This window comes from Lemur catta, chromosome 2 (assembly GCF_020740605.2).
Source record: "Lemur catta isolate mLemCat1 chromosome 2, mLemCat1.pri, whole genome shotgun sequence".
NCBI lineage: Eukaryota > Metazoa > Chordata > Mammalia > Primates > Lemuridae > Lemur > Lemur catta.
The window spans coordinates 127,024,242-127,096,330 of record NC_059129.1 but is presented as its reverse complement, the minus strand read 5'-3'; positions in this window follow the sequence as shown (position 1 = coordinate 127,096,330).

The window sequence follows — 72,089 nt, the reverse complement described above, 5'->3', positions numbered from 1 at the left end:
TAGTATCTAAATTACTTATAAAAATAACTTTAGTAATTAAAAATCCATCCTAGGTCCAGATGGTCCACTGATGAATTTCATCAAACATTTTAGGAAGGAATGGTACCAAACTTCATAGACTCTCCTAGAAAGCAGAAGAGTGAAGGCTTCCAAACCCATTCAATGAAGCTTGTATTGTGCTGACACCACTGACATAGAGATGCATCACAGGTTAAAAAATGTAGACCTATAACTCTCATAAACATAAACTCAAAAATCTGCAGCAAAATATCAACACAGGGAAGACAGAAATATATAAATATATTAATATATCATGGCCAAGTGGGGCTGATTCCTGGAATTCAAGGCTGTTTCAACACTCAAAAATCAATCTATGTAATTCACGATATTGACAAACTAAAGAAAAACAACATGGACATCACAATCGAAGCAGAAAAAACATTTAAGAAATTCAATATTCATTTGTACAAAAACTCCCGTCCCACTAAGAATAGAAGGGGTATTCTTTAAACTAATAAAGGCTGTGATTGAAAAACATTAGCTGACAAGATACTTAATGATGAGAGACTGAATAATTTACCCCCAGGATCAGGAACAAGGCAAGGATGTCTTTTCTCATCATACATATTTATATTTGTTCTGAAGTCTTAGCTAGTGTAATAGGTTAGGAAAAATAAATTAAAGCCAGTCAAATCATAAAAGAAGAAATACAATTGTCTCTTATTAAAAAGAACTTTATTGTCTATAAAAGAGTCCCAAATAATCCACAAACTGTTAATAGAAAAAGTTTGGCAATTTCATAGGACACAAAATCATTACACAAAATTTACTGTATTTCTATATACTAGCAATGTAAAACCCATTTGAAGATTTATATGCAAATGTTTATAGCAACATTATTCATCATAGCCCCAAAGTGGAAATTATCTCAATGTCAACGAACTGATTAACAGATAAATGAGATATGGTATATTCATACAATAAAATATATTTAGTGACAGAATAGTTTTGACACATGTTGCAACAGGGAACTACTTCATACGCTAAGAAAAGAAAGACAGATGCAAAAGTCCACATACTGTATGATTCTATTTATATGAAATGTTTACAAAAGTCAAATCTATAATAAGAGTGTAGGTTAACAGTAAGCTGAGTGTGGAAATGGAAACAAGTGGTAATTACAAGTAGGCATGAGGGATCTTTTTGGTGTAATAGAAAGGTTCTACATTTGGATTGAGTCGATGGCTGCTCAACTCATTAAATTTATTAAAAGAAATCCTTAAATTGTATGTTTAAAATGAGTTAATTGTATGGTGTATAGACTATACTCCAAAAATGCAGTTACAAATTACATTTTAAAAAGTTAACAAAATTGTTAAACAATGTAGATTTTGCAGGTGAGTGGTAAATGACAAACCTTTCACTTGAAATGTACATTGAATATATTTACTGATTTTAATAAAATCTCCCTGTATTTTCTTGTGAATGATGCATTTGATACCTGACTTCTGACATTACTAAACATGGACTAGCCCTCCCTATTTTCTTCTCTTCCCTTTCTATTGTGACACAAGTTATGTACATGAGTCTTTGGAAATAATTCTATCACTGTTCCCATTTATTCAGATGTATACCTTCCCCAACCACAAATATTTACGTGCTAAATCATTTTACCAGGTCATTTTTTCCAGAATATTCAAAACAAGCTAAATATTTTAATGAAATTAGTACTAATTTATTAAAAGTAAGAAATTAGAGACTGGCATTTTAGATGTTTAAAAAGCATTGATGAATCAGAACAGTGAGGGAAGGAGGCTTTATCAAAAAGGTCAGTATGACACTATTATTGTCCACTTGACACTTCTACATTGTATGCTGTCACTAGTCATCAGTGTAACAGTTTTCATAATTTTAATAAGGTAACAACACCACTTTATTATTTCTTTGAACCAAACAAAATAACGTATGTAGATAAAGTGGTAGATGTGTTTGCAGAAATAATTATTTTGGTGCTCAGTTGGTTGCATGCACAATATATTGTTAATTACTGGGGAAGGTGCAATGAAAACTTTTTTGCTATGAAAATTAGTTCCACGTTTATGAATCATTGAGGTGATGGCATAAGGAAAGTTTTGAATTAATCTGGATTACATTTTAATAATATTTTTAAAAATCATTCTTCTATGGTTCATTGAAATCAGGGGCAATCCAGATAATTTGGAAATGGTTAATTATTTCAAGAAGCCAAACAACATATGCTCACGGGTTTTATTTTATTTTAATTTTCTTACTCAGGTAGAATTAACTGTTTGAGTATATAAGTTCTGAAGATATATAATATTATTAAGGACCTATTGACAAGAGAGTATGCAAGTTGAGTTGAAGTAGCGAGATCTTTTCTTATAAGCCTAATAAAATGTTTCATTGTTCATTAGTCATATTTCATATTAGTTTGAACCATAGGAAATCTCGGTCTTTATATGTCAAAATAAGATAATATTATCTATTCTCAATGGTTCCAACCTAATTATATATTTGCTATATAAAATATAAAAGAACCAAATTATATTTATTGTAAAGTGAGAATTTATATTAATGCATTTTTGCTTTTTCATTAATCTAAAGATTAGACTTCAAAGAAGTCTTAGTGAAACCAATTATTTAGCAATATATGCCATATGTATATCAATACCTCCACACAAAGAATCATATAAGACATTTTTATTTTGTGTTCTTTGTAAATGATTATTAATATCAGTGCAGGGAATAATACATTTAATGAAAAAATAGGTAAACAATAATTCTTTTAGACAATTCATTTAAATGTGATTTGCTTAGAACAATTATTAATATCTTGGTATTTGCATGTTTAAAGAAGATGAAGGAGTAAAAAGAGAAGATAAAGGAGAGAATAGGGAAAATGAAATAAAATCTTTTAGCAAACTTTCTAGACAATGTGATAGAATTTTTTTAACTTATCATCTGGGTATGTCAAGAGTAAGTAGTAAAATCATGTCAGGAAATGTGTGGGCTAGTATATTTAAAAAGAAACACAGCTGATAAAATGTGGCATCTCATAATAAGGCTAATGCAGGGTGACAATTTTTTTCAAAGTAATGATTTATAACTTTTGGACAAACTATTTTCTACAAAGACAGATTTAGGTATAGTTTTAAATAAATGCAATACTGTGGTATAGATAGACAGCTTCATTATTAAAAAAATATAGTAAATACATTAATGGCTATCTCCATTGCCTTTAACTTTGTAACTAAAGCACTTTTTTCCCTAATTAGTAAAAGAGTTTAACATAAGCAATTTCTATAATTTAGCAAGATGTGAATTAATTTTTTTATAATGATTATAATTTTGAACAAAACACTTATTTTTATTTTCTTTCACAAATGCTTATCAGAGCTAAGAAATAACTTTCAATGTATAGGAATTTTGAACACAAAATCTACATGATTTATACTAGAAAACATTTAAAATAGTTTTTATTCTCACTGAACAGCTTTTTAGGCACTCTAGGAGATCTTTAAAAGAAAAGGAAAAACTAATTTATAGATGACATACCTTTTATCTCAACTCTTTCTTACTAGGGCCAAGTAACTTTCAAATTTTGATGAACTATATGTTAAGCTTGAGAGAACAATTTCATTATACTGGGAAATAGCATGGATAACTATTTTCATGTTACCCTGGGTAAATATCTTACTATTACTCTTTGATTTCTCTAACATGAAACTTAACACGTTACTAAAAAGTACAAGTTAAATTAATTAAGAATTTTTTATTACTAAGAAATATACGTTTAGTACCTATGGTACTGTGAGCTATAAAATGAAAACTAACATTCATTTAATACATAACACTTTATAAACATTTTTCTATACATATACATTAATCGGTATATACCTCTGAGAAGTCTTTGTCCTTTGAATGGCCCTACTCTCTTAAGATTAAAATTTTAGAGTTATTGATATTATTGAGAGAAGAGGACATTGTGGATGTTTAAATGTCAAAGTGATGCAAAATCCAAAGTAATCTTGTAAAGTGATTTCATGAGAATAAAACCGAACATATAATAATATAATTGTAACAAATTATCACAGAGGACACGCTTGAGGCTCTGACTCAGGGGGATGGGAAGGACATGGACAATGTATATAACCTGAGCTTTTGTACCCCCATGATGAGCTGAAATAAAAATAAATAAATAAATAAATAAAAATATCTTCCCTAATTTCCACACAAGAAGCAATTTAATCAAAGGGCCACCAAATTTTAAGAAAACACATTTCTCTTAAGGGAAAGAAAGTTAGCTGTTTATGGGACAGAGCTAACACTAATTCTTGGAACATAGACGATGAGTTCTTTATTGGCTCCTTTTTGACATCTTTCCTTCTGCAGATCTGTACACAACTGTGATCTATGACACCAGAGAGCAGGAGATGAGCCTTAGTGAATGTGAATAAAGATATTTCTTTTGGTTACAAGTACAGGGTAGAGTAAGATGTCAGTTTCCTCTGTGATGAGAAAGAATGCCAGTTGAATAATTTCATGGATTCCTTTTTGTGTCCAGAAGCTTTCCTATCATGCTTTTCGATATCACTTGAGGGAAACCAAGAGACAAATTAAACTTTGTCAAATTCTTTTTTTGAGCAGCTATGTTACTGTTTGTTTCAAACTCCAGATTGGACCATGATCTACATAGATAACTCTAGACTTTTTAAGGCAAGAAAAATTCCTTCACTTATTTCAAAAGATCCCATTATAACCCCTATAAAAACAGTTCATGCCCTGAAGCATGAAATTTGATTGCCAACTCATCTACTTTCATTGCTCCCTACACACTATCATGCTAATGTATCCTCGAATTTTAGTGAGAGATTTATTTCCACTACAGATTAAAAACCAGCCATTCCCTTCAGAAACACATTTGCCACTATACTTTTATATTAGAGAGAACTTTGTTAATAACATTTAATGTTGTTGCATCTGGGTACAAGTTTGTTTATGCATTTGGAAACCAGGAATACCATAATGATACTTTCTGATATTTGTAAAACTCCACAGAACACAGAGCTATATGCAGAATTATGCAACATCCGAAAGACACATATGAGTGCCACATTTGTGCAAAAAGAAGGATCTGTTGTATTATATCCACATCAATAGGTCCACTCCAGTTCTAGAAATCTGAGGCTGGAGATGCCAATTCAAATGTCCATGATTTTAAAGTGGGACTAGCTTGCCTACCTGCTTCACTAGAAGAAAATAACATTTTTTTCAAGAATAAAAATAGAAGCCATTATTAATGATTCACATACCCAGAATATTCAGCCACCTTGAATTTGTAACAGAAGAGATTTGTATTTATCCACAGGAAGAGATGGAAAATTTATAATGCTAGAGTTTCTAGCTACTGAAATAAAACAAACAAACTAAATAAAGCCATGAATATTAAAAAGAAAGATTTACAGGCACTGTGATCTTGTATGTGGAAAATTTTATGGATTTATAAAAAGATACTAGATTTAAAACAATGATTTTTATCAAGGTTACAATACTCCAAGTCAATACATAAAAATCAATTGCATCTCTAATATTTAGAAATAAACATTTAGGAAATAAAACTAAATAAAAATAATTCCATTACAATAGTATGAAAAAGTATGAAATACTTGGGAATAAATCTGACAAAAAAATGTGAAAATCCTGTACCTTAGAAACTAAAGAAACTAAATACTTGTAAAGTTATACCATGTACATGAATTGAAAAGCTCAATATTATTAAAATATCAATTCCATGCAAATTTATCTGTAGAGTCATTGTTGCATAATTGCAAAATCATAGAGGATTTTTTTGGGGTAGAAACTCACAAGTTTATTTTACATATATTTGAGGACACAAATGACCTACAAGTTAAAGTAAATTTAGTAAAATTAAGCTGAGGAATTGACATTTGATAATTTCAGATTTAGTATGAAGTAACTGTAATAATACATTATGGTATTTTCATAAAGACAGAGGAAAAGACCAATGGACCAGAGCTAGGCTGACACATACATGGCCAATTAATTTTTGTCAAAATAGATGCCAAGGCCATTCAGTGGGAAAAAGATTGCCTTTCAACAAGTAATGCTGAAATGATATTCAGTCACAGTCCACACAGTTACCACTGAACAGATCTAAGGAAAAGAAAACATGAATTGTAAAATGTAAAATTGATGATAAAGACAAAAGTAAGTATGCAAATACGAATGTTGCTAATATAAACAGTGAATAAAGATTGCTGGCAGCAAAGTGAAAGAATGCTGAATCAAAGACGTAAAAGGTGCTATGTTGTGAATCTCTACATCGCTTTAGAATTTAAAAAGGAATATTATAAAAAGCAGGTAGATGTAGATCGAGTGAATTTGGGCTTTAAATATCAACAGAATTATAATGTTGCAGTCAAGTGGAAAGGCATTATATACAAAGTCAACTTATAACATACATTATCTGGAATTATGCAGCTTCTTTCACTGTTATTTTAAAGGTGTATTTCACTAGCTCACAGCCCACTGTTAAATTCTTGAGTACCTAGGGACATATTTTGTTCACCATGCCTGTGGGTTTTTTGTTGTTTTGATTAGGTTTTTAAAAGTCTATGTAGGGTTCTCATTAGCCCTAGCAAAAAATGGCATCTCCTTTTTTTCCGAGGTAGTTTCACACCATACTCAGAGGCTTTACATGTTGATATTGTATGCAATGTCTTAGAACAGGGGAAAGAAGTATACATTAAAAGAAAGTGTAATTCTTAATAAAGTAGTTTTTCTATCAGTATTTTAAAAAGGCCATTGACTGGTAGTTTTTCTAAAGTTATGCTAAAATTGCTATGAAGACTAAAAAAAAAAAAATAAAGAAAACTTAAGAGGGAAGAAACTTCCACTTTTAGAAAGATGGAGTACATATCTTTTCCCTATTTCTCTCACTAGGTACAGCTAAAATGCCGGGAACATTATGTATGAAAGAAACATAAGAAAATTCTGAAAGGTGTTAAGAAGAAAACAGATCAACTAGGACTTCAGGACCTGAAGAAAGACATGGTGGTGGGCTCCCTGAATTTTCTTCTTTGCCTTATATATCCCACAGCAGTTATTGAAAAAACCAGTGACCTGGAAATGCCAACAGTTACAGAAAAAAACAAAACAAAACAAAACAAAACAAAACAAAACAAAACAAAACAAAACAAAAAAACCTCCCAGAAAAGCCTCCTGTCTTTAGTTGAAGGAACTGGAGAAAGGCAGCCTGTCAAACACAAATCTTTTAAAAAAACAAGTGTTGTACTCCAGATAAACACTATAAAATAACTGTTGCACTCCCCTCATGAAAAAAAGGTCAAGTGGAGAGCTTAAACTTCCACTGTCACCAGGTTATAATGAGGTGACCCACACTGGTTACAGAGTGGTGTCAGAGAAGGAAGAGTGGAGATCAAGAATGCTTATCACCACGGGTGGGTAACAAGGACTTCTACTCCCACCTAGAGCTAGTGAGCTACTTCTCACCCTCCTCACTGGGAGGTGTCAGAGGAGGCCCAGTAGAGAGGCAGGATTTTCAACATCATTTAGCAGCAGTGAGACCGCTTTCCACTCCTGCAGTGTCACTGGAGGCCACATGAAGAACAATGGGGCAACCCTTGCTCAAATAGCCAAAATGGTATTAGTGAAGGCCAAGTGAAAAGCATGCAACCTGACCCAAGTCCCTCAGTAGCTAGGAACCCCTTCTCCCAGAGGCAATTCTCAACAGATGTCAAGCAGAAAACCTGGACTGACTTCCTCACTTGGCAGTAAGGAGGTGGCATCACCCTTCCCTTCTTGAACAGAGAGGAAAGACTGCTAAAACACGAGATTTAAGTAAGATCAAGAGTCTTGCAATGTATTACTCAAAATGTTCAGGTTTTAATAGAAAATCACTCATTATTCTAAGAACCAGGAAAATCTCAAATTATTGAGAAAAGGCAAACAGATGCTGATAAAATATGAGTTATAAAATGTAAAATTTATGATAAAGACAAAAGTAAATATGTAAATATGAATGCTACTAATATAAACAGTGAATAAGATTGCTGAAATCACTAATATTACAAATATTAGAGTGGATATCACTACAGACCATGTAGACATCAAAAAATACTAAGATATTATTAGAAAGAACTCTGAAACTATAAATTTTACAACTGAGATGAAATGGACAGAATTGAAAGAGTAGAAAAACACAACCCACCCAATATGAAATAAATAATTTGAATAGTTCTAAAACTGTTAATGAAATTGAATTTATAATTTAAAACTTCACATAAAAAAATGTTCAGGTCCCTGTGGTTTCACTGGAGAATTCTGCCAATCATTTGAAGAAGAATTAATATAAGTTCTCTGTAATCTCTTCCAAACAATGGAAGAGAGAACTTATCAGACTCAACCAAACTCATTTTATGCAGCCAGGATTATCTGGATACCTAAACCAGGTAGAAATAGTATTTAAAAAAATACCAACATTTCTTGTGAATATCTACAACTACAAAACAATCATACCAGTATCTTAGTAGAAATTGCACTGAACTTGCATATCAAGTTGGAGAGACTTGGCATCTTTACTGTGTTAAGTGTACCCATGAACATAGTATGTCTCTTTATTTATTTAGGTTTTCTTTGATTTATTTCATCAATATTTTGTAGCTTTCAGCATACAAGTCCTATATGTGTTTTGTTAGATTTATACCTATTTTTTTTCTTTTTGTTAGCACTACAGATAGTATTGTATTTTTAATTTCAATTTCTGCATGCTTTTTGATAGTGCGTAGAAATAAAATTGATTCTAAGTGCTGGTTTTGTATCTTGAGATCTTCCTGAACTCACTTATTAATTCTAGGCTTTCTTTTTTTTTTTTTTTGGTAGATTCCTTGGTGTTTTCTACATAGATCTTCAAATCATCTGGAAATAGAAACAGTTTTATTTCTTCCTTTCCAAGCTGTATATCTTCAATTTATTTTTCTTTCTTTCTTGCACTAACTAGGACTTCCAGTACTATTTTTAATAACAGAGGTTAGAGGGGACATTCTTGCCTTTTAGTTGGTCTTAGGGGGAAAGCATTCATTCTTTTGCCATTAAGTATTAAGTTGGCTTTAGATTTTGTCTAGGTGTTCTTTTTTTTTTTTTTTTTTTTTTTTTTTGAGACAGAGTCTCACTTTGTTGCCCAGGCTAGAGTGAGTGCCGTGGCATCAGCCTAGCTCACAGCAACCTCAAACTCCTGGGCTTTAAGCGATCCTACTGCCTCAGCCTCCCGAGTAGCTGGGATTACAAGCATGCGCCACCATGCCCGGCTAATTTTTTCTCTATATATTTTAGTTGGCCAGATAATTTATTTCTATTTTTAGTAGAGACGGGGTCTCGCTCAGGCTGGTCTTGAACTCCTGACCTCGAGCGATCCACCCGCCTCGGCCTCCCAGAGGGCTAGGATTACAGGCGTGAGCCACCGCGCCCGGCCTTGTCTAGGTGTTCTTTATCAAGTTGATGAAATTCTCCTTCATTCCTAGATTTCCGAATTTTTTTTAACATAAGTGGTTATGGAATTCTGTCTAATGTGTTTTTTGCTTTAAATGGTATGATCATGTGATTGTTAGCCTGTTAAAATGGTGGATTACATTTTTTTACTTTTAAATATTAAGCCAGTCTTGTATGCCTGGAATAAATCCCACTTAGTCATTTGTTTGATAATATTTTTTTAATTGTTTTTAATTTCAGTATATTACAAGGATACAAATGCTTAGATTACATATATTGCCTTTGCCCCACCTGAGTCAGAACTTCAAGTACATCCATCCCCTGGTGGTGTGCACTCCACCCATTAGGGGTGTATATATCCCTCCCTTCCTCCCCCTCCCATCTGCCCACCACCCAATGAATGTTACTACTATATGTGCACTTAAGTGTTGATCAGTTAAAACCAATTTGATGGTTAGTGTATGTGGTGATTGTTTTTCCATTCTTGTGATACTTCACTTAGTAGAATGGGCTCCAGCTCTATCCAGGATAAGTCCCAAAACAATAAATGTTGGTGTGTTTGACAATATTTTATCAATTTTTTGTACTGATATCATAACAAACATATTTGTTTGTTTTGTTTTTTTAGAATATCTAAAACTTATATGGAAAGGTAAAGGAGCTAAAATAATTATGAAGAAGACACCAAAAGCAATCACAGAAACAACAAAAATAAATAAATAGGACCTGATCAAATTAAATAGCTTCTGCACAGCCATGAAAATATCAGCAGGGTAAACAGACAACCTACAGAATGGGAGAAAATATTCGCATGCTACACATCCAATAAAGGGTTGATAACTAGAATCTATATAGAACTCAGGAAAATCAGCAAGAAAAAAAATCAAACAACTCTATTGAAAAGTGGGCAAAGGACATGAACAGAAACTTTTCAAAAGAAGATAGACTAATGGCCAAGAAACATATGAAAAAATGCTCAGCATCTGTAATCATCAGGGAAATGCAAATCAAAGCCACAATGAGATATCAGTTAACTCCAGTGAGAATGTCCTTTATCAAAAAGTCCCAAAACAATAAATGTTGGCGTGGATGCGGAGAGATAGGAACACTCATACACTGCTGGTGGGACTGCAAACTAGTACAACCTCTGTGAAAAGCAATATGGAGATACCTCAAAGAGCTACAAGTAGAACTACCATTTGACCCAACAATCCCATTACTGAGCATCTACCCAAAGACAAAAAAGACATTCTATAAAAAAGACATCTGCACTAGAATGTTTATAGCAGCATAATTCACAATTGCAAAGATGTGGAAACAACCCAAGTGCCCATCAATCCATGAGTGGATTAATAAAATGTGATATATGTATACCATGGAGTTCTACTCAGCCACAAAAAACAATGGTGATCTAGCACCTACCGTATTATCCTGGATAGAGCTGGAGCCCATTCTACTAAGTGAAGTATCACAATAATGGACAAAAAAGTACCACATGTACTCATCATCAAATTGGTATTAACTGACTTTACCGACCAATACTTAAGTGCACATATAGTACTAACATTCGTGGGGTGTCGGGCAGGTGGGAATGGGGAGGAGGGGATGGGTATATACATACCTAATAGGTGCAGTGTGCACTGTCTTGGGGATGGACATACTTGAAGCTCGGACTTGGGTGGGGCAAAGGCATTATATGTAACCTAAACATTTGTACCCCCGCAATTAGCAGAAATAAAAAAATAAATTTAAAGAAATGCAAACTAACATTACAATGGAAAAAGAAAGAAACTTGATTTTAATGATCAACAATGATATATTCATAATGCTGCAAAAATAAGATATAATTGACTTTAGTGGTTTTTTAATTGTAAAATAACAATAGTGCTATTTATATATTACCTTGGAAAAACACTAATATCAATAAAAAGTAATTATAAACCATTAAGATAATATATTATTTTTAATGGCTGATAGAACTGGAATATCATCCTCACAGCAGATTTTTAAACATGAAAATTATAGAAATATATTTTTACATATGCTTTCTCAGAAACTATTGCCATCCATTTGCCATGCTTTAAAAAATATTTTAAAAATAGTTAAAATTAGAAAGGAGAAAAAAATACATCTTATACTGGTTTGAAGACTATAATAATAATTATTTTAAGAAGTTAGGGAATTAAGTTATTTTATGTTATTAATAAAATAACAATAAGACCAGAAACAAATTAATTTAGCAACTTCTTTATAAAAGTGGATGGAAGAATACATCCTTAATATTTAAAAATAAATTTGTCTTTCAATTTGTATCATATGGAGTAGTAAATTCTCCAGTCACTCCCACTCAATAGAAGAATGCTATTTTCATCGTTTATCATTGGAAGTTGATACAAATGCAATACAATAGAAAATCAAGATATAAATATCGAAAATACATGAACCAATATCTCAATTCAGATGGGATACTTATAGCAAAACAAATGGTATCAGGTGATAAACTGTCAAAAATTCTGGCAAGTTTTTGGATATAGAAAATCATAATTCAATGGTTTTCAATGTAATGTCCATAACAACTTATAAAATATAATAAAAATAACTAATTACAAGAATTATTGAGGTTTAAGTTGGTACAATATGTAATAGCCTTCGTTTCTCCACCTGAGTTTATAATAAGACAAAAAAAAGATGTTAAATAGAGGATGTAACAACCATCTTTATCACTGATAAGCTGATGTTAAATAATATGCAGAATCTGCAGGAAATTTGCCTTCTTAATACTGATCCCAAGAATTAAATATACTTAAAACCTATAATAGTGCCAAGTCTCTTCAGGGCTCCCAATGTTTACAGTGCTCCGGTAAAACATACAGTGTGAAGGATCACAGCAGAACATGCTATTTCTATGTAAACTTCATTCCCGAGAAGCAGTGGAAAAGTCTGGGATAATTGCACCAAGTTTTTCCTTGCAAAATCATGAGTCAAATTAAGTCACTCTTGCTCAAATTAGCTTAAGGGACAGAAAGGGGAAAGAAGTAAAATTCTAGCTGAGCTTCTTTCACTTGGAAGGAAATATTAGAAGGTTGGGGAGAAGCAAGGCAAACCAACGATGAACAAGCATAAGAACACAGCCAATGACTTTGTATAAGATAGATATGAAGATATGTACAAAAGTAGAGAGCAAAAATATAAAATGAGGTTAAATCTTGAGAGGCACCTAATGTTTCTCTATGGAAAACATTTATTGTAAAGCTATTGCATCACCACAAATATATAATAGGACATTGCATTCAGCTAGCTCTGTTGCATGTCAGTTTAGTCGCCATCTCAGAAGAATAACCTTTCTGCCACTTACAGGTACTGGTTGCAAAGAACTTTAAATTTGGCTCCAGTTCAGCACTCAAGGTATGAAATAGAATCATGAGACATTTTTGTAAACTGTTGTCCAATTTTGAATTATTTCACCTTCAAATTTGGAGATTGCATAAAACAGTGTATGTCAATAGAAACACCATCATTTTTAAATATGTGCATATACTTTTATTTTTCTCCACTTTATTGCAGTGCTATATTAACAAAATTACAGTGCTCAATTCCATATTTCACTTGAATGATTAGAGGGTCTTGTTTGAGTACAGAAAAACAATTAGGATTGTACTACAGAAAAATAATTAGGGTTATACTAATCAATGGAAATATCAGTGTATTTTTAAAATTATAATTCTTGATGGAAAATTGAAGAAAATTTTATCTTCAGTTTATCAAAACACTTAAAAATACTAAGAAATAAATGCATTTGATTGAACTGGAGTCCTAATTCATTGACTGAGTGTGAAAGAGAAAGCAATCAATGCTAAGATAGCTTCCACAGTCAAGGGAGTTGTTGAGTATTCTGCCTCCAACTTGGGAAATATATCTAATTAAAGGAAGTTTGCCTTAATGATTTTGCCTTAGGATCACAATTAGTAGAGATCTCTAGGGACTTTGGTTTCCACTTAGGTCCCTCCAATTTGACTACATTGCTATCCAATATTGAAAATTAATGAAAGTTTCGCGAAAAAGATATATTGTCTGCCCTACTGAATCAGTTCCTTTTAGGACCACATTTCCCTTCTTAAATATTTAAGTGTCTCTCTACATTTTAAAAGGGAAACTTTGAATGTACTATGACTTTTTAAATTTAATTTATGACAGATGGCAGCTGTCTTTAATGGTCAATGTGAAGATGAATGATTGCCTAGAGGTTCATTTTTGTTCAAAATTTTTTGACAGCCAACCATGCAAACTGATTTTTCATATTAGAAGGACAACAGAACACTGGTTCTAACTCATGTTTCTAACAGTAATGTATATTACACAGTAGTAATGTGTAGGTTTATAACAGAACAAAAACATTGTGATAAACAGCTTATAAAATGATGCCTAATGATCTCTACATCCTGCTATTTGAACCCTTTGTAATCTACTCTCCATGACTGTAGACTGGACCTACTCACTTGCTTCTAACAAATGGAATATGGAAAAAGAGAGGGAATGTCACTTCTGAGATTAGGCTATTAAAAATTATTACTTCTGTCTTGCTGTCATTCACACTCTGAATCTTCCCAGATTGTCCCCATGGGAGTAGTCCACATGGCAAAGGACCGAGAGAATCCTCCAGTGCATGATCAGTAAGGAACTGAGGTCCTCTAACAGCTCACAAAGAACTGATTCTTGCCAATAACCACATAAATGAGTGAGCTTTGAAATCTGACCATTCCCCTGTTGAACCTTACAATGACTGTAGTCTTATCAGACACCTTGATTGTAACTTTGGGGGACACCTGAGGAACAAGAAAGGTTGAGCCTGGATTTACAACCCATAGAAACTGTGAGAAATAATGCTGCTTAAGCCATTAGCTTTTAGGGTAATTTGTTAGGTAGCAATGGTTAACATATATACACATACACACTTACTGTGTTTAAAATAGATGACATTGTCCCAGAGAATAACCAATATGAACAAAAATGGTATTATTGTTGTTACCAAAAATTCCTCAGGATCATTTGGGTTCAAGCGGTGTCCTATCAGTTTGTGTTGATGCTACTATAACAAAATAACAGAAACTGAATGGCTTAAACAACACATTTATTTTCCACATTTCTAGAAGTTGAAAGTCCAAGACAAAGGTGATAGTAGGTTGGATTCTTGGTGAGAGTCTTCTTCCTGGTTTACAGACAACCAGCTTTTTGCTGTCTCCTTACATAGAGTAAAGAAAGCAAGCTAGGTCTTTGGTCTCTTATAGTGGCACCAACCCCATCTACGCAAGCTCCATATTCATGAACTAGTAGCTTTCCAAAGGCTCCACCTCCGAATACCATAAAATTGAGATTAGAGTTTCAAAATGTGAAAACTGCCAGAATCAAAATGGATTCACTTGTGTTAAAATAAATAAATCACAATTAAATAAAAATCACCCTGACAAATAGAGCCAGGGAAGGATATGAAGAGAGTGTTCTCATGCTTGTATGCCTGGTAGCAAAACTACCACAAAGGACTCTGCAAAAACAATAGGCTTGCACAAAAGCCATCACAACTTTACACGATAAGCAGTCCTATGAGGATGTCTCCCCAGTAATCACCTGTTCAATCTTAGACTGGCATCACCCTTGTTATTGATCCTTTCAGCCAAGGATAATCATTTCTAAATATCATGTAGTCCTCTTCATTTTTCCTTTAAAATTCTTTGTTTCTCTTTACCTTCCGGAATGTGCACATAGTTTGCTATGGCACATGTATTCATTCCCATTGCAATACCCTATTACAAAATGAATATATTTTCCTTTGAGAGAGCCACTCTCTGTTTTTTTATTTAGGTTGACAAACATGAATTTTGAGGAAACACAAACATTTAGTTCATTGCAAGCAGCTATATTAAATATTAATTTATAGAGTTTATTTATATTAGTATCACACTGTCTTGGTAATTTTTTTTTTCTTCAATCAGGGTCTCTCTCTGTTGCCCAGGCTGGAGTGCAGTAGAACTATCATTGCTCATTGCAGCCTCAAGCTCCTGGGCTTAAGTGATCTTCCTGCCTCAGACTCCTGAGTAGCTAGGACTACAGGCAGCTGCCATCATGCCCAGCTAATTTTTAAAACAATTTTTATAGAGACAAACTCTCACTATACTGCACAGACTGGTATTAAACTCCTGGTAACAAGCAATCCTCCTGACTTGGCTTCCCAAAGTGCTGGGATTGCAGGTGTGATACACCGTGCCTGGCTGCTTTATAAGAATTCCTAACATAGGATAGTGTTTTCAACTTTGTTGTTCTGTTTTGTCTTGGTTTTTGTTGTGTGTTCTAGGTCTTTTGCCCTTCCATATAAACTTTAGAATTAATGTGTAAATATCTACAAAATAGATTCCTGATAATTTGATTGAGATTGTGTTGATTCTCTATATTAAGTTAGTAAAATTGATATTTGTACAGTACTGAGTCTTATAATCCATGAACACTGAATATCTCTCCATTCGTTAGATTTACTTTGAGTCCCTTCATCAGAGTTTTATAGTTTTCTGTTGGTAGATCTCATACATATTTCGTTAGATTTAAACCCAAGTATTTTGGGTGGTATTATAAATGGCATTGTTTTTAATTTCAAATTCCAATTTTTAAATTGCTAGTATAGAGGAAAACAATTGAATTTGGTATATTAACCTTATACTCTGAAATCTTGCTATATTCACTTGAGTTCCAGAAGTATGTGTTTGTTTGTTTGTTTGTTTATTTAGTCTTTGGTCAAGAATCATATCATTTACCAGAAAAGATAGTTTAACTTCTTATGCTCCATTTTTATAACTTTTATTTTCATATTTTGCCTTCTTTCACTAGCTTGGACCTCCAGTATGATGTTCAATACAAGTGGTGAGAGGACCTTATTGCTTTGTTTTGTATCTTAGGGGAAAAATATATAGTTTCTCACCATTAAATATGATGACAGCTCTAAATTTTTTGTAGCTATTCTTTATCAAGTTGAGGAAGTTCCCTGTATTGCTAGTTTGCTGAGAATTTTTATGTTTAATCAGTGCTGGACTTTGAAGAAAATGCTTTTTCTTCATCTATTGATATGATTACATAAATTTTTTCTTTTTTAATCTGTTGATGTGATGAATTACATTAATTGATTTTTTGAATGTTAATCCAGCCTACATACACAGAATGAATCTCACTCCATATTAGTGCATAATTCTTTTTATATATGATTGAATTCAATTTGCAAATATTTTGTTGAGGACTTTGCATCTATTCAAGAGATGTATTGGTTTGTGGTCTTCTTATAATGTTTTATCATCTAGTTTTATTGTAAATATAATGCTCTCCTCATAGAATAAGTTATGAAGTGTTCCTTCTCCTATATTCTGAAATAAATTATGGAGAACTGAAATTATTTCTTCCTTTAATGTTAGTTATAATTCAAGAGTGAAATCATCTGGACTGATACTATTGACTCATTTGTTTATTTATTATTGTGGCTGGTGCTTTCTTATGAGAACTCTTAATTATTAACTCAATCTTTTTTATTATATATAGACTTATTCAGATTATCTATTTCTCCTGATAAGTTTTGGAAGTTTGTGATTTTCAAAGAATTGCTCCATTTCATCTGCCTTATCAATTTGTGGGCAAAACGTTGCTTGGTGTATTCCTTTGACATCCTTTCAATATCTTTGGGATTAGTAGTGATGACCTCTCTTTATTTCTGATGTCTGTAAATGTGTGTTTCCTCTTGTATTAGTCTTCTCAGGCTGCCATAACAAAATACTAGAGATGGGGTGGCTTAAACAACAGAAATGTATTTTTTCACAGTTCTGGAGCCTGGAAATCCAAAATAAAGTGTCAGCAGAATCAGTTTCTGGTGAAGTCTCTCTTCCTGTATTGCACATGGCTGCCTTATTGTTGTGCCTTTCCTCTATATGCCTGATCTTTCCTCTGTGCAAATATATATAGAGAGATATCTCTGGTATTTCTTCTCCTTACAAAGATGCAAGCCCTATATGATTAAGGCCCCTTCCTTCATTATCTTATTTAACTTTAATTCCCTTCTTAAAGGCCCTATCTCCAAATTAAGTCATTGGTGGTTTGGGCTTCAACATATGAATTTGGAAGGAACATGTAATAATAATTTTTCTTCGTTAAACTTGCTAGAAATTTATCAATTTCCTTTTTAAAGAACTAGCTTTTGGTTTTGTTGATTTTGTCTATTAATTTCCTTTTTTGAATTTCATTGATTTATTTTTTAATTTTTATTGGTTTCTTCTTGCTTTAGACTTAATTTCCTCTACTTTTTCTAGTTTACTAAGGGTGATGGATTATTCATTTTTGATCTTTCTTTTTCTTAATATCTACATTCAATGCTATAATTTTTTCTCTTAGTACTGACTTCAATGCATTCCTCACATTATAATATGTTGTATTTTCATTTTCATGTAGTTAAAAATATTTTTAAATTTCTCTTAACTTGTTTTTTGACTCATTTTCCAGAAGTATTTTGTTTACTTTCCAAATATTTCATAATTTGCTAGATGTCTTTCCATTATTGATTTCTAGGCTAATTTTATTGTGATCTAAGAATATATTTTGAATGACTTCTGTCTTAATCCATAATGTCCAAAATATCATAGACTTGATTATTTATAACCAATAAACATTTATTTCTCATAATTCTGGAGGTTTAGAAGTCCAAGATCAAGGCACTGGTGGATTCAATAAGTGGTGAATACATCTTCATCTTCTCCTCCAAGAGAGTACCTTCTCTCTATATCCTTATGGAAAGGTAAGGGGTCTTTCTTGGTCCTTTTTTCTAAGGGCATTAATCCTACTCATAAGGGCTCTGTTTTCATGATCTAATAACTTGCCAAAAGCCCTACCTGCTAACACTATCACCTTTAGTTTAGTATTTCAAAACACGAATTGTGGGGGAACACAGACATTCACAACATAGAAATTTATTTTTTTTTTAAATTTAAGGTGTATCTTATGGCCCAGAATGTGATCTATCTTGGTGAATGCACTATGTGATTTTAAACATAATACATATTCTGCTGCTGTTGGATGAATTATTCCATAATTGCCAATTAGGTCTTGTTGATTGATAGTGCTGTCCAGGTCAACTATATCCTTACTCAATTTTTGCCTGCTTGAGTTGTCAAATACTAGAGTGAATTTGTCTATTTCTTCTTGTAGTTCTATCATTTTTTTACGCATGTATTTTGATCTCTCTTATTAGGACATACACATTTAGTCTTATGTCCTTTTGAAGAATTGACATTTTTTCATTATTTAATGATTCTATTTATTCCTGATAATCTTTCTTCTTTTCTGGTGTTTTTTTGATTGGTGTTAGCATGGTTCCATTCTCCATCTTCTAGAGGAAAAACCATATAACCATGCAAGGTTTGATAATATAACATATGTTATGAAATGTCCGTTTTCCTTAAGTACCAGGTATGACAGTTGATATCTCTGACATTTCACTTTGACATTTCTTGTTTTATTTTTATTGTGAAGGTATATTTTCAGTCTTGTAAATGCATGTTTTGTTTTGTGACTATCTTTCAAAAATTTTTTCAGAGCAGTTTTTTGTGAACTGTGGATAAGTCAAAAGTTCATGTTATTTTAAAACATGAGTTCTGTCATGGAACCAATTCAGCACAGTCAGCTCAAAATATCAATGAAGTATTTGGGAAGGATGTGGCTAATGAACACACAGTACGTGGATAGTTTGAGAAATTCCATTCTGGTGACTTCAATCTTGAAAATGAACCACGTGAACAACCTGAGACCAAGGTGGATAATGATGAGCTGAAAGCTGTAGTGGAAGAGAATCTATCTCAACCTATGCGTGAATTAGCAGCAAGGTTTGATGTTACTATTCCAATAATATTGGACTGTTTAAAGGCAATCAGCAAGGTAAAGAAGTTGGATAGCTGGGTTCTGCATGAATCAAATGAGTGTCAGAAGAGAAATAGTCTCTAAGCCTGCCTTTGTTTGCTGTCATGACATAAAGGTGAATCATTTCTACACTATGGCTGGATAAAGATGAAGTGTCCAAACATAGTCCAAAACTGAATAGTCATCAAAAAAAAAAAAAGAAAAAAAAACTAACGGTGTCTGGTGGTCTGGTGCTGGTATTATCCACTCCAAGCACAGCTTCATGAAACCTGATCAGTCAATTACAGCAGATGTCTATTGCAACCAGTTGGACGAAATGATGAGGATGCTTGCAATGAAGCAGCCAAGATTGGTTAATAGACACAGGCCAATCCTTTTGCAAGACAATTCTCAACCACATGCTGTACAAACAATGCTGCTCAAACTACAGAAGCTGGACTTTGAAACTCTCTGTCATCCACCGTATTCACCAGACCTTGCACCAACTGTCTACCACTGCTTCCAGGATTTGGATCACTCCTTGCAAGGAAAAATATTCAATGCTCGACAAGGTGTGGAAAATGGCTTTGGTGATTTCATTGCCACTTGCTCTCCAGGCTTCTTTGTTTACTGGCTTAAACAAGCCACTATTAAGCTGGCAAAACTGTGTCACTAGATTAGGTACATTGATTAACTGTATTGCTCCTCTTTTGAGTTACAATAAACTACACTTTTTATTCGAAATCAGACATTTTATATTTAATGACCTATTATATAACCATGATTTTTGTCCACAGTTCCTAGCTCATAAGTCCCATAGTCCTTGTTATAATGTAAAATATTGGGGTGCTTTAGGCCTCAGGAGCAGGCCTCAGGAAACAGAAGCTCTTTTTCTGAACTTCTCCTGCCCCCCTTTTATCTGTCCGGGGCAAACTCTAATCTGATTGTGGACCCTAAGACCCTTATTCCAGAGAGGGTCCTGCTACATACCCTGGAGAAATAAGGAATAATGCACAGGGAGGCCACAAAGAATCTGAACATGCAGGCCTTACTGGGTTTTCCCACTTAGTCTGCTATGATACCCTTTTTATCCAATCACATTTCTGCATGGCTGTCAATCATGCCTATGTCATGATGCCTCCATAAAAACCCAAAAGGATTGGGTTCAGAGAACTTCTGGATAGCTGAACACATGGAGTTTCCTGGAGGGTGGCACACCAGGGAGGGCATGGAAGCTCTGCCTCCCATCTCACATGCCTTGCCCTATGCCTTTCATCCTCCGTATCCTTTGTAACACCCTTTATAATGACTTATAAATGTGTTTCCCTGAGTTTTGTGAGCTGCTGTAGGAAATTAATAGAACCCAAAGACCAGTTAGTGGGAATGCCAACTTGAAGCCAGTCAGAAGTTCTGGAGGCCTGGACTTGTGACTGGTGTTTGAAGAGGGTAGGGGGGAGTCTTGGTTACTGAGCTGTTAACCTGTGTGATCTGATGCTATCTCCAGGTAGATAGTGTCAGAATTGACTTAGGGAACACGCAGCTGGTGCCCATTGCTGATTGTGGAAAAAATCCTCCACACATTTGGTCACAGAAGTCTTCTGTCTTGATTGTTGTAGGGTGAGAGCAGAGGACAAAAACATTTTGGGTTTTTCCTAAATGCAAGGACACAATGAAAAGGCCATCTACATGCCAAGGAGAGAGGCCTCAAAAGAAACTTACCCTGCACACACCTTGTTCTTGAGTTTCTAGACACTGTAACTGTGAGAAAATAAATTTCTGTTGTTTAAGCCACTCAGTGTGTGATATTTGTTACATCAGTCCTAGCAGACTTGTACATTTGATACTATTATTTTAAATAAGGTAGACCTCTCTAGGATGTGCATTAAAATAAATAACCAAATTTAAAATTATTAGTAATCTTCATTCCTATTTTCAATGATATTTCTGCTTGCAGAGTGTTATTTTATCCTACTTTTGAACTTTTATGTTGTTTTATTTTTAATTTATCATAGTACAAGTCATTTATCACAGCCCAAATAATTCCTTAAGTAAAATATGGAATCTATAATTTTTCTGTATTACTTTTCTAAAGAGATCTTTCTGTCCACTTCTTAAATAGAAGACATCTTTTGTCTAAAATCATTTGGAATTTATATTGAAGTCACCACCATTTTATGTTTGCTGTTTGCTTTTGCTATAAGAATAATTATAAATAAGCTTGTCTTCTTATATCTTGTAATTTAAAGATTATATTAGAATTTATTCACAAATGGAAATTTTTTTCTCATCGGTCTACCTATTAAGGTCTTTCTTCAGTGCAGAAAAAACAATATTTCACAAGGTTGCTCATAAATCATAGCATCTGATTCACATGCAAGTGTTTCTTTTCAAGAACTGTAATCCTCTATGTATTTATATATTGCCACTCTTGCTATGTCTTTCTGTACTTCACTTTTTTTCACAATGTCTTTCTTTTGTCCTTGCCATTTGAGATTTTCATATAACTGACTTAGGCTCAGCGTACCCTTTCAATCCAGTATTTGCTTAATCCTGTTTTTGTGACAATTTTTAAAAATCTCTTTTTGTTGCCTTTTTATTCTTCCCAATAATCTCATTTGCCTTTTTTAAATCTTTCATGGAAGCATCATCTGAATACTAAATATTTCTAATTTTTTGAATCTTATCATTATATATTTTTTGAAATGAAAGGTTTATTTTGGCCTTCTAAGCCTTATTCTCACACTTCTGCTATATTTTTACAAGGCTTCCTATGAGTATTTTTCTCTGTCTTTATAGATGTTTAATTACATGTGGTGAGATTCTTTATTGCGTCTAATAGTCTGACAATATTTTACATCAGAAGATTTTTTAAAAAAATGGAGCAGACAGGATTGACAAACCAGGGTCTATCCAAAACAAGGTCACTGCATTGTGAAGTGACAATTATTTATGTCCTATGAGGAGTTATAAATCTGACAATTGTTTAGTTAGGAGAAGAAAGAAGATGTAGCTGTCTAAATATTGTCAGGGCTGTAATTAGGAAAAATAAGATTATTTTTCTGGACATAGCAAGTGCAGATTGCAGATTTCATCTCAATCTACTGAAAACTGTGTTACAAAAAGATCCAATGTTCTTTGATTTAAATTGCTAAGGGAGTTAGTTCCCTTATGTAGGTATTCAAATATAGCCAAACTGACCTATTGCCAAAGGGCCTTTTGAAACAGATTCCTAATTTTGGTGGGTATTTGATTAGATTGTTTTTTCTAGTATGTGCTTGCATGTGAAAAGCAAAAATTGATCAAAACTTGATTTTGTAATTTATATGGGCTTACTATTTGAAAAGAGAGGCTTTTAAAATTTTATATGCCTTTATTAAAAAACCCACATTTCCAAAATATTGGAGTTTGTTCTTAATGATACAGTTGATGAATGCAAATTGGATTCTACAGTAATTATGCTTTCCAGTCCAATAATCATAAACAGGTTTAACAACTTTCCTTTTGCTGTAGATCAAAGTGAAATATATTTAATTCAGTTATTTAAAAAAAGTATGCACAAAGACCATATTTAAAGGAAAGTAATGTCTAAAAAAATGAAATTTTATTTATTAGGCTGAGGTAGATCTTTTCATATGGTCAAAATGTGTAGCCGTCAAAATATTTATTAGAAGTATCAACTGCACTTTTCCTTGTTTTTCAATCATCTCTTTCTGAAATATGATTTTAAAATTGCTACCTGAATTTCTAATCAAACTTAATATGTTATCCCCTTCTTTAAATTGTAATATTGCCACTGATTTTCCAGGATAAGAAGTCTAATGCTTATTTTAATGACTAATATTTATTTTATTTGTTGAAAGTAAATAAAAATTACACATGTTGATTAATAAATTATTAACAAAGTATAGTTAAACTCTGTATACTGTACTTTCTTCCGATTTAGAAAGTAATCAGATAAGGTATCTCATTTGAGGTTACCCCGTAATTTTACTTCTAGATATACCTCAGAATTATCTTCCTTTCAAGCCAGTACAAAAGTCCTTTTAGTTATTTTAATGAATAAAAAGAAGTTTCCTTCCTTGCTGTAATTCCTACATGTATGTGATTTCAGAAATGACATAGTCGATGCTCTTATTAGCCTAACTGTGCCTGCCTATAATGAAAGCTGCCCACACAATTTTCCACTGAAAATTGCAAAACTTTGATTAAATTGAATTTGAATCTACATCATTCACTTTTGTGGGTAATTAAGGCTACAATTGAACATATGTATGATGTTTTCACTTAGTTTTAAAGATATGTATATTTGTGTCCATTTTTATTTCTTTTTATTCTTTTAAGACTGTGTTAAATTTACAGTGATAGCATAAATGCAAACACAACATGTCGTTCAATTTGATTAGATGTAGTTTCATATACTTTTAAGTAAAACTATTATGTGTTTTATAAGTTATTAAAGTTATTTTGACAGAAAGTATACAGATGGAAGATATTTTAGATTCAGTTATGAATTTACCCCGGGGCCACTTATCCATGAGTCTCAATGCTGTAGCAGAGAAAATGCTGGCATCTGGAGCAGAGCATAACAAATATTCTTGATGAATAAACTGAAATGAGGAAAATAAGCCCCTGATAAACAAACTGAAAGTCATAAACTCCATATACTAATAATCTGCATTTTTTTTCATAGAAATTCTCTGGAGTCATCAATTAATTACAGGTTACATGTTCTTTATGGACAATTAACATATTTAAATGACAAGTGTTAGGGTCCTCAAGAGTTCAGAAGGAGTATAAATTATAAAGGGGGTATGTTATAAAGCTCTTAAAAGAGAGGTTTGTTATATGCAGACATATAACAACCCCGAGGAGTAGAATCTGATGTGGTTGATAGTAAAAACTTGGCACATTGGTTGGGAGGTAGAGGGTGTTGTAAAGAGTCCTAGATATTTCTAGAGCTCCAGATTGTTTCACTAGTGAACTGCTTAAATTTAACAAATAATGTTTATCAAGTTATATTACAGTTCAACATACTATGTTTCTGAATATAGAAACATGTCTAACAAGTTGTAAAATATATCCATGAGAAATAGTTTAAAATATTTGCATAATATGGTGTATGGTTCCTTTACTTTTTAAATTTTCATATGAGAAATATCTCATTTTTCAATAATACTAAGCATGGCAGATGTATATATTTTATCACCTGCAGTTGTAAAATATTCTTGATACTTTCTTTTCCTGGTGCTCAAGAAAATAGGTATCTCTCATAAATATATGTTAGTAATGCAAGTACTTATAAGGTAAAGTAGGTGATTTGCATTCATTATTTCCCCCTAGTTCTTAGGCTACAAAATTATTTTGGCTTTGGGGAGTTCCAGTAATATTCAGGATGTCATACTAATTAAATAAGCCAGAAGATGTCATATAGTTATTATTTTTTGAAATCTGGGCACTTGAGACATCTGTCTTCTAAACAAATTGAGTTTTTGCTTCTAGACCGCTTCACAGATCTTTTGTACACATTTTCAATATATATCAATTTTTGCATTTTTTATGTTAGTACTTTGATAAATGTGTTCTTTCTTTTTGACACCTTTGTTCAGCAAAATTTACATGCTATAAAATTTATCCAGGTTAAGAGGAAACATCAGTGGTTCTAATAAACATACACAGTCATGCACCCTTCACAAAAAAACAGTTTAAGAACACATCCCTCATCCCCAAATTCCTTCATGCCTATTTGCAGTCAGTCACTGCTCCCAACCCTAGCCTCAAACAATTGTGATCCTGTGTGCATGTATGTTTGTGTGTGTATATGTGAATGGTACATTTTTTCTTTTTCTAGAAATTTTACATAAATGGAACTGTACAGCACGTAAACTTTTGTGCCTGGCTTCTTTTTCTTAACATCATTTTTAGAGATTCATCCATGTTTTTTTGTGTGGTGATACATAGTTCAAAATTTCTTGTAAGTACACATATACATCTTATTTTACTCATTTACCAGCACATCGATTGTTACAATTTGGGGCTATTAGGAATGTTATTATGAGCATTCACATATAGGTGTTTATGTGGACATATGTTTTCATTTCTCTTGGATTCCTTGGAGTGACATTGACTGGTTCTATGCTAAGTGTATGTTTTGTTTTAAACAAACACACACACATACACATACTGCCAAATTATTTTCTAATGCCAAATTATTTTCTAATCCCAAATTATTTTCTAAAGTTTCTAGACCATTTTATATTTCCAGTTGCAATGTTTGAGAGATCCAGGTTTTTTATATCCTCCCTGAACCTGGCAAAATCAGTCCTATTTATTTTAGCTATTTTAGTGGGAATGCAGTGGTATCATATTGTGCATTTAATTTCCATTTCCCCAATGACTAATTCTTATGAGAATCTTTTTATGGGCTTATATGCCCTTTAAACATTTTCTTTGGTTATGTGTCTGTGTCAATTGTTTTCTATTTATTTATCAAGTAGTTTGTCACCATTACTTCATATGAATTTTAAATATATTTTCAATATAAGCACTTTATAAGATTTACACTTTTTTCCTTTTTTTATTTTAATAGAATTAGGGTGTATAAGTTGAATTGCATTACATGTACATATTGTACAGTGGTGAATGGAATCTGGGGAGATTTATATTTTGAAAACATTTTTATTTCTTTTCTCTGATTATTTTATTGACTAGACACTCCAGACCAATGGTGAATAGCAATGTGGGAGCAGATTTCCTTACCTTGTTCCTACTTTTAGCTTTTTAGTAGTTGCCCTAAACTTTATAATATACATTTCTAACTTATCATAACCTATTTTAGTTAGTATTTACTGGTTAAAATATCAAAACTTATCAACAGGATAACTCCACTTCTTTGTCCATTTCTTTCTGCTAGCCTCTTTTTGCTTTAAATAGTCATATAATTTTTAAGAAATCAAGAACAAAACAAAACAATATATGGCAATATTTTCTAATTACCCTTACATTTACTACTTGCAATGTCCTTTATTTCTTCCTGCCCAGCTGAGTTACAATCTAGTGTCATTTCCTTTCAGCCTGAAGGGATTTCTTCAGTATTTCTTATAGAACAGGTCTCTGTTTACCTTTTATTTTTTAAATTTAAAATTGTCTTTATTTCTTTATTTTACTTTTTTTTTTTTTTTGAGACAAAATCTTGCTCTGTTGCCTGGGTTAGAGTGCCGTGGCATCAGCCTAGCTCACAGCAACCTCAAACTCCTGGGCTCAAGCAATCCTTCTGCCTCAGCCTCCTGAGTAGCTGGGACCACAGGCATGAGCCACCATGCTTGGCTAATTTTTTCTATATATTTTTAGTTGTCCGACTAATTTCTATTTTTAGTAAAGACGGGGTCTCACTCTTCCTCAGGCTGGTCTCGAACTCCTGATCTCAAGTGATCCTCCTGCCTTGGCCTCCCAGAGTGCTAGGATTACAGGCATGAGCCACTGCACCCAGCCTTTTACCATGTTTTTTAAAAGCCAAGTTTGCTGGCTATACAATTCTTGGTTGACAGTTGGTGTTGTGTGTGTTTCACTTTCTACTTGTCATCCCATTATATTGTGTATGTGCACCTGTCTGTGTTTCACTTTGAACTTGTCATTTGACTACCTCCTGTTCTCTATTGTTTCTGATGACAAATCAACCATTAACAAATTGTTGTTCTCTGTATGTGTGGTGTCATTTTTCTCTTGGTGTTTGCTACTTTTAAGATTTTCTTTTTGGTTTTGGCTTTCAAAAATTTGATTATGGTATTTCCATATTTAATCTTCTTTGTTTTGGTCTTTCATGGCTTTTATTGAGCAAATTAAATTATTAAATTAAACTTTTCATCCAAATTTTGTTTTTTTTCATCCATTATTTTTTCCAATTTTTTTCTACTTCTTTTTTTCTTTCTCTTTATTTCTGGAAATGTTATCCATATATGGGAATGCATGATATTGGTCCACAGTTCTCTGAGGCTCCATTCATGCTTCTCACAACTTTTGTTTCTCTTCAATTTTGGACTAAGTAATTACAACTAATGTGTCTTCAAATTCAATTGTTCTTTATTCTGCCATCTGCAAAATGCCATTTAACATATTTAATAACATTTGCATTTCAGTTATTCTACATTTCACCTCCAGATTATCATTTCATCATTCTAGTATATTTCCGATAGTTTTAAAAACATTTTCATTTAATCATTTAGAGATATTTAAATTAGTTCCTTTGAAGTATTTATCTGCTTAGTCCAATCCATGTGCCCACATTGAATCACTTTCTATTGGATGCTTTTTTTTATCTAGTTGATTATAGGTAACATTTTCATAATTTTTTTACTAATCATTTTTGGTTGAAAATTGTATATCATAGGTTATACTTTGAAGCAACTCTTCCTTCTTCATCATTTTAAAAAAGTTATTGCCTGGACTCAAACAGCAGAGGAAGGCCACAAACTTTCACCATTCCTGCTTGATGAAGTAACAGCTTTTCCACAAAATGTTTCTAAATGTGTGGATTTTTTTTTTTAATTGTCAGTGCTCTGAAAAACCTTTTTTGAACAATTTGGTCCAGTTCTATATTTTCTGCACAGGAGAATTGTCCAGGCATATTTATGCCACAATTAGAAGACCTAGCTCCCTAAATAAGGTTTTTAATCATTGAAAATATTTTGAAGAGAATCACAATGTATTTTCACTTATAGATCTTCTGGGATAAAGTAATGTGCTCACAGATACTAAATAATATTGAATTACCAAAACACTAAAGATTTCATACCTTAGTCTTTTCTTGCATAATTTTATACCAAAAGAACATTTGTAACACTAATAATGGAGTTTCAGGTTGCCCTCTAAATAGTATTTCAAAATTCTTTCATTCAGACTGTGAAATCTTTGTTTCAATAGTTCTCCTCTCAAATTATCTAAATTTTTAAACTAATTTTTATAATAATGAGATATGACAACATATCTCTATCTTTCTGTAATACTGTACAAAAATCTTTATTATTTTAACATAAGAATGTATCTTCACATCTATAATTTATCTTAGAGATTCCTTGATTTGTTAGTTCTGTCCTGCATGGTATCTGGAGATAGTATTTTTTTCCCACCATGTATTTTATAGACAGAAACATATAAATTAATCTCTTTCTTAAGTATTCTGAGAAGTTTCCACAATTGGTCTCAATATTTCACTGCTTGACAACCAGTAGTTCCCTTAGATCTTTAATAAATCTCTCAAATGCCAGGTTTATTTCTTTTTGCCATAATATTAATAAGTATGGTTAGGTAATTTCCATCTTTGAATCAGAGTTGATGTAAAATTTTATTTTGCTTTATTTTGGTAAGGAATTAGTTCCCTGGAGTATTTCTTAGGCCCAAATTGATCAATAATTCAAATTAAGTTGTTTTATAACAGTGTTTTTAAAACATTAGATAATGCAAGGAATATTTGAAAATATGTTTTAAAGAGGGTACAGTACTTGTGTTAAAGTTAAAATTGCCCTTGTTTCTCCTACAAAAGGATCTTTTGAAATAACTTGCATCCTCAAACTTGCAAAAACTTCTGTTGTAGCCAAACCTAACAGGGAATCATTCAGGGCCTTCCAGGAAATGTGGTTTGAGCATAGCTAAGTTGACGGTATAGAGCCACCTCCCCTGGATCCCTTTCTCTAGAACTTAGTTAACACATAATCAGCTTGTTATATGTGGCATTTCTTGGGGTTGTGTATATTCAGCTAATATTGTCTCCAAGAAATGGTTTGATGCTATGTTTCAGCTGTGATTAGATCGCATCCCCAAGGAATTTGACCATATTTTTCTTTCACTAGCCTGGAGAGTAGAATAGTTATAATCACAGTAGAAATCTATGAGACATTAAGAACTTAATCCTAGAGAACTAAAAGCAATCTGGGACCTCAGGGTTATCTAAAGATAGAATCTCAGGGAAAACATTATGCTTTCACTGTTACAGAAGCTAGTTATTCAGATAACTTTATATTTTTCTATATTAACTTTATTTGAAGATTAATATAAATATTAACTTATAATTCACTTCAAGCTTAGAAATAAATTGAAAATAAGACTTCTCCTTCAAATCTATCTAAACAAGCCATTCCTTATTCTAACTTGTTATTCCCAAATTGGTAGTGACAGACCAGTTTTAATTAATGGTACTTCTCAACAGATCTTCAAACCTAGATGGACATCACTTTACAAGATAGTTCAGTCTCAATATCCTGTAGAAATCTCAGACTGAAAATATAAAACATTTTCTTCCTGAAGAGTTCAAGACTAAGCCTTCAAACCAGCAACACATTCTCAAATTCTCATTTACAATCTATTATCTCCATTGAATTCAGAATTATCTGTCTAGAGCTCAAAGATGAGTATCCTTAGTAACATCAAGCTGGTCACAATTTTTTGTACATCATGTATTTTGTGTCCTCATTCTTTTATATTACTATTATCTATACATCCCTTGTGCACTAGAAAACATCTCCTCTAATTCAAGATGTAGTTCAAATGTTACTTCTCCTGAAATACTATATTATTGATACTCTTTCATTTTGCAGGGAAAGGATATTCTCACATCATTTCAGCAATGTTAGTTTATGGTAAATTTATATGGAAAGTTCAGGCATCATTTATTTAGCTACATAGCTAAATAAACCTAAATCTTACTGCTTATACGTAGAAGGTGCATGATCAATGAATGGAATTGTTAGCTGTTTTATAACTATATTTTTATATTTTTTAATATATCAATTTCTGTAAGTCCCATTCTAGATAAACCCAGGGTAGTTCATATACCCAAATAAAATTAGAGAATAGTACTTTATTCTTAAGTAATATATGCTCTAGGACACTGGAGGGATGAGATATTCACAATTCATGCATTCTCCCCCATATTTATGTACTCATCCAGTAGTTATTTCTTATATTTCTTCTGGATGTGCTTAAGGATAAAAAAAGATATTCTGAAAGAAACAAGGAAAATGCAATATGAAAAGACTATCAAAACACAACTGAGCTATGAACATATGTAAAATAAGTATCCTAAACCCTGATTTAACTGTCTTGAATGATATATTGGTTAGGGTTTGAACAGGGGAGTATACCAGTAGGAGTAATATGAAAGAGTGGTTTACTGTAGAAATGGAATTACAAAACTGTGGAAGCTGTTGAAGAATTCTAGAGACTTGCATTACTGTGTCTGATGGTAAATCTAAAATTACTGTAGGTCAGGACAGCTGACAAGCAGAAAAATGTTTGACCTGAAGATGGAGGAAAGTAAAGACAATGTAGAACTGAGAAGGACAAACTGAAGCCCTGAACTTATGTAAAATAACTGACTCAGTTGGACTATGTGTGTATGTCTTTAACTGCTTTCAACCTTAAGGATGCTGGTTCTGACAGAAGTTGTTAACACCTATCCCCACTGGGCTGCATGGGTGCCTGACCCATGACTGGAGAAGCTGATGCAGGAGAGTTTGGAGTATCTAGAGTAGCTACAGACCTAGAGGGTGACTTAATATATTGACCACCTATGTAAACTCTAGTGATGCACAGAGCATTATGAGAACCTTCAAAATGAAGTGTCTCATGCTTCTTTTGCATCTTCGAACTTGCAAAAATTTCTATTGTAGCAAACCCTAGCACAGAATCACCCACAGGCTTCTGGGAAATGTGGTTTGGGCATAGCTAAGTTGACAGTATAGAGCCACCTCTCCTGGATCCCTTTCTCTAGAACTTAGTTAAAACATAATCAGCTTATTATATGTGGCACTTCTTAGTTTTGCTATTGTTTAAATTGTTCAGGAAATATTTCCAAACAAATAGGGCTGTGAAAAGTGGGGGTTTTAAAAACAGATTTTTTTTTATATTTATTTATTTTTATTTCAGAGTATTACAGGGTTACAAATGCTTTGGTTACATAAATCGCCTCTGCACCACCTTAATCAGAGCTATAAGTATGCTCATCCCCCAGACAATGTGTACCACATCCTTAGGTATGAATTTACCCAACCCCTCTTCCCCCCACCTGCCTGACACCCTACGAATGTTACTTCTCATACGTGTACATTAGTGTTGATAGATTAGATTTGATGGTGAGTACATGTGGTGTTTGTTTTTCCATTCTTGTGATACTACACTTAGAAGAATGGGCTCCAGCTCCATCAAGGATAATACCATAGGTAGTTCACCAATTTTTTATGGCTAAGTAGTACTTCATGGTATACATATACCACATTTAATTAATCCACTCATATATTGACAGGCAGTTGGGTTGTTTCCACATTTTTGCAATTGTAAATTGTGCTGCTAGAAACATTCAAGTACAGATTTCTTTTTTATAGAATGTCTTTTTTTCCTTCGGGTAGATACCCAGTAGTGGGATTGCTGGATCAAATGGTAGTTCTACTTTTAGTTATTTGAGGTATCTTCATTCTACTTTCCATAGAGGTTGTACTAATTTTCAGTCCCACCAGCAGTATATGAGTGTTCCTAGCTCTCTGCATCCATGCCAACATTTGTTGTTTTGGGACTTTCTGATAAAAGCCATTCTCACTGGGGATAAATGATATCTCATTGTGTTTTTGATTTGCATTTCCCTGATAATTAAAGATGTTGATCATTTTTTCATATGTTTCTTGGCCATGAATCTATCTTCTTTTGAAAAGTTTATGTTTATGTTCTTTGCCCACTTTTCAATAGGGTTGTTTGGTTTTTCTTGCTGATTTTCCTGAGTTCTATATAGATTCTAGTGATCAGCCTTTTATAGGATGTGTAGCATGCAAATATTTTCTCCCATTCTGTAGGTTCTCTATTCACTGTAATGATAGTTTTCTTGGGTGTGCAGAAGCTTTTTTAATTTAATAAAGTCCCATTTATTTATTTTTGTTGTTGCTGTGATTGCTTTTGGGTTCTTCCTCATAAATTCTTTGCCTATGCTGATGTCTGTAAGAGTTTTTCTAACATTTTCTTCTAGGATTCTTATGGTTTCATGCCTTGTGTTTAAGTCTGTTATCCACTGTGAGTTGATTTTTGTGAGAGGTGAGAGGTGGGGATCCTGCTTCAGTCTTCTACATGTGGTTATCCAATTTTCCCAGCACCATTGAATTATAATTTCTCTGCTAGTCATCTTATTTTAACACAATAAAAATAAAGGGCCTTATCTCATATCAGCATTTCAATATTTTTCTTATCTATCAATTTCTCTGTCTAGTAGGACTCTTACATAATGTAGACATACTGAGCAGTTTAACTTTATAAAAGTAAGTACCTGTTCATAATTACATGATGATTTTGAGTACATCCAGAGTTTAATTAGTGTTTAGTGTCACTTTGAAATGTGACATTACATTTCATGCTAATGTTTTCTAATGCCAAATATACAAAGGCACCATTTATATTTATGTGGCCAAATCAGTAGAAAAAATACTGTATTATTTATGAATAGAACAGAGTATAATCTGATAATGACTTTCTCCTACAAATTACTGGCATAAAATATAATTTTGTGTAGAAAAATAATCTAGCTGTATAATGTTTTGTTCCCATTCCAGGAGTACTTTATTTTATTATCATTTTAAGTAAATTAATAAGTTTTATTATTTATGGTTGTATTTGTTGTAAAGTCAACTCATGAAATGAAATATCTCTCAATATTATAAATTACTAACAGCCTTTTATAATCAGAGAGATCAGTTAATTGGCATATTTATTTCCACTTGGGTATAATAATTAAGATAATTTTCACTTATTAAAACAAGACATTTTGTAAGAGTGTGAAATCTACTGATTATTTCTGAAAATAAAATCAAAATTTTAATTCCTATCATAGCCTGAAGAAACAACAATAATAAAAACAAACTCTGAATCTTTCCCTAAGTTTACTTGTTTGATACAGTAATTTTAAACTGGCCATAGAACATAATTTCAAGTGCTCCTCTAATTATAAAAATACCAAAAATTCAGATAATTATTGAAGGTAAAAATCTCAATTTCATAATCAATGATTACTTATATATATATGTATGTACATAGGTATATTATATGTTTGCTTCCATCATATATAATGTGCATATTCTTTTTTTTCTACTACAAGGGTAGAATACTAGAGTAGTTTGGCAGATTATATTTTTAAAAGATAGTTAAAACAATATCTCCCATTATACATTCTCTTCTTTTAACCCACTTTTCTCATTAGACACTCTTCTCATTGTGCAGTGGAGTCTGTTTCTTACTCATGAATCAGCGTTGCTTTATGGATATTGCAAAAGTGGTGGTATGTGACTTTTAAAGCTGGATCATTGAAGACAAACTAGTTTCCATTTGATTCTACTGAGACAGCTTTTCTTGGAATTGAATCACCATGTCTTGTGTAAGTCCAAGTAGATTGTGGAAAGGTTCACATGAAGAGAAAATGAGACCTCTCTCCCTTCCCCCATCTCACTTCCCAACACTCTCTCTCCCTCTCTCTCTCCGTCTCTCTCTCTCTCTCTCTCTCTCTCTCCCTGGCTCTAGCTGAATTCCCAGGATATAGTCAGTACCAATTTACCAGCTATGTGAGTGAATCATCTTGAAAGTGGATAATCTGGTCCCCTGTCAAACTGCCTCAGATGAAGCCATATGGAAAGAGATAAAACATTCTTACCAAGTCCAAATTCAGATTTCTCAACATAATAAGTGACTATTTTATGTCATACAATTATATCATAAAAGGTAACTGAGTTTCCACCTGGTGCACTTGGAATACTTGCCTTTGGAGCCCTCAGTGCCATGTGAGAAAATCCAAGGCTACTGTCCTGTCAGAATGCTCAGACCACATAGAAGACCATGGGTAGCTGATAGATCATCAGCTGGTTGACCATTCCAGCTGAGTGAGATCACCAGAGATGGCCATCAACCATCAACTACCAGGCATGTGAATAAGGAAGTCTCCAGAAGCTGGCCATTCACTGCCAATCTGTGACTCCTTCCTGCTTAGTGTCACATAACAAGGAGCAGAGAAAAGCTATACACACTGTGCCCATTCTGACTGATGTCTCACAGAGTCTGTGAGCATGATAAAATAGATGTTTTAAGGCATTAAGTTTTGGGGTAATTTTTAAAATGTAAGTAGATAGCCAGAATAGATCATAGTACCAGGAATGGGATGCTCCCTTTACAAAACCTAACATACATTGCAATGGTGTTGGTATTTGTCAGTGGCAGGAACTGTGTGGGAATTGAGAAGACCATCAGGAAACTTGTGAAGGACATCAAGGAGAGTGTTAACAAAAGCTTAAAGAATCTGGAGAGACTGTAGGTGGGCTTAAAGGAAACTGAAGAAAATGTTATTGGAAGCTAGAGGAAAGGACACTTTATATGCGAGACAGAAAATATTAAACTGACAACTATGGTAACGTAGAAAATGGGGGCTATGTTAATGAACTTGATGATCTAGCTAAGGAGATGTCCACATAAAGTTTTGAGTGTGCAGTCTGTCATCTTTTAGCTGCCAAATATAAAATTAGAGAGAAAAAAATTAGTGTAAATATAAATGATCCTAGATTTGCTGAGTTTGTAAATAAAACAGTTTCTCATTCCTTACCTCCCCTTGAAGAAGATTCATAAAGTAAGAAATAGCCGTAGGTTAGATCAACTCCAGTTTACTGTCAAAAAAATGTCTCATGGTAGAGATATAACTAAGGGCGTAAACTTAAAACCATTTGTTAAGATCTCAAAAAGGCCTCAAACTCTTTAATACCACAAAAAAGGCCTCAAAGGACCCAAATGGCGTATTCCATGGCCACATATATTTAAAAAAAAATAGAGATCTAAGGATTTTAAAAGGCTTTATGCCATAGTAGACTCAAAGGGGGCACTCAGGAAAAAGTTTTTGTGGATATGGCTTTTGTTTACTAGATTAGATTATAAATTGATACCCAGAAAGCCTACAAGTTTTTAAAAGAAATTATACGATATTGAACCGAAAGTTGGAGAGGAAGTATAAAATAAATGGAGCCATTCACACTCTTTTAAAGGATACAGGAAGAAAGCAGGTAGAGAAAAATAGTTGCAAACACAGGCCATTTTAATGGAAAAAAAAGGATGCCTCAGAGAGCAAAACTAAGAACTTGGAGTGTGTAGCCTAAACTCACCTTGAACTCTCAGGCAGAAGGATTTTGTCCTAAACAATAAACTGGCAACATGTGCATGGCTGGCTTCTGAAAATTCTATGGACCAATTACTGTTGAGCAAATCCTCTTTTAGAATGGGAGTGTCTACATCAGCTATTTTGTGCCTGTCCTGTCATTGCATGCTTCCTAGGGGTGGTGGTTGGGGGACTGATAACTTGTTTCTTTAGTTCATATGATGTCAGATTGAGAAAAATTGTATTCAAGGAGCTCTAAACAAGGTATGAAACCTGAGGAGTTCCACCTATAGTTGAACCTGATTTACCTGATGAGATCTTGGATTTTGATGAACTGATGTCATAATAGGATAAGCTTTAGGAGTTTAGGGGTCAAGTACCACTATATTTTGTATAAGGAAGGAAAATGAATTGTTCTAGTTAGCAGGCAGACTAGCAGATTATATTCTCCAACGATGACCACAATATCTCCAACACTGTAAGTTCTCCTTATGAAGTGATTTGACACCCCTCCAATTGAAAGTTGGGGTCTATATTCCTTTCCTTCAAATTTAGTCAAGCTTGTTAGTATGACAATAGTAAGACTATGTTACATCCAAGGGTAGGTCAGAAAGGCAATATGGCTCCCCTGTGATTATCTTGGAACACTTGCATTTATAGCTTTGAGCAACCATGTAATATGTTGGAGGCTGCTACTCTGTGAAGAAGCCTAGGTAATATGAACAGGTTGTGTGTAGGTGTTCTAGCCAACAACAGTAGGTGAGGCTGTCACCCTTTGTATCATTAAATTTAATTGATTTGCATTTATAATAATTACTATTAAGATTTATGTCTCATTTTATATGTAGTGCATTTATTATTTTCTCATTTTAAGAAAGTATACAGTTTTCTTTTGCTGATCTAAAAAATGTCTGTTTTTAATTCTGTGGTTATTTATAACTTACTAAAACTTTACTTAAGTTTGGATTCCCTTGCGATTTTTCAGTCATTCATTTCTATATTTTTCTCTTGAATCAAGGTAGACACTACTTTAAGATTCTCTTTAGTCCCTGTTACCCCTCTATCTCACAATGCTAATATCTATTGTGGTTTTATTCTACAATAACATGGATATAGTTTTCATTTTTTTCCAATTTTATTCTTGCTGTTTCCAGATGACAATAATCTTTGTTAAATTGTTGACTCACCCTTATTTCACATTTCCTTTAGCACATCTCTTAATTAATTTTTATCCATTCAGTAGGATCTCCTCCAATAAGTACTTTGTGTATAATATTAATAAAATTCTTGAGGTACTTTTAATTACATCTTTGTTTTATATCTCAGTTTAATTTGCCATAAAATAGAAGTATCATATAGTTCTTTATCTTCTATTCTTTGAAAATATTACTTCAATGTCTTCTTGCCCTTAATGTTGTTTAAAATTCTAATATTGATTTAATCAGCATTGTTTTCATTATTTTGTAAAATTTTAGTTTCACTATTATGTGTCTCATTGTGGCTTTTTAAAAGTTCCTGTCTTTATTTTATGAGAATTTCCAATATCATATATTTTATTTTTTTAATATTTGGATGTGTTGTAGCTTTACTGCTTCAAATATTTCTTCTGCTCCATATATATATTTGAACTCCTTCTAGGACTCTTATTTCAGCCAGTTACATGTCTGGTTCTATTCAATAGACACCATAAATTCTTATCCTTTCCATATTTTTTATTATTTTCTGATTTCTCAAAGAGTTTTTAAACTTAATCTGCCAGTTCAATAAGATAGCACTTTTGGCTCTTTTATTCTGTTACAAGATCCTTCTTGTGGTCTTTATTTCCAGTAGAAGTATTTTATTTTTATAAAAACTATTTCCCTGTGGTGGTTCTTTATAATTTTATCATCTTATTTTATATTACCAGTAATTTTTATAGTAGTTTTGCTCCCTTTTTCAAATATTTATTTTTCTTTATATCATAACCATTTATAATCTCTAACTGATTATCAACCACTAGAGTAGGAAATAACATCCAGAAATAGGGGCTTAAGCCACAAACTTTGGCTTGTCTTATGAATTTAATACTGGTCAAAAATAGTCAAGAACATACAATCAACTGTTCTGAGAATTTTCTACATCCACATTTTCTACCACTTTCCAAAAAGTGAACTAACTACTCATCAACAAGATTATGTATATGAAGTGAATTTCTCCATTGTCTGTTATTCCTCTAGCCCTTGAAAAATGGAGGGAACAGGGAAATAACAAGAGCTTGGTGGTCAGGAAGCTTATTTTGATTATGTTGTATGCTTCTCCCCAGAGCTCTAGTAGTATCCTGGTTCTCCTCTATGTGAGGGCCAATTTACACTAAACAGTGCTAAGTACTAGTAAAATATATTTCCTCTTTGCTTATCCAGTCTATTGTTTACATAAAAAAATGCATATTTTAAATAATATATTTAAGCAGTTGCTTTTATACTCTTGATTGGATTATTTTTCTCTTTAGACTTAAAGAGCAATATGCTTAAAAAGGAAAAAAAAATGAGAAAACTAAGCTCCAAGATTTTGTATTTATATAATTATGTTTTACTCTAGATAAATTCATCCTTTTCTTGCTGGAAATTACTCTTTTTTAAACAATTTTTAAAAATTTTAGTATCTCTTTTGGTTTTGTAATCACAAATTTTTTGATACTCCTCTTTTTAAGAGGTGGAGCCTGACTCTCCAACCCTCTTTGTATGGGCAAAACTCAATGACTCTGTTGTAACAAATAGAATGAATTTGTAGCAAAAGTGTATGCTTTAAAGACGAGATCATAAAAGGCATTGTGTTTTTCTTCTTGCTCTCTCTATCTTTTGGACTGCTCACTCAGGGGAAGCAAACTGTCAGGTTGTGAGGATACTCCAGCAGCCCATGAAGATATCCACACTGTGAAGAACTGAGTACTTTTGCTAACAGTCATATGGTAAGTGATCTTAGAAATACATCTTCCAGCCCCAGGCAAGCCTTCAAATGACTGTTGCCCTGGCTGAAGCCATGACTGTAACCGCTTGAGGGATCCTGAACCTGACCCACCTGGTGAAGTTGCTCTTTAATTCCTGACCAACACAAACTCTGGGATAATAAATGTTTGCTGCTTTAAGCCACTCAATTTTGAGGCAGTAAATTTGGGGCACTAAATTTGTTAGGCAGCAATAGATAACTAATACAGCATCTTGACACTTATGAAATTAGCTTTAATTTATTAATATATTTAGAATGTCTGTTATTTCTCATTGTTTTTTGAATTAAGAATAATGATAAGGTTATGGTTAGTTTGTAAGAAACTGCCAAACTGTCTCTCAAAATGGCTGTACCATGTTGCATTCCCATTGAAAAATGAGAGTTCTTGTTGTTCCATGTTCTCCCTAGCATTTGGTTTCATTGTTTTGTATTTTGGCCATTCTGATAGATGTACAGTGGTATCTTATTGTTATTTTAATTAGCAATTCTCTAATGAGATAGGATGTTGAACATCTGTTCATACACTTATCTGCCATATGTAATCACTTTTGTTTAGGTGTCTATTAAGATTTTTGGTCCATTTAAAAAACCTGGTTGTTCATTTCTAATTGTTGAATTTTAAGAGTCCTTTATATATCTTGGATAAAATTCCTTTTCCAGTATGTCTTTTTATTTTCCCCTAGTCTTGGCTTGTTTTCTCATTCTCTTGATAGTGTTTTTCACAGAGGAGAAGTTCTTAATTTTTAATCAAATCCAGTTTATTATTTCTTTCATATTTGGTATTGTATTAGAAAAATCATCATCATACCCAATGTTATTTAGATTCTCTGCTCTGTTATCTTCCAAGAGTTTTATAGTTTTGTATTTTACATATAAGTCTATGATCCATTTTAAGTTATTTTTTCTGAAGAGTGCATATTATATGTCTATATTCATTTTTATTGCATGTCAATGTCTTTTGTTAAAAATATTCTCTTTTCTACATTATATTGCCTTTGTTTAGTATACTTTTTAAAATCAATTTTATTTAGGTATAGTTTATATATCATGAATTTCATCAATTTTGAGTGTAAGATTAGATGAGTTTTGATAAATTATTATAGCAGGTGTATAACATCATAATCATAAAAGAGAATATTATCTTTGTCACCTGAAATATTTCACTGGAGCCTCTTTGTAGTCAAAGGGAATGATCTCCCTTAACCCTGGTCTATGGCAAGCAGTGACTTGATTTCTGTCACATATCTATTTATCTTTTAGCAAATTTCATATAAAAGAAACCATACATATTATCTTATATGTGTCTCTTCCCTTAGAATTATTCTTTAGAGATTCCCTTAAATTGAGTGAATTGATTATTGTCTGGGGCTTCAACATTTGAGGGCAAATCTTTCTGTGAACATACACTATTTTCATTTTCTTCTGTAAATATTAATAACTAGGGTGGGATTTTTCTGAGTCTCATGATAAAGAAATGTGTAACTGTATGAAAAATTTTAAAAGGAACTTCCCAAATTACCACTTTGCATTCTCATTAACAATGTATGAGAGTTCCAGTGACACTTCATTCTTACCTATGCTTGATAGTTTTAGACTTTAATTTTAGCCATTCTGCAAGGTGCATAGACTTCTCACTGTGGTTTTCATTTGTATGTCCCTATGTATGAGCATTTTTTTAATTTGCTTATTTTCTATAGTAATTTTTCCATTAAAATCTTTACCCATTTTCACTACTTATTAATGAGAGTTATTATTTGAAGAGTTTTTTATACATATTTTGAATAGAAATCCTTTACCAGACATGATTTGCAAGTATTTCCTTGCATCTGTGACATGATTTTGCATTGTCTTCACAGTGTCTTTTGAAGAGCAGAAGTTTAATTTTGATGATGTCCAAATTTGGCATTCTATGTAAAGAATATTTGCATAAACTAAGGGCAATTTTCTCTCCTTTCTTCCCACATTTATTTCTATGAGTAGGTACATTCATAGTTTGAGTTTTGCGTTCCTACATTCATTTCTATGATGCATTTTGTGTTCATTTTTGTCTACAGTGTGAGTTATGAGGTGAGATTCATTATTTAGATACAGATGTCTAATGAATCACTTTCTTTTTCTGTAAATACTATACTTTTCTTAATTTCTTGGCACTTTTGTGAGAAATAACTTGACCCTATATGTCTCATTCTAGATACTATATTCTGTTCTCATTTATCTATATGAGTACCCTTATTCCAAACCACAGCAGATTACTTAAACAATATAAATTATTTCTTAACCATTAACCATTAATATTTAAGGCAATAGTGCTATACTTTGTAAAGCAAACCAACAATCAATTTTTTAAAAAGAAACTGGACTAGTAAATACAATAAAGTTATGTAATGCTTATTAGGAATCATTTAGAGAACTGTTGGGGACTTTTTGTCCTTTAAATATAGAGGGAGATAAAAAATCCCTTAGCAGTTTTTAATTACTAAAAGCATAATCATGAAAGAACAAATGTTTTACTCTTTTGTATTTCCTTCAATGAAGGTATAGAATATAAAACCTAAATATAATGACTACCCTGGCTCACTGTGAATGATCTATATTAGAAATAAAAATAATTATCTGATTTTACAACCTCTTAAAAATCTTAGTCATACTTCTCAGAAATAATCTATAATAAAAGTCATTAAAATGTATACTGGCTATGTATTATTTTCCACCAAGGAAATAAAATGGCATAAAATTTCTAACTTTGAACTTTGGTACTCTATGTCATATATCCCACTAAAATCCTAAATTTTTCTCAAAAGGCACATCTATGTGTAATATAAATACAAAATTAAAGGTTTGCTTCATTGATTTCCACATTTGTTTATCTTACAAATCCTTGTTATTAACAGAAAGGGCAAAGGAAAAATAAGATACAATCTTGTTTGGAATGAATTATATTAGATTGGGATTCAGTAATCTTAGATTCTGCTTTGTTTTTCAAATAAGCAACCATATTTCTTCATATAAACACTACAGTCTCAGTTTTCACACTGGAAAATGATAAAATTGGACTCAATATCATCTCTTAGTTATTTTCAATTTTAAATAATACTCAGTATTATGGTTTTAGCTGAGTTATGTATAATGAAAACTTGGGAAGAGGTTAACTCTCACACTTAAAACAAGAAAATGGAAGAACACATTGAAAATTACTTACTTTCCTTGAAACTCTAAGAGACTGAGATCATAGGAAAAACAACTGAGCTGGACACAGACAAGGGTCTTTAGAAAGAAACAGACCTTTGGCATTTGTTTACTTGGCACAGATACCACTTAATACCATCTAAGCCAGTAAGAAGATCCAGCTAGAAATTTTTAAGACATTGCAAAAGGCCAATTGGGAGCCACAGACATAGAGGAATTTATACTCCACTGCAAGTTTTTCCCCCAGGAATACTGCAAGAAGCATAAAGGAACATTTTGGAAACCTATGAAAAATCTAGCCTCATGGTGCTGGCTGGGGGATAAAAATAGCAACCACTGTCAAATTTGGCCCAGAACCCATCTTTCTATCTTCCCTATAGAACAAAATATTTAATCCTCATGGTGAAACACAACAAAACTGTAGCCTGAGGGCATTCATGGGAATCCACTGCAGCTGGGGGTTGAGGAACAGGATAAAAACAAATACCCAACCCTGGGGGAGGGAATGGCACACCTACTGGAGCCAACATTGTATCTGGAAGAGAGGCAGGAATTTTCAGAAGGCTATATTAGAACATAGCCTTCTGAGACCATGTTTAGAACACCAAAAAAGTTCCATCTATTTTCCCTCTCCCCAGAATGGAGACAACCACAACCAGAATAAGTGTTGAGAACACATAATATTGGAATACAGTGGGACACTGGGAAGAGACTCTCCTGAGGAGTAGCAAAGGGAGAAGATCCAAAGTCAAGGAGCAATATTCACAACTGAGCAACCTAAGCAGGAATCGAACTGCAGATCATGCCTAACTTCTGTCTAGGTGACAGCATACCCTCACAAGAAAATCCTAAAAGAAAGACTTACTTACTGACCTTATACACTTACAATAAGAAATTCACAGTTTCAGCCATCAAAAAACCAAATGTATGAAGCATACAAAAGACAAAAAAAAAAAAAACAAAAAAAAAACCCACAACAACAAACCACACATAATCTAAAGAATCAAAGCAATTATTCAAACCATGCCTAGGTATGATACAGATTTTGGAACTATCAGAAAGGCATTTTAAAATAACTGATTAAAGGCTGTAATTGAGAAGATAAGCAACATGACAGATCAGATAAGTAATTTTAGCAGAGAGATTAAAATATAAAAAAGAATTAAATTGAACTGGCAGACATTTTTAAAAATTGAGAAATAGAAATATTGACTTGTTACGTATGCTCAGTAAACTTAAAGCAACCTAAGAAAGAATCAGCCAGTGTGAAGACAGGTCAACAGAAATTCCCAAAGGGATGAATAAACTAAATGCAGAGAAAAAAATAAGTGAAAAAGAAAAAAGGATAAAAAAGAGCATCCAAGATCTGTGGTACAATGTTAACATAATGTGGTTTAACATAAATCTAGAAACCTAGAAGCAGAAGAATGACAGAAGAGGGATGAAAACATACTTGATGAAATAGTTGTAAAATATGTTTTAAATCAGTGACAGACACCAAAAAAAAAAAAAAATCTAATATTCTCAGAGAGCAAGGAGGATAAATATAAAAACCAAAACAACACCACACAAACAAATAAGCAAATAAAACAAAAATCCAGGTATATCATATTCAAACTGTGAATATAAAAGACAGACAAAATGTTAAAGGTAAACAGAGAAAAGACACATTGCTTCAAAAGAAATAAGGGTAAGAATATAGCATACTTGTCACCTGAGACCATGTAAAGAAAAATACAATGAAATGATATTTCTAAAGTGCTGAAAGAAAAAGTTATCCATTTTTGGTGGATATGCAAAATGTCACAGCCACTTTTTTTTTTTTTTTTTTTTGAGACAGAGTCTCACTCTGTTGCCCAGACTAGAGTGAGTGCCATGGCATCAGCCTTGCTCACAGCAACCTCAAACTCCTGGGCTCAAGTGATCCTCCTGCCTCAGCCTCCCAAGTAGCTGGGACTACAGGCATGAGCCACCATGCCTGGCTAATTTTTTTCTATATATATTTTTAGCTGTCCAATTCATTTCTTTCTATTTTTAGTAGAGACGGGGTCTCACTCTTGTTCAGGCTGGTCTTGAACTCCTGAGCTCAAACGATCCTCCCATCTCGGCCTCCCATAGTGCTGGGATTACAGGTGTGAGCCACCATGCCTGGCCAACAGCCACTTTTTAAGACAGCAATTTATTTTTGTTTTTTTACTTTCATTTTTTTAACTATTTAGTTTGAAGTAACTATATGTTAAAAAGAAGTTTCAAAGATAAAAAATAATACACAGTAACTAAAACAGCATGTTACTGGCACAAGAACAGAGATATAGACCAATGGAACAGAACTGAGAACCCAGATATAAAACCATCCTCATACAGCCATACAATCTTTGACAAAGCAGACAAAAACATAGACTGCGTAAAAGAATCCTTATTCAATAAATGGTGCTGGGAAAATTGGAGAGCTATATGTAGAAGACTGAAACAGGATCTGCACCTTTCACTTCTCACAAAAATCAAATCATAGTGGATAACAGACTTAAACCTAAGGCATGAAACTATAAGAATTCTAGAAGAAAATGTTGTAAAAACTCTTACAGACATTGGCCTAGGCACAGAATTTATGAGGAAGAGCCCAAAAGCAATCAGAGCAACAACAAAAATAAATAAATGGGACCTGGTCAAATTAAAAAGCTTTTACACAGCCAAGGAAACTATCACAAGAGCAAACAGACAACCTACAGAACGGGAGAAAATATTAGCATGCTAGACCCACAATAAAGGGCTGATAACAAAAATCTATATAGAACTCAGGAAAATCAGCAAGAAAAACCAACCCTATCAAAAAGTGGGCAAAGGACATGAACAGAAACTTTTCAAAAGAAGATAGACTAATGACTAACAAACATACGAAAAAATGCTCAACATCTCTAATCATCAGGGAAATGCAAATCAAAACCACATTGAGATACCACTTAACTCCAGTGAAAATGTCCTTTATCAAAAAGTCCCAAAACAATAAATGTTGGCAGGGATGTGGAAAATTAGGAACACTCATACACTGCTGGTGGGACTGCAAGGTAGTACAACCTCTGTGGAAAGTAATATGGAGATACCTCAAAGAGCTACAAGTAGAACTACCATTTGATCCAGCAATCCCATTATTGGGCATCTACCCAAAAGAACAAAAGACATTCTATGAAAAAGACATCTGTACTAGAATGTTTATAGCTGCACAATTCACAATTGCAAAGATGTGAAAACAACCCAAGTGCCCATTAATACATGAGTGGATTAATAAAATATGGTATATGTACACCATGGAGTTCTACTAATCCCCAAAACACAGTGGTGATCTAGCACCTCTTCTATTATCCTGGGTAGAGCTGTAGCCCATTCTACTAAGCGAAGTATCACAAGAATAGAAAAACAAGTGCCAGATATACTCACCATCAAATTGATATTAAGTGATCAACACTTATGTGTACATGCATATACAGTAGTAACATTCATTGAGTGTCAGGCAGGTGGGAGGGGGGAGGAAGGGATGGGTACATTCACATCTAATTGGTGCAGTGCACACTGTCTTGGGGATGGACACACTTGAAGCTCTGACTCGGGTGGGGCAAAGGTGATATATGTAACTTAAACATTTGTACCCCCATAATATGTTGAAATAAAAACAAAACAAAAAACAATACAAAAAGGATATAGCTATGATTCATCTAAAGTTAAACACAGACTATTTAATACAACCAATAACCACATCCTTACATACTTCCCAGTAAATTGGAATGTTATAGTCACAAACAAAAAGCCTGTGTGGAAATGTTTGTAACAGCTTTATTCAACAGTAGGAAACAAACAAGATAATCCTTTGGTTAATGAATAAAGAAACTTCAGTATATCCATATAACAAATGCTACTTCTCAGCATTAAAAGGAAAACACTATAGATACCAGTAACAATAAAGATGAAACTTAAATGCATTCTTCTATGTGAAAAAATACCAAACTAAAGGCTGTATTTTGGATGATTCCATTTACATAAAATACTTAAAAATGTAAAATTATAAAGATGAGTAACAAATTAGTCGTTGATGGGACTGAGTGAAGGGTAAGAATTTGACTCTCAAGGAACTGCCCAAGAGAATTCTAGGATGGTGGAACTGTTCTGAATGGCAATTTAGTGGTGGATACCAAACTATGATTTTTCAAAACTTATAAAGCTGTGCACCACAAAGTGTGTACTTTATAAACTTTAAAAAAGAAATTTATTATGACACTGTGGGATGCCCAGATGTCAAGAAGAATGGGATAAATGAATTTAGCTGTATCTTTTATGTATGGCATGACCTCACTGAATGGGGCAAGATAAAAAGGACCTGACTAAAGTAATTTTTGAAATCAGTCTTTTATTGAATGCTATGAGGATGAATAAACAATGAATAATACATAGACACTGTTCTCTACTTGATAATATTTTTTCTCAATTCTGAAAATATTTTATATATGCTAGCATTGATTAAATACATAAGTATATGTAATTGGAGCCAAATTTCTTATTGTCTGAGAAAAAATAAGATATAAGATATGGAAGAAGGCTACAATAAATCTTATTGTGCTGGGTAACAATTGAAGATATGAATTCACATTTTTATATAGAGGATATATTTATACACACAGATATATGTTGCATACCTGTATCTTATACATGTAGGAATATATACAGATGATGGATTAATAGAGATATGCACATATAGATACAAAAGTAAATATAGATGTGTATGTATCTATGCATTAATATACACACATATGTTGTCTAAATTTAGCTACTCAGAGGACCTGGCACACAACAACAGAAGTCTTCTGCTCAGTTCTTAGTTACTAAGTAACATTTCCCAATTAAAATTAAAACAAAAACAAAGCTTCCTGGAGTAATTGCAAATTCTAGGCCATGGGCAGGGACACCTTGGCCAGGAAAATAAATAACAAGACTGAATTCTGCTACAAAAAGTAAAATAAATATCTATGATTCCAAACTGACTAAACAAATAAATAAATAAATAAACAAATACAGTAGAATGGCTTAATCTTACAGAATATTTCCAAATAATAAATGTAGAAGAAGTGAAGGGACAAAAAAGTAATTGTTAGAAAATCATAGTTATCATTGCTTCAAGAAAAATCCACTGATGAATGCTAAATTACTTGACAAAATCTTAAGAAGAAATAGAATAAACAGCTTCAAGTTATCTCCCCCATAATATTTGTTAAATGCTGTGATGTTTTCAATATGTCTATACATTCTTTGATACTGTCCCTTCCAGGAGATGGAGCTTAACTTCCCTTTCCTTTTATGTAGATTGGACTTAGGGACTAGCTTTTACAGAATAGAGTATGAGAAAGGAAACTCAGTAGCTTTATAGTGGAGAAAATTGTCAAATAGCACTTTAATCAAATGATCAAAGTTAACATCATGAGTGATAAAATATATTTTTTGAGTGATAAGATATTTTGTCATGTCCCCCTGATATGATAAGATGAGAAGAAAACTACAATTTTGTGGAATTTTCTCCCAAATTTTCCATAACATTAGACGAATCATGAAAAATAAGCAGAACTCTTAATATCATCAAAAAAAGGGACCTGAGTAAATGGCATAGATTGGAGGAGACTGAGGAGATATAATGACTAAATGCAATGTGCTATCCTGAAAAGAAAAAGGATATTAGTAGAAAAACTTGTGAAATCTGAATCAACTTTAGTTCAGACTGTTGTACCAATGTTAATTTCTTAGTTTCTATAAACGTGACATGGTTATATATGTTGTGATATTGTGACATATACATATTTAGCCTTTATCTCTGTTTTCTATCATACACCTAAAATTTTTGGAATCTTCATAATGATAGGTGTCTTTATGTATGCTAATACGTTGATTTTTGATTGGCACCCCTATATAGCTGCAAGATGGGGGCTGGTCACCAGAAAGAGTAAGGTAGGATTAGAAGGTTGGGATTTTCAGCCCCAAGCCCTAACATCAAAAGAAGGAAGAGGGGATAAAGGTCAAGTTGATCACCAATGGCCAATGATTTAATCAATCAAGACAATGAAATGAAGATTCCATAAAAACCTAAGAGGACAAGTTTTGGACAGCTTCTGGAAAGCTGCACACATGGTGGTTCCTGGATAGTGGAACACATGGAGGTTCCTAGAGCATGGCATACATCAACTCTACAGAGACAGAAGCTCCTGCGTTAGGGACCCTTCCAGACCACACCCTATGTATCTCTTCATCTGGTTGTTTATTTATATCCTTTAAAATATCCTTTGTGTAGTATGGACATTTTCATAATATTGATTCTACCAATCCATGAGCATGATATGTTTTTCTATTTGTTTGTGTCATCTGCAGTTTCTTTCCTCAGTGTTTTGTAGTTCTCTTTGTAGAGATCTTTCACCTACTTGGTTAAGTATATTCCTGAGTATTTTATTTTCTTTGTAGCTATTGTGAATAGTATTAAGTCTTTGATTTGATTCTCAGCTTGACTGTTTTTGGTTTATGGAAATTCTACTGATTTGTATACATTGATTTTGTAACCTGAGACTTTGCTGAATTTATTTATCAATTCCAGGAGTCTCTTGGTGGAATCTTTGGGGTTTTCTAGGTAGAAGATCATATTGTCAGCAAAAAGCGATAGTTTTCTCCTCTTTCCCAATTTGGATACCCTTTATTTCTTTCTCTTGCCTCATTGCTAAGGCTAGGACCTCCAGCAATATGTTGAACCTAAAGTGATCTACAGATTCAATGCAATCCCCATCAAAATACCAGCATCATATTTCACAGATCTAGAAAAAATAACTCTATGCTTCCTTTAGAACCAGAAAAGAGCCCAAATAGCCAAAGCAATCTTAAGCAAAAAGAACAAATCTGGAGGCATCACATTACCAGACTTCAAACTATACTGCAAGGCTACTACTAACCAAAATGCCATGGTAGGGACACAAAAATAGAGACATAGACCAATGGAACAGAACAGAGAACCCAGATATAAAACCATCTACGTACAGCCAACTGATCTTTGAAAAAGCAGACAACAACACACACTGGGGAAAAAAATCCCTATTCAATAAATGGTGCTGAGAAAATTGGATAACCACATGCAGAACAATGAAACAGGATCCATATCTCTCACCACTCACAAAAAGTAATTCAGGATGGATAAAAGACTTAACTATAAGGCATAAAACTATCAGAATTCTAGAAGGAAATATAGAAAAGACCCTTCCAGATATCAGCCTTGTCAAAGAATTTATGTCTAAGACCCCAAAGGCAATTAAAGCAACAACAAAAATAAATAAATGATTGATTAAATTTAAGAACTTCTGAACTGCTAAGGAAGTAATCAACAGAGCAAATAGATAACCTATAGAATGGGAGAAAATATTCACAAAGTATACATCCAATAAAGAGCTAATATGCACTATATACAAAGAACTCAGCAAGTAAAAAACAAACAATCCCATTAAATACTGGGCAAATAATATGAACAAAAGCTTTTCAAAAGAAGATAGAAAATGGCCAAAAAACACAGGAAAAAATTCTCAATGTCACTAATCATAAGGGGAATGCAAATTAAAACCACAATGAGATATCACCTTACCCCAGTTAGAATGGCTTCTATTAAAAATTCCCAAAACAGTAGATGCTGGTGTGGATGCAGACAGAAAAGAATGCTTATTCACTTTTGGTGGGACTGCAATTTAGTACAACTTTTATGGAAAATAGTATGGGGATTCCTCAAAGAACTAAAAGTAGACCTACCATTATATCTAGGAATCCCACAACTGGGTATTTACCCAAAGGAAAGGAATATTGCAACACAATTCACAATTGCAAAGATGTAGAATCAACCTAAGTGCCCATCAATTCACGAGTGGATTAACAAAATGTGGTATATGCATACCATAGAGTAGTACTAAGTCATAAAAATGATGAATTAATGCTTTTTGCAACAATTTGGATGGAACTGGAGACCATTATCCTAAATGAAGTATCTCAAGAATGGAAAAACACAGTACTCTCTATTAAATTGGAACTAAACGAAGGGCACACGTGTGCACAGAGGGAAGAAAAACTCATTGGAAATCAAGCACAGGGCAGGGGGAGGAGAAGAGGGTCAAACCTACCTAACGGGTACAATGAACACTATTTGAGTGATGGGCACACTTATAGCTTGACTCAAGCATTTAAAAGAGTGATCCAGGTAACAAAAACATTCATACCCCCTTAATAGTTTGCAATAAAATTTAAAAAAACACAAAAAATGAAAAAATAAAATATCCTTGGTAATAAGGTAAATATAAATAAGTGTTTCCCTGAGTTCTGTAAGCTGCTCTAGCAAATGAATCAAACCCAAGGAGGAGGCTTTGGGAACCCTGATTTTGCTCCTGGATAGTCAGTAGTGCTGGCAAAACCTGGAGCTGGTCATTGGTGTCAGAATTTGGGTGCAGTCTCATGGGACCGAACCCTCGACCTGTGGGATTTGATAATACATCCAGGTAACCAGTGTCAGCATTGACCTGGGCTGGAGGACACCCAGCTGGGGCCTGCTGTAGAACTGATTGCTTACATTACCGCACATGCTTGGTGTCAGAAGCATGTTGTGAGAGTATAGGAAGAGAAACTGAGTTTGTTTTTTTCTATTCAGATGTTCACATTAGGGGAAGCTGTTTTAAGTTTACCTTGGAATTTCTTGTACTATCATTGCTAGTTTTTCTGTAAATGTAAAGTCATTTAAAAATAAAAAGGCCAAAAATTATAACTTTTAGATGGATTATAAATTTAGTTTTTTTCTAAATCTCTTTAGGGCTATAATCCTTTATAAAAGAGAAAATGTAGGAAGAAAGTGGTTTTGTTCAATGACTTTGCTATTTAAAGTCCTAAAAAGCCTGCATGATTAGAGATTTACTATGTACAATGTAATAAATGCACTTATTATTTTGTGCTATGGGTTGAATATGTCCCCCAATTCATATGTTGGAAACTTAATCCCTAATGCAGCAAGGTTGAGAGGGTCATACCTTTAAGAGGTGATTAGGTTATGCAGGCTTTTCCCTCATGAACTAATTAATGTCCTTATCATTAGAGTGGGTTTGTTATCACAGGAGTCTGGCCTCTTTTTCTGCTCTCTTGCCCTTCTGCCTATCCACCACTGGATGATGTAGGGAAGCCCTCACCAGATGCTGGCACCATGCTCGTGAACATCCCAGTCTACAGAACCTTGAACCAAACAAATTTCTTTTCTTTATAAATTATTCAGTCTAGGGTATCTGTTACAGTAACAGAAGTGGACTAAGATATTTTGGGTCCGCAAATCAAATAAGCAAGCCAAAAATATTTGACAGATATGTGTACTTATCAAAAGTCTAAGAATATTGATTTTTTCACAATTATGCATGTATGTTTTCTTTGAAAACATCCAACTAATTTTTCCTACATCTAATTAATCAACATGCAGAGAAAACATAAATAATGAAAAAAATTGAAAAGTTACTGGAAATTTAAATTATATAAATTAATAAATTGATAAGAAAAAGGGAAACAACCCCTCCAAAATAGAAAAAAATAACACATCTATAAATGTCATTTCAGAAAAGAGGAAAATGCAAATGGCAATTAACATATGGAAAAAATGGTCAAGCTCATTAGTAATCAGGGAATATTAATTCATAATGACAAATTGTCAACAAACTCAAAATTCTAACAAGAGCAAATATTTATAAAAATTTCAAGCCACTGGAACATATCTTATTGTTTGTAAAACTGTCTTTGAGCAGCACAACCTTGAGGAGCAATTTGGCAGTACCTTGAAAAGTTGAAGATGCAGCCATAAGACAATTCAATGCAATCATTACTAGGTGTGTACCCTAAAGAAACTCTTGCATGTATGCATAAGTCTTTAGTAAATGCAGTTGATATCCTGCCCCATGTCCCTTTGGCCTAATGGAGTTCACCTACTGCTCCTTTAAACAGCTACTGACCTGTTGCCAAACTCTTAATTTCATTTTCCTGGGTCCGTATTCTCTCATTGGCCCCATTCTCTGGAAACAAATGAGAGAGAAATTATGGACACAGGAGCAATCCAGATGTGCCCGTGTTAACACCACTTAAGGGCAACCCTCAGCATAGAGGATTGGAAGGCAATGGTTAAATCCTCCAGCTTCCTGTACCCTGGAATAATAGAACAAATCCAAGGCATGTTCCACACAATCCCAGTGGGATTGCATCTCAGTTGCTAACTGTGGTACTCAAGCTTGTTAAGACATAACTTTATTGCCCGTTCTCTCTTGCCTGTTTCCCTTTCTCTCCTCCCTCACTTGTGGTGCCTGGGATCACCTCCAAAATAAATTGTCTGTGTCCAAATCCTTGACTCCATTGGATTTCATGGGGGAAGCATTTAAACTAAACAGAATATAAGAATGTCTATTGCAGCATGATTTGTAATAGTAAAAAATTTTTACATCTAGAATAACTGGGAGTTTTTATCAGTTTAATACTCTTTAAATTGGAGAAATTAATTCTTATAGCCAATTTATAATATCTTCTTATATGGGGGTCAATACTGGGAGTATTACTATTTGGTGTAAGGGTAGAGCATACATTCAAATGACTACCAAATAATGGGATTAAATGCATGCTTAGAAACAAATACAGATATTAAGTTTGGAGTAAGCGACCATGATAATGTCCATTCCCAGATAATTCCAACAAACCAAGAAGAAATGAAATGTTATATTTCTTAGGTGAATCTACAATTCAATTTTATTATACTCTGTATTAGTCTGTTCAGGCTGAAACTCCAAAATGAGGGTACCAGCATAGTTAGTGTCTGGTGAGGACTTGCCCCTTGACTTGCAGATACATGGGGACTTCTTTGTTACATGCTGTTGTGATCTTTTGTTTGTACATTCCTGGAGGCAGAGAAAGAGAGAGATAGAGAGGAGAGAGAAAGGAGAGAGAGCAAGAGAGCACTTTCTGGTGTCTTATTATAAGGACACTGATTCTGCTGGATGAGGATTTCCATTTCATGACCTCATTTAATCTTAATTATTTCCTTAAAGGCCTATTCTCCAAACATAGCCACACTGGGGATTAGGACTTCAACATATGAATTTGAGGGAGAGGACACAAATATTTAGTCCAAAACATACTCACATTCTATACTCAAGTCTTCTTATTAGAATAAGTTAATGAGTCTATCACCCACTAATTAACAAGAAGCTTTGGAAACTATATGCAAGTATTTTTTCAAGAAAAATATTGATCCTTCTAAGACTTTTTCTACAAACTGTGTTCATACCTAGAATATAAGATTTGATATAAAACTTTGAGATTATTCACTATAACCACAATATACAAAACATATTTTTATTTGTTTACTGGCAAGGTGCCAAAATCATGTTCTACTTACAGGCACAGGAAATACTGCATTATATTTACTTAAACATTTAGAAAGTCTTCCTGATATTGACCCATAATATTTATTCTTATAATGTCCATACATTAGATGTAGATCTGCCATCTGGAGAATGCTTGACCATATGTGTTCTCTGATTTCAAGTATCACATAATTCATCTTCATGGTAACCTAACCCCAGAAAACTCAGTTGCTAACACTGAACACTGTAATATGAATATTGCTTGTCAATTAATAGATAACTCTTTCTGTGATTTCCTCATAAAAAGTGTTAGCACAATATAGAAATCCCTTTCTTATTTTATGCCATTTGTCATTTCAAAAGTGAAACTGTTTGTTTTGTTGTTGTTATTGTTGTTTTGGTAAAAGGAAGAGGAGGAAGAAGAGAAAAATCAATCACATAATATTATTCTTCACCTCTCTCCTTATTTTTTGATTTATTTTTGTTGCTATTACTGAATAGTTGATATAGGGTGAGTTTGGAGAAAAATAAATTAAATGGTAATGATAATTCAATGATTATTAAATTGAACAGCTATACATGGCATATTATCATTATTGGTATTACTTTATTACTTTTAGGGTTTGAATTCCTGTTGTAGTCAAGTGTAGTTCTTCCAGGAATTGTTACTGTATTAGCATCTCTAACTTTCTAAGTAATTTCCTATTTCACAAGGACATACAGATTGGAAACTGCAAACCCAGAGCTTTCTTGCCACTGGAGTTCAGTTGTATTCAGCTGGTGAGAGGCAATTTCATGAGATTATACAAGAACAGAAGCTATTGTTCTCAGATGACAGATGAGAGTAAATGTGTGAGCTTTGGAAGATGGCAGACATGAGTTTTTGTCCATTGATCTGGGGGATTTTCTTGAGAATCATCTTTTTAGTGTGGTAGACAACTGAAATAAGTATTAATGGCTTCCTGAGATTCATTCACTTAAGAATATCTTGAAAGTAGCCTCTGTCCTTCATCTTACCAACTCACAATAGTTGTATTGGGCTACAGTTCTGTATGTGAAACTCTTTTAAATGTGAAATACCTACAGTGCCTTTGATTTTAATGACTAATCTCTGACCTATGCATTAGTGTGTATTTGTCATTCCCTTCCAGCAAATGCTACTGTTTTACTGATGGTTTATATGCTTATGTGAGAAAAATCCCAGAATTTTTAAAAAATTGATTATAAACCTCCATCACACCCATAGCTTTCATTGTTTTGCCTCGTTGTTTCAAAAATTCTTCTTTATAGTCTCAAAACTCCATGCTAATGGTTTTCATGTTTTGTAATGTCAAAAATCAAGAAAATATATAATGAAATAAAATATGTAAATAACATAAAATATATAATGAAATAAAATTAATATAATTTTAATACATTTACTTTATATTGTTTTATTTTACTTTATATTATTTTTTTAGACTTAAATTTTCTGATAAAAGTCACAATGAAATTCTTCAAAAATTGGAAACAAGCTCTAGGTAGATTCTGGTTATCAGCCCTTTATAGGATGTGTAGAGAGCAAATATTTTCTCCCATTCTGTAGGCTGTTTATATGCTCTAATGATAGTTTCCTTGGCTGTGCAAAAGCTTTTTAATTTGATCAGGTCCCATTTATTTATTTTTGTTGCTGCTGTGATTGCTTTGGGGGTCTTCAAAAATTCTTTGCCTAGTCCAATGTCCAAAAGGGTCTTCCCAACATCTTCTAGGATTCTTAAAGTTTCATGCCTTAGGTTTAAGTATGTTATCCATCTTGAATTGATTTTTGTAAGAGGTGAGAGGTGGGGATCCAGTTTCAATCTTCTGCCTGTAGCTATCCAGTTTTCCCAGCACCTTTTATTGAAAAGAGATTCTTTTCCCCAGTGTATATTTTTGTCTGCTTTGTCAAAGATTAGATTACCATATGCGGATGGTTTCATCTCTGGATTCTCAGTCCTATTCTAAAGGTCTATATCTCTGTTCTTGTGCCAGTACCATACTGTTGTAGTTACTATAGCCTTGCAGTACAGCTTAAAGTCTTATATTTTCCTGGATAGAGCTTGAGCACATCCTCCGAAGTGAGGTATCACAAGAACAGAAGAATAGGCTCCGTATATGTACTCGCCATCAAATTGGCACTAACTGATCAACTCTATGGTGCTCACATGGTAGTAATACTCTCCAGAGATTAGGGGAGTGGGGGTGTAAACTCACAACTAATGGACGTGGTAAGCATTGTAAAGGGGAAAGGTATGCCTCTAATCTCCGCTTGGGTGAGGCAAAGTCATAAAATGTAACCAAAATGTTTTTACCCTCATAATATCCTTAAAAAAAAATGGAAACAAATTAAAATGAGATAAAGTATATTGATAGAAAAACTTTAGACAAATTAAATTTAACAGAGGTTAATTTGGCAAAGAATTATTTGGGAATCCAGCAGTCCTCAAACCAGCAGCGGTTCAGAGAACTCAGCCTTGCAATGTAGGCAGCTGGTATTTATGGACAGCAAACATAAGTAAAGTACAGAAACAGTTTGATTGGTTACAGCTAGACATTTGCCTTATGGGGACATGGTATGACCAATTGGCAGCCTGTGATTGGTTGAAGCTCAGCTGCTGAGCTTCAACTGAGACCTAGATATTTGTTGCCTGAGACCTAGATATTTGTTACAAAATATATTCCTAAATTAGGCTTTGGGTTTGTTTAGTTAGGTTGCAGTTTGTTATGAAGGGATCCAAGGTACAAAGGCAGACTCATGCTAAATTTAATCTAATTTAACCATTATCATCTTAATCTTAATCCTGGCAAAAGAAATATTAAGATGAGATGGGCCATGAAGGAATTTTTGAGTCTTCCAAATAATATGACAAATTTGAAGTTACACTGCATCGCTGGAGGAACTGAAGAGGTTAATGTTCTCATTGAAGCCTTAAAAAGATTGCTATCCAGTGAACAGGTATGTGCTTAAAGTTACCTCTGAGGAGGGCAAATATTTAATAAATGACAGCAATGAACCCAGCTTTTGCTGAAACAATCCTGGCTTGAAACGTTAAGTGGTTTTTTAAACTATGTCTTTAAAAAGAAAGTAAACTAATTTTAAGATTTCATTTTATTCATGTGGAATTGCTGATTTCACCTATATTGTGGCAAAGATTAATCAGAGACTCTAAAGTCTGAAAGATATATTTTAACTATTTTTCTAGAACTCCCTAACCACAGTCCTAGAAAACTCCCAAGGGCAAATGTCACATTTCTGGCCTTATTTTGAAACAGAAGTCATTTTGGGGGAAATTCTGAAGAGTTTAAGGAGAAGCATCCAAAATTCCAATTGCTTCTCTGAAACCCTGGAATCCTGCCTGTTAATAATCTCCATGCTCTTTGCTTAGAGTTTAACCACAGAATCAACTGACAGGAAACTGCCCATCACTTTCTACCATCCCAGCAAGACTGTGCCAAAATACTCATCAGAAACCACAATGACAAAAATAGATCCAATTGACTACTATGCAGTGACTAAGAAACGGATGTACTGATTTAAGCTATCTTTATTATTTTTTTCCCCTCCTTTTGATGGTGGTGATAAAAAGAAAGAGAAAGCTACGTAATAGCATCTGGGTAAAACAGCTTGTATACCAAGTTCGGCTCTATATAATTTAAAATATTTGAGTTCTTATACCATCCCTGAAAAGCATGGCTTTTAATACAAACACGACAGACATACAGTACAGAGCATCTAACTATAGTCATGCTGCTGGGCAGAGCTTGCAGCAACAGCAACAATAATAAAGAAAATTCCCTTTGTACAGCTGAATGGCTGCACTAGAATTTTCAGTGTTCAGATGTAATTAGAAAACAGCTGTGAAGGAAAATCAATTGTTCCTGGTAGTCAATGGCTAATTTTCCACAATCAAAATAAAGAATGCAATATGACATGTTTGTAACGAGCAAGTAATTGTTTCTCTTTTGTTTATTGTTTTAACATTTTTTCCCTTTATTTGTGGGCGCTTTCATTTGCTTGCTTTAGTACAACTTCTCCCAGTCTTTGCTTCTCCCATCCATATTTAAATACTAGCAACTGCCAAGGAGGCTGTGTAGTCTAGTTCCGTTTATTCAAGATTGCCTCGCTTATGATGGTGATTTGTGGACTAGCAAGGAAATGTTGTCCTTGCTTTTATGAATTCACAATAAAGCCTCCATAAATGGTATGATTATTAAACACTAGCATTTATTCATGGGATTTAACTTTGATTCATTTCACAAAGGTCTCATGTGTCAAAAAGATGCAGTTTCCAGAATTCATTGACCTACTGCTCCAAGTTCGTCTGCACTGCAAAACAAAACAAAACTGAAACAATGACATGGCCCTTTTTTAAAAAAATATCCTTCTTCTATCATTAGCATAGACAGGAAGGTATTGGTGTAGCAGATGGATAGAAAAGTAAACCTCTATGGTGCAGATTTGGAATTTAGATGGATGGAAAATGAACTTAAATGCTAGAATAGGCCAGTGAGAGTAAAATTGTTTTATCATGCAAAAGACTCTGGTTGCTCAACACCAGGAGGAATAACACTCCCATGCTGCTTTCAGCTGATTCAAAAAGAAAAAAAGCTTATATTGTTTAGTGAAATTAACCTCTATATTATTCCTTTTCCACACATATTTTTCTGGAACATTCTTTGAAAGCTAATATAATGGCAGTTTAAGAGAATGAAATGAATAGTAAATAAGGATTAAATCTCAGTTGCTGTGTGATCTTGGGGCCATGTCTTAGTCTTAGTTTATGTCAATTTTTTTGTGTGAAAGATGGTAACTAATATGTAACTATGGAATCTTTCTTTTTCTAATAATTATTTTATGAAGTACCCATACATTAATTGATATTTGCAAGTATTAAACTTTTCAAGGAAAGCTATACTTCCACCCTTCAAAAGTCCATGATGAGCTACCAGTAGTCTCTAAGTGATAACTAGTTGAATCATGCCCATTTCTACCTGTGATTGACAATTGTCTGATAGTATAGTTGAATTTTTCTCAATCTTTTAACGCCAGAAAACCTATTCCAGAATTGTATGGTATTTATAATATATATCCATTTCTGGGCCCTAAAAAAGACATTATGGTTTGAAGTAGCAGGTTATGAAAAGAAAATTCTATACTTTTATGAAGCAGACTAAATTACTGATTGAACTTTGAACTGAACTTTGAATACCACTACTCTAGTTTATTTTTTTGTGGATAATAAACTGGAATACATATTTCAAAAAGCTAAGGTGTCATGCAGCTTTTGTTATGAAATTTCAGGAGGTGCTATCTTCTGTGATTCTATTAATATGAATATATATATCCTCCTTTTGTTCCTTGCCATTTTAGATAGCATACTGATAATTTAATATTCACATTTTCCCCTAATAAACCTCATACATTCATACTTCTTTACCTTTGCTTTTTCTTACCCTCAGCACAGAATATCCCCTTTTCCCCACTTCTCAATCTTTTGAAAGGCACCACAGGCAAGGCCAAATGATGTTTGTCTGTTTGATTTTTAATTGTTTCTGTTTGTTTTGAGACTAGAATATCATATGTACAGCGTTAGAAGTCGTACAAGAAAGTCAATAGAAATTGGATTGGGAGATGAAATAATAGAAGAGGGATAACATTCATTATTTCATAACCATAGGAAGAAACTGTGTAATTAAAAGCTATTTAGATGCTATAATTAAAATATATTTCATAAGACCTGACAGACAATTGAAGTGAAGGAGGAAGACAAAAGACAAAAGGATAGTAGACCTCTCTAACTGTCCAAGTTGGAAGGTATTATATTATCTCTATATAATGCTTCCTATGTGCAACCACAAGCCACCCACCCACTACCCTGGCCATATATTTGGTAAGAATCCCCTTTTCCTTGGCCACAAACACAAATATATCTGATGCTATGTCAATTATACTTGTATTTCAAAAATTTGAAAATTGGGGGACTACCCACAAAGAGTGAAGGCTGCTAGAATTGAGTTGACACTTCATGATAATCTTAAAGGGAGGTAAACATCAAACTCATGCTGCTGAGATCCCAAGATTTTCCCTTTTCCTTGCTCTTCTCAGAGGTTGATCCTTCAGCTTTCTTTGGTTTTATGATCAACCCAAGAACTTTTCCAAGAAGTCCTCATCACCCTAATGTCTCCCCTTATTGTATTCAGGATTAGTTTCTGGTGCATGGTTTTCAAATAAGTTAAAGTAACAAATCAACTAAAGTAATACAGAAGCTAGTACCTGAAAGTGACTTGCAGGCAATTGATGCCAAGGAAAAGTGTGGTTGTGGGATCAGTCAATGGACAAAGATGGAACAATCAGAAAAAAACTACTATTTGGCTGGTAAAGTAATAGCCATGTTTGACAGTGGTAAAATATCCAGTGAAATCTCTATTTTTAACTCTGAGACTATATTCTCATTGACAAAACCTCTACAGAAATGATAGCTGTTTCCATAGACTGGTTTTTATAGGATATAAGCAATGGCAGAACTGGAGAGAGAAACAGTTGCTTTGGATATATTGTAATATATAACAACAAAGAATAAAAAAATCAATTTTGAAATTCCTGCATCAAATAAGCAAGTAAGAGTTGAGTTAAACACTAAACAATTACTGACTACTTCTTGCAACAGGAGTAACAGGAAAAAATCCAAATTCAAAGACTGATTCTAAATGGTGCTGAAATATTGCAAGGGTTAATCTAGTACAGGGCTCAACCAGGTTTGTTATGCAAAAGTTAGGATATTGATTAAAATACACTGTGAGTAAACAACATCAAGGATATCTTGGAATATGCAAACAATTTGGAGAAGTCTCTCATCTTCAATGAGGTCTATTCTGCATCTAAAGAAATTTCTATTAATATTTTATCTTCTTTGCTATCAGAAGATGTATTAATAGTTATGGTGGAAGGAGAAAAAAATATTTTCTTAAGTCCAAAATCCAGGGCTACAGCTCTCATTGATGCTTTCTTTACTGAGTTAAAAAAATTCAATTTCAACAAGGTCATAAAAGTAAGATACATAACTGACTTGGGAAGAATTATGCACATAAACAATTGTAGGAATCTGACAATGAATGTCATCAAAAACCTTATAAGATTTTGCCTAGTGAGAGAAAATATAATTTTTAAGTAAGTTGAAATTTTTTCTACATATCCACTTGGCAGATAATTATCTATTTGCTTGGGAAACTATGTACCTAGAACAAATTGTAATGGAGTTTGATTTAAACTATGTTACATATTTAAAAATTTAAAATTCTGCAGGTGAACTAGAGAAAGAAGGGTAATGACAGGAGAAAATAAGAATATTGAATTAATTTTATCTTCTACATATCCTACCTGGTCTACATCCAATTCCTGCATCTATACACATATGGTTTGCCTTCCCTTCTATTACATAAGTTGAAATGTCTCTGATGCTACCTAAGACCAAATCCTCTTCTTGTACTCTGAACTTTCTTTTATCTACTTAAGGATGTTGTTTCTGTAATTATCCTTCTGCACTCCTTATTTACTGAGTTCTCCTGTCCACTGGTCATTTTTATAACTCACAAACATTTCCAACCTTAAAAAAATTAAAATAGAATTTACCATATATGCCCCTCCCCACAATGCAACCCTGATTCTTAGCTTTTGCTTATAGCAAATCATTGAAACATTGTCTTACTTTCTCTATTCCTCTTCCTCTCATTTTCTCTTGCACTCTGTCCAATTCAGGTTTAATTCCCACCACTTAACAGGAAGAACTCTTGTTAAAATCACCAGTGATATCTGCATCACCAAATTTGAAACTCAATTTTTGGTCTACATCCTAATAACTTAAAAGATGTATGTGAAACATGATCACTCACCTCTTTTATTTTCTTTTTGTCTATTACTATTATATCAATAATTTATGTAAATTGGCCTTCTGTTTAACAACTTACTAAATTCATTTATTTATTCCAGTAATTTATGAATTCATAAGAATTTGTATTTTTCCAACCATATCTGTATAAAAAATTGGTTTTATTTGTTTCCTTCTAACCCTTATATGTATACATTTCACTTATTTTATGCATTTAAAGAACTTTCAGTACAATATTGCTTGGCAATGGCGGTAGGAAGTATACTGTTGCATTTCTGACCTCAAGTGCAACATTTATGCTTTCATTATTAAGTACAATGTTTGAAATAGGTTTTCTGTAGTTATGTTTGAATGGAAGTTTTTTAAAAAAATTTTCTATTGCCTAGGAGTTTTCAACAATACATATTGAATTTTGTAAGTTATTTTTGTGTAGCTATTGAAATGAAAATAGGACTTTTGAAGTTTATATTTCAATGAGAAAAGTTAAATTGATTGAATTTCAATTTTATGTGAATTTTGCATTCCTAGAATACAAGCAATTTGGCATTTTCTTTTTTATAGCTGACTGGATTTGATTTGCTAATATTTGTTTAAGACTTTTCCTTTTATAGGAAGATTGGCCTATGATTTCCTCTTTTATAATAATATTTTTATGGCTTTTGAACTAACAAATGTATCCAGTTTCAAACAATGACTTGGGAAATCCTTTCTTTTTTTCTAATTTCAGAAGCAGTTGATTTAATATTTCTGTAACTTCATCCTAAAAATATGGAAATATTCTCCAATAAAATAAGTGGTTTTATAGATTATATTCTAAGAAATTTGAAAGATGCAATATCTTTAATAGATAATGTCTCTTCAGATTTTCTGTATCTTTTTGTCAATAATAGAAAATGTATTTTTCTAGAAATCTGCTCATCTCATCTAAATTTTAAAATTTTACATAAATATATTCAGACCCTCTTATCATGTTTTTGTGTCTGTTGGATCTATAATAATACAGGAGGCCCCCAGGTTACAGATAAGATATGCTTCTGAGAATGTCTTTAGGTCAGATTTGTCCGTAACTTAGATCCCTGAAGAACAGTCCATATACAGTAATAATAATAATAACAACAATATTATAAAGGCTCATATGGAAATAAAATTCATTGGAAATCAAGCAGGCTGTGCGGGAGGAGGGGATAGGTAAATTCACATCTAATGGGTACAATGCACACTATCTGAGGGATAGGCACACTTATAACTTTGACTCAAATGGTACAAAAGCAATTTATGTAAACAAAATAATTGTACCCCCATAGTATTCTGAAATTTTTAAAGAAAGAATATTAAAGGTTAACACCTAATTTTGCATCAATGCTAGGCTAATAGGAATGTTACACTTATTTTGACCTTCTAACCTAATAAATAATAACCTTTCCATTTCAATAAGTAATCCATTATGCTGCTTAGTAATAATCGATGCTTTCATTGGAGGACTGCCTTTCATATGTTCCATTATTCTTACTTCCTCCTTTAAAATTGTTCCGATAGCTGAGTGACTGAAGCCTAATGATTTCCCAATTAATGATGGCATCTGGCCTTTCTCCAAATGCTTAATTATTTCTACTTTCATTTCCATCATAATCACCTTTCTGTTTGCTGCAGGGTCACCTGGACATGCAGTGTGGACTTTCTCTTTGGAGGCATGGTCATGAGAGTAAACAAAGACTCATAAAATTGAATACAAAAGTTAAGACAAAAGTGATGCTGTGTGTAAGTGACCATATAAACAATGAGACTAGCTGCTATCATAAAGATGCAGTGCCAAGGAACTGCTTACACTATGCGGCTTTGTCCACATGTGCAGAAGTTAGTTCCTGAACTATTAATTTAATTATTTAATAGGGAGCCTTAGGAGATTTGGGAGCCCATTTGTAAGTATGGAAAGCTGTAAGTTGGGTCATCTGTAACCCAAGAACTGCCTGTATATTATATTTCATATCAGTTATTTGTGATTTGTGTTTTTATTCATTTTTTAGACCAGTACTGCTAAAAATTTATAGTTAGAAAACATTTCTTTAAACCAAATTTGATGACTTTTAATTTTGTATGTGTCTCATCATTCATTGAGAGGTATGTAATAATGTTTCTCAATATGATTATAGGTTTGTCTAACCATTTTGAAGTTATATTCTTAAGTACATATAAGTTTAGAATTGTTTAGAATAATCTTCCTAGTGGATTATCCATTACCATTATGAATTGTTATCCCATATCACTTTTTCAATTATGGTTAATGTGTTTGCTATTAATATAACTATTGCTATATTAGTATTAATATTTATACTATCATTTGCCTGCAAACTTTTTGAGCTTAAGTGGGAAACCTGCAGCATGCAGGACTCAGACCTACTTCTCTTTGCCTCTCCCTTCTTGAGATCTCAACTTATCTCCATGTTCTGACTTTGTTGGCAGCTCTTACCTTCAATTTTGCCTATTTAGTCATGTAAGATGTCCAGTAATTTTTCCAGTTCTGTGACTTTGTCATTGGCCTTTGTGATGACAAAAATCAGCAAATTTTCTTAGAGATAAAGCAGATATAATATGTCAGCTCATTTCTCTGTAAATCCGTTATCTCAAATCTTGATGCCTCAAGTTCTATGAGGCTCACCAGTTCTTTTACATATTTAATTTTTTAAAAATTTCATTTAGCTTTTCTTGTTCTTATTGAGAACATTGGTCTGGTGCAAAATATTATGGTCAGAAAAAGTACTGGAGTAATCATCTAAACATATGTCATATCACATCATTACTCTGCTTACATCACAATCAAATTAAAGCCAAAATCATTGCTAAGGCACAGAGTCCCTATATGATCTTGACCTTCAGATCTAATATTCTAGCACTTATCTCCCACTTCATTCTTCATTGTGCCTCATTTATTTTGACAACTTTTTCTTATTCCTTAATATTCCAAGATTAGCACATATTGTTTGTTTGTACTTCCTAGAATGTCCTTCTCCCCAAAATTTGGAAGACTCATTCCTTTTCCATGTTTATTTCTTTGCTCTAAAGACATTTTATACAAGGCCTGCAACATCAGTTCATATCTGTCTGATGCTGTTTTATTTTTCTTAATATCTCTTATCTTTACCTGTCATGATAGATATTTATTTCTATTTTACTCTATTTCCCTCTCTTGCAGTAGATTACATACTCCATGAAAACAGAGACTTTGTCTGCTTTGGTCACTGCTCAATAACCAGCACTTGAAAAATTTCATGGTAGTATATACAAAGTATTTAATAAATATTTGTGTATTATGTCAGCCCACACTGTCACCTTATTTTGCTTTGTTTTGCTGAGGATTTTTTTTTCTAGCCAAGATAAATATATTGCATTGAAAATCCTAAAATCTTTATCCAAAATAAAAAGAAAAGAAAACACACAGGAACAAAAACAACAACCCAACAGCTAACAAGAAAATGAATAAATACATTCTATTGTAGATTGTGATAGAAATTCTGGCATAGACACTGTCATTAAGTTGTGAGTTCTTGAGCAACATAGTTTCAGGACACATCATAAATATCACCTATCCCAATGTGTAATAATTTGAGCCAGGATATAAAAAAAGAAGACATTCAAAGGCAAGACTCACAAGATTTGAGACATAAAGCAGAACTCTATAGAAAATAAACATTGTATTAATATATAATAGTAGGAAAAATAGCCAGCAGAAGTGTATGATCTATAATAAAATAATGTTATGTGGCATATAATAAGAAATGTAAATACAAAAATATCATTAGGGCATATTTGAATAATATGCTATTCTAAGAATAGCATAGAAAGTAAAAGCCAATGAGCTGAGAACTAAATAGAAGCAACAGATGCAGAAAGAGTGAATATAGAGTATTTTTCTCACCAAATCCCTTCAGGAAAAAGAATAGTGAAATCACATTGTTGGAGAAAAGTGGAGGGAGGTTAAATGGAGAGTTTTTATTTAGGGTGATACGTAGACATGTGTTATGAGTTGAATTGTATCCCTCCAAAATTTGTATGTTGAAGTCCTAACTTCCAGTACCATAGAATAGAATTGCATTTGGAGATAGGGTCTTTAAGATGTAATTAAGGTTAAAGGGAAGGCATTCTGGTGGGCCCAAATTTGTTGTGATTTGTGTCCTTTTAAGAAGAGGAGATTAGGAACAAGACATGATAAGAGGGAAGACCATGTGAAGGCACAGAGATAAGAGAGCCATCTATTAGTCAAGGTTACAGGCCCTCAGAAGCCCCGCTAACACCCTGAACTTGGATTTCTACTCTTCAGAACTGAGAAGAAATAAATTTCTGTGTTTAAGGCATTCAGCCTGTGATACTTTGCAGTCCTAGCAAATTGATACAGTATGTTTTTAAGCTCAGGGGAAATATTGAAGAAATAAGATGAATGCAGCAATGTAGAAAGGGGATAATTTTTGGATCAAGGTCAAAAAGCTAGTAGAGGGGGTATCGAGAGGTGTAACAGTAAGGTAGAAATTGGTAAATGTGTTTGTCAAATCTTACCATGACTACTTTGTAGGTATTTAGTAGTCGTATAAACATACAGATTAAACTTCAGTTTCTACCTATTGATCTTGAATGTCTCAGGCTAGTTTGGAACGCTCTACATTCTATATACCCATTAGGGAGTTCGGGCTCTGGATTCTCCATCACTTACATGCCCACAGGGGCATTTCTTTTGTCCTGGAGGACAAATTGGTTACTTTCACATATATCTAACTCAAATCCAGTGGGAAATATAATCAAGAATAGTGAATTGACATTTTTAACAGTTATATATATTTATATTTGCATAGGAAAATAAAAAAAGATAACAATATAAGTGAGAAGTACTAAAGAAACCAGAAGGACAAAAAGAAAAGTAGATAAATAAATCCAGTGAACCTTGGAGATTTGGAAATAATAACAGATACCTAAGTATTCAGCAGAATTTAGAATAAAGCCAGAAAATAATAGCCAAATAGACCAATTACATGATAATTTTCACGAAAATACAATAACTTTGTGTTTTGTTAAAAGATGGTCAAAGGATCACCGAAGGATCTGAATAACTGAGTGGTTATGGACCACCACATTGGACCAGTATGGGATAGACCAGAACCTTCATTCTCACCAAAGGTATAAATCCTAGCTGGAGATATATTGTACATAATTGCTCACACATATACAAGTTAATAAAATCTCTAGTCTTCAATCTTATCATGATATTCCTTTTTGTCATATGGATTATTTAAGAATATTTGGTTATGACTCAAAGGCTCCTAAAATCACTATCTCATTACAAATAGTAAATGCAAAACTAAGGTGTTTCTTTCCCTTATTTATTTACTTTCCACATTGCTGGTTTGTGTTTACCAATTATTAACTAGGCAGATGTGCCATTGGTTTCTGAATAATTAATTTTGGAGAAGAAAAAAGCCTTCATTGTTTACAGATATGTTTGAAAAATATTTTCTGTCTTTTTAATTGATAGCAATCTGTATCAGTGAGAGATTCCAAGTTTAAAGTTCCCTAACTTCTCTTCTGTTTTCTTCTGTTTCATACAGAATTTTGACCTCTCTGTCTTTTGCAGGTGATGATATTTAGATTTCAGAATGCACAAGAGGGTATTGTAATTCTCTGCAGGCAGTGAATTTCTAGCCATTGATCTGTGTGTCATTTTACCAGACTCTCAGGGACAGCAATGTTACTGTCTGGCAGCAGATCATGAAGACCTAAAACAACCTCCCATTTTGATTAATAAAAGAAAGTAAATAGTTTAAATCTGTTTATTTTCTGCTAGAGGTAGCCTGTAGTTGAACATATATTACATTTTGAAAATCAACAAAAATATTTAGTTGATTCCAGTAGCACTTGGAATAGTGGATTCATATGTAGAATATTAAATTAAAGAAAAAAATACAGCTTCTGAGTATAAACATTGAAAAATGGTGCAAAATGAAGAAAGCAGGGGCGGGGGTGCATAAAATAGACACTTGAGAAATTTTTCAAGCATGATTCTTTGTCTTCTTGAACTCTGATTTAAAGGTTGCTTAGCAACAGTGGCAGTAACAGCTGGGACACCCTTGATCTTGTTGTGTAAACTATTAAAAATAGGTGATGGAAAGTGGCACCATGGAAACAATGACTCTACTGAAGCAGGTGTCTGTAATGCGGCTTTTCAGTCTAATGTTAGAGGTGTAAATTACATAAAGACAAAAATAAGATAACTATACCTTTCATTTTTCTAATTTTTGACTTTGACAAACTATATTTCTTCTTCCTTTTTATATTTTTCTTGCAATTTCCCAAGCATGTTGGTTCAATAAATTGTTAATCTTAATTGATTACTTGATATTGAATTTTGATTTCTAAATTTGAAAAATTATTTTTTTAATAACTAAGGACTCATGCAGTCTAGATTGCACATATCCACTTAAACATGAACCAATATAATGCTGTAAAATTTGTATTGTACATGCATCTTTTCAGGTTTCTAATTTATTAATTGTTAAAGGGTGATCATTGTGTACTTGTTTATTTTAGTTTAATAGGGATCATCCTTGAAGTTCTCCCTGTATCTTGTTTTATAATTAAATATTTTTAATAACAATATAAAGACATATACTCATATACTCATATACTCCTATTACATATTTTTCAAGGACTTTCTTTCTTATATTCACAAAACAACAGTATGCAATGAGTCAGTTCCTACTTTCAGATAGTTTTGTAGGATGCCAGAGGACTTGGTGACCTATAGGGCCAGTGTAAACTTCAATATTGATCAAAGTCGAGGGGGGCACCTTTCCAACAATGTCACTTAAATCAAGCTTTTCCTACCCTTTAAGTGAATTTACTTTTCCACATATTCAATGGAAACACCACCAAAAGAAGAATAAATGTTAAGAGAGTTTATATTTAGACTATTTAAATAAAATCCTTAGTAACTAGAAGGGTCTATAAGACCATTCTTGCCCTTCTATCATACATGGGAAACTGAAGACAAAAAGCAATAATAACCTTACCTAAGGGCAGAGACTATAATTTGTAAAATATCTATTTAGTTTGTGATAAAACCTTTGCTTCTGCATTATATTTCAGAACTCTTTGAGCTGCATTATGATTCTACATTTAGCCTATTCTACTAAAAATTTTGGAGGCTTGGGAAGATTTGATTATTACTGAATAATATTTAACTAATGACAAGTTTCATGGGAATTTCTGCTCATTTTAATTTTTTAAACTCATGCATTAAATCTTTGTTTTCATAAAACTCATGGAAACAAATATAAGACATAAACTAAAAATATTAAGACTATCATATCTTTGTTCAAACCCAAGATAATCAATTCACCTTAAATTTGAGTGAAACACACAACAGTGAGTGTGGCTAAGCCCCCTCTCCTTCTGAACTCTGAGTTTGGAAACAAGAAGATATGGCTGAAAGCTTGCATTCTGCAGAGTGATGGTGAAAATCATTCTTACATATTAGGTAAGTATTTGGAGCCAGGCTCTGTGTTTGGAATAAAGGAATACAGTGGGGCACTTCTCACAAGAAGGCAGAAACAATTGCCTATGACTCTGGCTTATATTATTACCACATAGAAAGTCCACTAAAAAAAAAAAAAACTGTAGAAATAAGTTCAACAAAATCCATAATTTCCATACAATGCAATTTATATTTTAGAAATTAAAATATAAAAATCATATGTTTTAATGTATAGCACAATGAATACATAAATACATATAACAAAATATTTTCTAACCATGTATTGAGAAAATGATCAAATATTACTGTAGGTCAGTAAAGATGTCATAAATAAACAGAAAATGTGATTTTTATATAAAGTAAAATTCAGTATTATAAAGATAGAAATTCTCCCCAATGGTTAGCTATTAATATAATCTTAATGAAAATCCAGTTAACCTCTCAATAGGATTTTTCAAGGAACTTGACAAGCTGATACTACTAAATCATCTGGAAGAGTAAATGGTCACTAACTGTCAAGATGATTTTGCAAAAGAATGTGGTGTGTGTAATGGCCCTATCCCACCCAGGTCAAGGGAATTCTGGTTTGGCCCTTTAATCATACCAAATGTAGTATCAGAAAAGTTATTAGATTGGATAGATTTCTTAAATTAATGAATTATAAAAATATTCACTTAGCCCATAATTATATTTTAAAACCATTCATTAAAGTTTTCAGCAGAGGTAAACTTAACTACTAAGAAGTCAGACTGGCTTGATAGAAATTAAGACAGTTGTCCTTTCTGCTGCTGTTTATTCCTATAACATTATAAAGCAAAATTTTCCATAACCTTTTTATTTCTAGGACTAATTTTAGACTTTCCATTATTTTGAAGAAAAAATAAATACAATAACAATAATATAGTCCTTCTGAATTGTTCTGGAAAATGTTTGGGTATTATCCTGCCCTACTTGTACAGGTGGTTCAAGAGACACTTTTGTCCTGTGTTACTATTTTCAAATGCAGCAATCCTGTCTGCCTAGGTGATTTTAAAGGGCATTGGCAACTGTTGCTTCTGTACTTCTTGTGTAGGCAGACTCCCGTATTGCTTAAGTCACCTAAAGACTTTAGAATCAATTTATTACTGATTAACCCTCCATGAATCTATGATCCATTTGATATTTTTATATACATTAATGGGGTTTTTATTGTTGAACTAACTATCTAATTCATCCACAATAAGTATCTTTCTCTTCTAAAAGAGCAATATCCATAGGACTAGGTTTCAATACGCAAAACCTAATAACACTCCAGTAGCAAGTAAAGAAAGCAATTGTGTCTTTCAATATTATAATGCATTTAAAAATATCAGTAGCTCCTATAATTCTCCACATGTCCAAGTTGAACTTCTTCTTAGGTTTTAAATATCGTCAAATTCCTCAATTTAATGCTTGAACAAAAATTCAAAGTTCTCTAGGGATATTTCAGTTGTTACTGAAAAGGAAGGGACTGATCACAAGTGATATGAAGATACAGTTTCTTAGTGAGAGGCATTGGTTAAAAGCAGATTCTAGATCCATCTCATATTAGCTATGTAACCTTGGACAAATTTTTATTCTTCAATTTTCTCATCAGTAACAGAGATGATAGTAATACAAACTACTTCATATGGTTCTTATGAGGGTTAAATGAATTAGTATATGTGAGCCTCACGGAAGAGTGTCTGAGGCAACCCAACACCCTACAGGTCAGCTGTGATCACTCTGATTGATGTTGCGCTAATTATCATGTTCAAGTTCCAGGTGTCCCTTCAGAAGAATTTGAGAATTTTAGGATAAGCATAGGAAGCCTAATGAAACAAAATCAGAACTTCTCTGTGTTCCAAACTCAAATATGTATTTTATTAAAAAGAGAGCTAAATCTAGATACAAAGCACATGAATTGCTTCTAATCACACCAATGAAACAATTTTAAATTTATCTTTTTACCCTCTTAATTTGCCTAAAAGTTGATTGTTAATTTATATCATTTCTTTATAGCTGGAAAATTTCTAAATATACGTCAGAAGGAAATATATACACATTTATATGTGTGTAAATGTATATACACCATGCTTCTGATATTTATAGCATGATAATTGGTAAATCTTAGGTAGACAGTGGGGGACCTCCAGCCTTCCTGGGGAAAAAGGCAGACTCCTGAGCAATTGCCACACCCAGGGGAGGATGGAACACCCTACTAATCTGCCATTCAGAACTTAGCACACCAACTGCAGACTAATGCAGAGGTACAATAGGGTCTGGAAAGTGACCTAGAACAACCTAAGGCTAATTATCATGTCAGTAGCTTAAATCTAGACTGCGGTTCACCCCCCAAATGGGCTTTCAGAGAGGCTTATGGGAGATCTGCATGCACAGTAAGACTCAGGTCATAAAACTCCCAAATGTCCATCAAAGTGGTTTGACGGTGACTACTGAACCATGAGGAGGGCCCACTCCAGACACTATAAAACAAGACGCCAGACCATAATCAAGGCCCTTTTAGTTATGATAGGGAGTCCATTCATTGTCTGTGGTGAAGGTATCTTGTTCTTGCTCTGTGAACCTATCTTGTCCTTCCTTAATAAACTTTGTTTCATACTTGCTTTGCTTTTGGTGTGTCTGGTCATTCTTCAGCCAAGAGCACACCAAGAACTGAGAACAGACAACTATGACCTGACAAAAGGACTGAAAAACAAACACACAAACAAATTGGGAAAAGTGGGGAAAAAAGCAAATTTAAACATATGACCCCATATCTTCTTTAGTCTGTCTCTTAGTTCTGTGACTAGATCAGTTCAGTGTCTCATTTCAGGAGGTAGCATCCCAAAGGAGTTTTAAAACAGAAGAAAAACCAAAGGTTAATATTTGCAGCAGTTTTTAAACTAGATATCTTAGAGTTTGGAAGGTGTGGTCACACTTTTGGTCTTACAGGAAACGAAAAAAATTTTTCTAGGAGCTGAGATGGAATGAGGGGTAAAAAATGGAGAAGGAGGAGGTAAGGTAGGGTTGAAAGTAGGAAGAAGAATCGCCTTTAAATATTTCACATGCACCATTTTTTAAAGCTTTTTTGTAGTTTATGGAGTTTCTTGGTTTAATTTTAAATTATTCTCTTTAAGGGAGGCAATGAGAGACTCTTGATTTTATTTGGAGGACTTGAAATACAAATTATAGAATGATCTTCATTGTTTTGGGAGGTTTGCTAGCCTCTTTGTTTTAATTGAGCATGTGATAAACTAGAGATCTTTTAAGATTTTCATTGTGGCCAGGAAAGTGTTAAATCATCTCAGGTTTGCTCTATTTAGAATCCCAAAAATTTACAAGAATTTTTACACAGTTTGTAAATATGTTAGCCACTGGACTACCTGATGACAGCAGATCAGAGATGTCTCCTTAGAACCAAACTTTTCCATATAATCCCTTAGTTTTCTATACTA